Source organism: Marmota flaviventris, unplaced genomic scaffold (assembly GCF_047511675.1).
Source record: "Marmota flaviventris isolate mMarFla1 unplaced genomic scaffold, mMarFla1.hap1 Scaffold_54, whole genome shotgun sequence".
Taxonomy (NCBI): Eukaryota; Metazoa; Chordata; class Mammalia; order Rodentia; family Sciuridae; genus Marmota; species Marmota flaviventris.
This window is the reverse complement of record NW_027288344.1, coordinates 125,136-180,655: the sequence shown is the minus strand read 5'-3', so window position 1 is coordinate 180,655 and position 55,520 is coordinate 125,136. Positions and strand designations below refer to the sequence as shown.

General features: G+C 38.6%; 1 pseudogene; it reads right to left on the bottom strand.

The window, feature by feature from the left end:
* Positions 1-11,867: 11,867 nt before the first annotated feature.
* On the bottom strand, positions 11,868-41,485 carry LOC139704332 (ruvB-like 1; annotated as a pseudogene).
* Between the last annotated feature and the right edge of the window lie 14,035 nt (positions 41,486-55,520).

Here is a 55,520-nt window from a genome sequence, read left to right as displayed (position 1 = left end):
CTTTAGAGGAGAAATGCCTACTCTAACATTAGCCTGCTTTAGCAAATGTTAGTCCTCAAATAACAATATTGTTGAACATTTTTTGTTTTCCCCAGAAGAAGACTGACATCTCCAAGACTCATTTCTTTAAACATGTATGTGAAAATGTGTATGTGTGTGTATGTGTGTGTGTGTGTATCTAATGTTTTGTGATCACTTGGTAAAACTGCATTAAATAACACAACCATCACATCAATTTGGGTACTTTACTCAAGCTTTTTAGCCCACATCTTAAATTTTTGATCCATACAACAGTTTTAGCTATAATTTCTATCAGAGTCTCTTCATCGAAATATGAAATAATGAGATAAAATATTTTAACACTCTAACTCTCCAATATTATAAAATTTATTTCTAATTGAATTTAATGTTATTCATACTTCACATAATTCTCCTGAAATAAATATAAAAACTTCGAAATAAACAAAACACAAGTATATCAGTCAAGGGAAGTGACAAAGACCGCATGAGAGCAGGATGAAGATTATAAAATATTTCTGAATTAAAATCTAAGTTCCATGAAAAGTTGAATCAATATTTTTCATGTTTGTGTATTGAGATAATTACTACACTAAGACATTTAGGTGTTTGTATAGTAGGAGGATATAAGATATTATTGCAGTGTTAAGAAATAGGGAAATAAGAGGAGCTCTATCATGAACATCATGTTGAATTTTGCTGAAAACCCAAATGTGAAGCCTAGAGATGTTTTGTAGAAAGCAACAAAGTTAAGCAAATAGATCATCAGTTTTCTTGTTTCTGAGTACAGACTAGAAGGTAATAGTTTACACACATATTTGTAACAAATTCAATAAAATGCTTCATTTCAAGGGAAACCAATAAACCAGGCTGTGGTTGAAGGAACTATCAAGTTCAACTTGTTCAACTGTCTTTAACACATCTATAACCGAGAAGAAAAAATGACTATTTTCCATGAATAAACTCAGTAATAACAAAAAGTTTTCTCAGATAAATGGCTACACTTTGAATAATGTTGCAATATTCATTAACTCCAGTCCTGCTTACAGAATAGTCTCACAGTTCCTGAAAGACTCATGGGTACAAAGAAATATATACCAAGGGCTTATAGTCTTCTTCAAAAAAAATTTCCTTTTTTTTTCCAAGATTTGGCCATCCTGACATCAATGTGTGGATTCAGATATTTGGGGCAAAGCTGTACTCTGATGATCCGGTTACCTTTTTCTTTTAAAATTACAAAAATTTCTGTAGAAAATGTTTACTTTACCCAAACACCCAAAGTCTGTTGTCATTCTTTGAAAGAATTTAAATTGTCTTTGAAGAGCATTTTTTTTCTTGAAAGTTTTCAATGAACAAAATCATCCTTTGATATTTGGGTGAAAAATCAGTGAAAATTCCTTTGAAAGTTTGAATACTTCTCAGAAAAAGATAAAATACCTTTCTCTAAATTATTATAAACTGCTCTTATTACAGAAAAGTCAGTAACTTAATAGAAAATAATTTGGTATTTATTGATGTTGTCTTTTTTTTTTTGGTTGTTTGTTTTTGGTTGTGTTCCTCGAAAAACAAAGTAAGACCTCTCATTAGACCCCGGACATGTATGGCTTGTTGTATAAGAAAATAAATTAAACAAACAATCAAACAAACAAACAAAAAATAATAATGTTTTATGTGAGTGTGTATACTTTTAAAATATATTTTTCAGGTTTTTCAACTAAAACCAATTCAGAGTAATGACACCTAATATAAATGGATATGCCTCCCATAGAACTTTATTTTCCAAATGACTAGTTTGTGAGAAGTAAATATGAAGAGTGAACTGAGACATCTTAGAAAGAAATCGACGAATGAATGGAGAGTGAGAGATAAGAAGGAAATAACCAATAAAATGAGGAAGGAAGAAAATAGAGAAGAGAGAAAGGAAAAAAGACATTTGACTTTTAATTTTTTTTCATTTGGGAATGAAGACAGGTTAAACAACTTCTTGCTGAGGGAGCCAGTTTTCCTTCCAATTACTCCCTTTCCATTATAGTCCATCTTCTCATTCTCTCGCACTCATCATGTTGAATATATAGCAGATATACATTGTGATTATGAACTAATCTGTGCTTGAAGATAATTTCCTCAGCCACTGTACAGTCCAGCTTAGCCATGGCCAGGTAGTTTAAGAACTGTGAAAAAAAAAAAAGAACTGTGGTTGCCAATCATGCACGATTTTCTTTTTCCCATTCTAGGAACCAAAATGAGAACCTCTTTTCTGTTAACCTTAGCTGAGAATGTAAGCGAAGGTCCTGACTGGCCCTGATTATGTCCAACTCTACTAAATATTGTTGTGAGCGTAATGGAACTTGATCTGGACAGAAATGACTCAAAGTCCCTGTTATCTGTTTGGGGTAGGTTAGTGTTAGTAACTACCAAAGCTCAGAAATGCAACATCTACCTGAAAAGGATTAATTTATTAAAAAATGAAGAAAGAATATGGAGCTCTCAGTATTACCAAATGCCTACTATTTATCAGATCAATTGGACTGTGTTTCTCAGTAATATCACCCACAATTTATCTGGCCTTTAATGTGTATCAGCACACCTCTTTACTTGGACTATCTTTATTTATTTCAACCAGAGATTTGTTGAGTAAGAAAAAGATAGTACTCTCATTTTATAGGTAGCATATTGGAAGTGAGGTAGACTTAAAAAATCTCAGATAATTTTCACATGAATATGAGTGTAGTAAAATAAGTTTAGAACATCTTTTCCTTAGTATTCAAAGAATTACTACCTATGTAGCAGAGTGATAAATAACCATTTTTTATTGATGTAAAAGCATCTTTTGAATGTAAGGTACTAGTTTATTCACTAAGGACTTATGTTCACTGTTCTCTAAAAAGATAATGAAAATTGTAAAAATAGGAAAAAAAGAAAGAAAAATAAGGTTGTTGGAAATTCTTTCTGGCAAATATAAATGATGCCTACATTATTTTTATGTTTGATAGTAAATTTCATTTTTTTTAAGTTTTGAATGACCCTCCAGTGTATGGATGTATCACAGTGTTTACATTAATAACAGGTAAATAGCTACTAAAGTTTCTTAGCTGCTTCCTGTTTTGGGCAATCATGAATGAAGAAGCTGTGAACATTTGTATGTGGGTTTTGTGTGGACTTAGTTTTTAATTCCATTGAAATAACACTGAGAAATACAATTAGTGAACCATATTAAGTGCATATTGTAATTTTAAGAAGCTACCAAACTGTCTTCCACAGTGGCTGTCCAATTTTGTGATCCCAACAGCAGTGTATGAGAGTTCTTCTTGTTCCACATCTTTGCCAGCTCTTGATATTGTGAGGTTTGAAATTTTGTAAATTTTTATAGGTGTGTTTAATTTGTAATTTATTAATGACATATAATATTCAGTAATTTTTTCTATGCTTTCCAAATATATCGTTTGTTTTCTGAGGAATATATTTATTTCTTTCATTCAAATGTAAAACCATTGTATTAGGGTAATACCAAAATACAATAAAATATACATATATAATTCATATTTTGTCATGTTTGGACATACCTATTTACCAATATAACAGTAACCACAATCAAGTTTTTTACATTGAGGGTTTATGCATATGTTTCTTGGTGCCCTGTTGTAATTTCTACCTCTTGTTTTAATTTCTCCTCCTCCTACAGTGGGGGGGCTTGGCAAACCAAACCAAACCAAAACAAAACAAACAAACAAACAACAAAAATAAAACATGGACTTGTATTGTGATACATGATACAGTAAATTGTAAATCACACAAATTAATTGTGAGAGCCTTAGTCTGCATAGATGGTGACCTTGGGACAATCAGTCATCCCTCAAACTTAGTGTACTCATCTGTAAGATTAGAAGTCTTCCAATCAGGACTCAAGATAATGGAAAGATAAGGACAAAGTAAATAATGAATATCTGACACAGAGAAAGCTATTGAATTCTGTTATCCAGTGTTACCATCCAAGCTTTAGTCTGGTGATGCAGAGTACATGTGGGTGACTACAACTCCATAGTTTCTTTCTTTTTATTATATTTTATTTGTTATTTTTAAATATTAATAACGATAGGAAATATTTTGGAATATTATGCATATAGTGAGTATAACTCATTGTAGTCAGAATTCTAATTTTGTGATTCTACATAATACAGTTACTCTGGTCATCTGTTCAAATACAAAGATAAGAAAGTTATGTCCAAATACATAGTTCATTTCTGTAACCTCTGGCTATAATTGTATAGACTTCAGTGTTTTCACAATTTTTTTCTTATTGGTGTTATTGAGGTTTAATTCTCATAAGAGTGCCCATCAAAAAAATTAATTAAGTATTGACATTTACAATTTTGTGGTAAAATTACCACAATTACCTTGTTTTAAACATTTTAATAACTGATTTAATTAATTTAATCTGTTAATCAACCACTTAAATGCCTTCCAAGTCCCTGGCAACAAACTCTCTCCTTCCTAACTCTATGATTTTCTAATTTTGGATATTTAATATAAATGTAATTATCTCTCACCCATACAATCAATAACTGATTCATACATGGATGGATTAAGAAAGAATCTGCTAATGTGCCCCTTTGGATGACATCCTAGGAAGAGACCTTTGTGGTAACCACATGGAGCTATGCACTTGAAGGAACTAACTGTCCATTTTGGGTTCAATGTGCCTTGGTCTCTGGCCAATCTAGATGGACATGTGCTTGGTCAAGTAGCAAATAGGGTGTCATATTGCATAGGTGATAATCTGTTATGTGGACACAGAAATATGGGTATGAATGCTCATTGGAAGTGGAGTCCCAGAGACAGCCCAGCCTCTGGAAGCATAGGCTGTACCTATACCTGCAGGTGAGTACTGTACAGTAAGCTGGCAAGGATGGAGAAAGAAAACCTGTTACCTAGGGGCTTCCATGCCTCCTTATGCTGAAGAGCAAAGTATGAATGGGATTTGGCAGAAAACCCTTATATATATGGTCAATATTATGATGTGCTAAGGTATCACCTAGCATGCATGGGCATGTAAGAACAGAAAAGAATGGAGTCAGAATCCCTACATCAATTCATATACACATACACAAACACACACACACACACACACACACACACACACAAACACACACATACCCTCAAAATATATCACAGAACTCAACGCAAAACTAAAACTACAAACTTTTAGGAAAAAACAGGAATACATCATTTTGGCCTTATATTTAGTAGTGGTTGCTAATATAAGGCACCAGTAAAGCAATAATGGAAGTAATAAGTAAATTGAACTTTACTGAAAATAAAAGCTTCTAAGCATCAAAGAATGCACTAAGAAATTGAATTGACAACTCAGAGAATGGAAGAAAATATTTGTAAGTCATAGATTATAACTCATAAATGACTGTTCCCAAATATAGAAAGAACTGTTACAAATAAACACAAAGAAAATCCAATAAAATGTATCCAAAGACTTGGATGTGCACTTCTCTAAAGATCATTATGTTTGCAAAACAGTAATCATTTTATCATTTATCATTAAGGAATTGCAAATCAAAGTCATAACAAGAGACCACTTTATGGCTAGAAGGCTACAATCAAAGACATGGACAATAGCATATGTTCTCAGGACACACTGTGACCTGGGGGAAAAAATGTAAAGAATGTGCCTACTTTCTAGTACAGTCTGGTAACTCCTTCCATGTTAGTCACAGACTTACTAAATGACCCAGCAATCCTACTCTAAGTGTACACCCAAGAGAAACAAAGGTATATGAGTATTCACAGCAGCGTTATTCAAATAGTCAAAAAGTACAAGTGACTCAGTCAACTAACAATACAGATTAATAAATATGGCATTTCCATCTAATGGAATGTTGTTCTGCAATGGAAAGAAATGGAATACTGATGACATGCTATTATATGAATAAACCTTGAAAATATTAGGCCAACTCAAAGAAGCCAGTCATAAAAAAGACAGGGTCTCACTTAAGGCTCTGATTTTATCCTTGATGAAGGAAGAGCCACTAGGTACTTTGTCCCAAGTGCAGACAGCCACACACCTCTCCAGGCACAGTTAGAGAAAGGTTTACTGAAAAGTTCTAAGGTGAAGCCAGGTTTCTCAGCATGCTTTGCATGGTTCCTCCCCCAAGTTCCCTGATGTCACAATTCCTTTCAACACCTATTCTTCTAGTAGATCCTCCAGACAGAAGGCAGCATCTTCCAGGATATTTCTTGTCATGCCATGTCATTGCCCTGCCCAAATTTCTCCATTCCTGCCTTTCTCTGGACCTCACCAGAGAGCCACTTTCAAGGTTGCTCAGGGCAGAGCTCAATGCTCTAAGGCAGCAGGCCCTACAGCCTCTAGGAGGTGCTCTTCTTAGAGTCATGGGCTAATGGAAGAGAGGGGACTCAGGAAAAAGTGCATCATGTAATTTATATCACAGAATTTTCCTATGGGTACGTAAAGTATATACATATTTTGAATAGAGGTTTACATGTCCCAAATGAAGGTGTCATTTCTTATTTTCAGAAATCTGTCACTTTAAAAAAACTCTAATAGAAGGCCACATTTGTCATATTTATGACTTTCATTCAGTTGTATGTTGAAAACAAAAGTTGTATGTTTTCCTCTGACCCAATATTAATATTGCTAATGGCATAATGACTTATTCAACCAAAATTTCAGGCAAGGATTTATGAACAGCCTGCCATCACCAACCAAACCCTCCCAAATGAATCCTCAAATGAACACCTCACCAGGCTGGATATCCCAGCATGTGGCACCATCTAATATACGTATTGAAGTTGAGTCACCTGCCATCCTCACTGAGAACTCACCTCTCTGTTCTTTTAGACTCACTGCTCCTTCACTGGAACCCCTCAGTTGTTTGTTTTCCATTTTAAACACTGTATTGTGGTTAAAATAGACATGACATAAAATTTTACATGTTAACCATTTTTAAAAAATATTTTTTAGTTGTAGATGCACATAATAACTTTATTTTTCTATATGTAGTGCTGAGGATTGAACCCAGGACCTTGCATGTTCTAGGTGAGTGCTCTATCACTGAGTCACAACCTCAGCCCTCAAATTTTTTTAAACATAATTCTTTTACTCAATATAAATACTCTCAGGTCCATAGCATATTTGAGAAATATTGCTATCCCTGAATATATGAATTTAATTCATTTCAGCAAAATTCTACCATATACATTTCCTCTATTTTAGAAGAGTAGATGGTGGCCAAGTGCTAGGAAATACTTCTTCAGACCTTTTGTAAAACTGCTATAGAATCAAGGAATCCCTGTAATGAATAGAGTATTTGAAAATAATTCAGGCCTAATTGTTATTGGTTATCTATTTTTGGCTTGCATTTATTTTATAATGTAGATATCCTCATTATATTTTTAGATTATTATTAGTGGTTATTAGAACATAATCATGGGCTGGGGTTGTGGCTCAGTGGCAGAGCTCCTGACTTGCATGTGTGAGGCACTGGGTTTGATTCTGTATCCTACATATAAATAAATGAGTAAAGCAAAGGTCAATCAACAACTTTAAAAAGTCATAAATAAAACGCTTAATCATATACCTATTAGTTTCATTCACTTGTACTATATTTATCAACATTAGTCATGTAAAAAAGACTATTTCTTTAATTATGACAGCGTGAATATCAGGAGGAGGATTCCTCTTTAGTTGTGGGAATTTTGATTTTTACAATAACAGCCCAATTATTTAGGTAAAGTACATGTAAACATGTACTGTATATATTATTTTGTTTTTTTTTTTATTTAATACTTCCTTATTTTTCTATAAATTGCCAATTTTAATATTGTTTTATTTTATTTTACTGTCATTTTTAGAGCTGTAAACAATGTTGCAACCTGATTCACTAAATGCTGTCATATTTAAAACTGCCCTTCAGGTTTTTATTCTGAAGCTATAACTTTTTATAGGACTGTATCATGGTATTTAGGCATTTCAGTACTGTTTTCAACCTGAAATTATATTATTTTTGGTTTCTTGATGTAAAACATGAACTATACTAGCAACTATTCTCCTACAGTAGTTAGGGCAGAAGTAGTTCTTGATTAATATCAGTGGGGAATAGTCAGCCCATTTTATAGAAACTTTGGATGTAGACTGCCATCCACTTATTTAGAGCGAGTAATGTTTTATGCTGGAAAGTAAAAATTATTTATAGGATTGATTTAACAACCAATGTTACTTTTGAGAGAAAACAGATTAGATTTATTGAACTTGTAGTTTCTTTTTCAAGGCCCAACTTTTTCCTCATTTAAATTAATTGTGGGCTCAAGTATCATTGAAAGTCTTCACTGGCCATCAATTGTAATAAAGCTACTGTTTATATTTAAGAAGAAAGTTATATTACTGTATTTATTTTAGACTTAAATATATAATCTTCACAAAAAAACTGAAGAACATATTTGTACTTGAAAAAAAAGCTTTAACCACTAATTCTTAATTAGGGTATTTTTAATAAATGTTCTTTCTTGGTCTCTATCAGGGAAGCATTGTTCAAAGTGTCACCTCTGGACTGGTGCATATTTGGAAATTATTACTTATTTGAAATGATATAGAAATTGAACATAAGAACTTCAAACATGTTATAGTAGTTTAGCAGAGTCATTTTATGCTTATTGAATCTAACAATAACAAAATTTTGAGTTATGTCTTTCTTTCTTTATTTCAGTGTCCTAATAATTTATTTGCATTTTACAAAACTCTCCCTGGGAACAAAACAAAGACTAGAACACTCCCCATATCAGCATCATGTGTATGAAATAAAGAAGATGTAAGAAAAAACAGGGACAGAGTGAACTTAAATTATGGTTTTCAACTCCTATAAGTTTTCTGAGAATTGTAATTTTTTTTTCTGTATTCAAAATCTCCTATTTCCATGACATGTTTAATTATGTTTCCTGGCTTACTCTTAATATGCTCTAGTTATAACTTTTTTAATGGCAAAAGTAGCAGATTTTTATTATCATTATCAATGCCAAACAAGACTTTAAATCAATTAAAATCTTTCATTAAGCATAAAATTACTTTCACATTTGCTACAATCACAGTAAATAGATTTCTTTGTATAAAGGGACAGTCTTTGGAATTTAAAATATCCCCAACTGAAAGATTACATATTTAAAACTCTGTCTGTTGCTCATATAATTGTGGATTGCTCAAATTAAATGTTATATTCTCTTAAATAAGATAAAATGGAAATAATTCACTCATAAGATTTATAAACCATCTTTATTTATAAAATACTATCCTAAGAATTATAATCTCATCAAGCTTCAATTGGAGCAAAATTATAATCACTTAAATAAAAGCACTTACGTAAACTAAAAATGAGAACTATATTACTTTTGAAGGCAGATAAAAAATTATTGTCAAGTTTCCTGTTGTACTTCTGAATGTTCAGTAGCAGAATCTTTTGAAGGTGGAATCCACCCTGAAGGGAACTCACTTCTACTTTCAGAATGCAGGGGAGAGAGGAAATCCAGCTCTGGGGGGAGATAATGAAGAAAACATCATGGTCCCATTGAGAATGGAGGGGGTGGTGGCCTTGGTTGGAATATATTCTTGAGATGCTCCATACATGTTTTCTGGAGGAGGTGGAAGGAAAAAAGGTCCTCTTCTCATGAACTTACTCCTTGGATCCATTGGAAACAACGGATGTTTGATATGAGGGAAAGGTAAGAAAGCAAAGCCAGAGTCAGTTGCTTGGTTTTCAGCAGGGAGAGATGAATCAGTTTCATTGGAATCACCAAGATCAACTTGGTATCCTTTCTACTGGCTTTCATTTCTGAAGATGAGGTCCATCCAATTAATCCAAGGGCAGCATATTGGAACTTCTGACTTCTGCTTATCAAGATGGTCTACTACCATAATTAGAATAACATCCATTTGCCTTTGTAGAGGAAGATGTGGCTGGTGGCGGGATCATTATCCTATGGGCTTGTTCCCATGGAGGTGCCAGGGGCCCAGCACCAGAAGGTGCTCTCTGAAGATCACTTCACAAATCACAGCTTGATTCTCTTTTTGAACTGCTGATAAGATGGTCCAGAGGATTCTCTGGGCCCCTTGTCCTCTTTCTCCTCCCAATGGCACCAAAGGTGAGATTATGAGTGGACCCTTCTTTTCCGAATGAGAAGGTCTTATTTCACATGAAGTTTGACTCAATGGTGAGGAACTATTTGGGGAATTCTGTCTGCCAAAGACTGAATTTGAAACATCAAGCACAGAAGGATATTCTACCACAAGTTTAAATTTGAAATCCATTTCAGTTTATTTTTGTCTATTGAGAGCATTTTGTTTCCTTAAATCATTGAGGTATCTTTCAGCATTCTGAGCTGCCAACACATTATCATGTGCTTTTTTTTTCATAATAAATAAAGTGTGCCTGATAAGAACAAATGGTTCTCTCAAATTCTTCAAGATCTTTGGCTTGCTTTCTATAGGTCTGCAGTGGTTTAGTCATATGGCTGATCTTTTCCTCCACTTTGGAATGTTTCTCCTCTTGCTCTACCTGGTAATTTTCTTCTCTTATTAATTTCCTTTGGAGTTTCATTACATTTTCTTGATATAGTTCCATCATGACTTTAAGTTTATGCTAAAGATTCTGATTTTTGACTTTCAAATTCTGTATTTTGTGCTTGCAAACTGTGCTGTATGTATACACATGGATGTATAACCAATGTGATCCTGCAATCTGTACACGTGGAAAAATGACAATTTATACCCTATTTGAATCAAATGTATGATATGTCAAGATCATTGTAATGTCTTGAACAACTAATAAAAAATAAATAAAATTTTTAAAAAAGCGAATATAAAAAAAGATGCTTGTTCTGTCTTAAGATTGTTAATGTTCTATAAGGTCTTCCTTTGTTTTACCTACTTCAGATAATAAAGTAAAAATTTTATTTCTTTCTCTAAGCTTTTAAAAGAGGCCTTTAACTTAGAAACATAAACCAGTTTTTAAAGCTCCTTTTGGCTGATCTTCTAAGTGAGCACCAATCTCTGATTCACTTTCCATTTCCAATTCCAAGTTACCACCATCTGTTAGCACTTCTCCAAGCACAGGAACCCAATCTTTCATCTGCAGCAAGTGTTCATTCAGAGACTTAATGTGATTTTCTTTATTTTTTAAAACTTGTTCTGCATGTACTTTAGAGTGTTCATATGCCGTTTATTAAGGCAATTCAGTTTTTCTTTTCATACTTCAACTTCTTATAAAAGCTATTTTTGGCTTTCCTGAAGTTGGGGATTTTTATTCAAAGAATTTTTTATTGCTACCATAACTCCTTCTTTATTTATTTGACATATTCTCAAGGTTGTTTTGCTTTCAGGTATTTGTGATTTGAGGAATTTTGATTTATCTACTAGAAACTTAATTTTTTATATATCCCACTATCAATTCATCCTGTTGAGAATGTTTAGTTTTCTCTTCTTGTAGCTCTTTTTCTAGAAAGAATATTTCATCCTCAGGTTTAGATACAGATCTATCCAGGTTTTTATATATTGCCACCAAATTTTCTGCTTTTATTGACTCTTTCTCCAAAATGGCATCCTTTAAAGATGACTTTAAGCCATATCCACAATATATAAAGAGCTCTTACAATTCAATAATAAAAGATAACATAATAAAAAAAAAGGCCAAGGATACAAACAGATATTTCTACAAAGATATACAAATAGCCGATAAAACACAAAAAATGCAGTCTCACTGGCTCTTGGCAAATGCAAATCAAGTGAGAGGCCACCACACACCCACCGGGACATCTACGGTGGACAGTAACAGATGTCAAGTGGCATATGGAAAAACCAAGACCCTCAGACATTCCTGGTAGGAGTATGGCAATAAAGCCATCTTACTGGCAGTTCCTTGGAAGGTCAGAGGTACTGTGTGACACAGCAGCTCTACCTCTCCACACAGATCCAAAAGAAAGAAACTGCAGTCCCTACACATCTGCGGCAGCATCACTCCTACAGCCAAACCTCCCAATGGGCTGGGGCTGATGAGTGCACATATCCATGAGCTGGTGAAGGCCCCATGCAGTGGGCGCTCCTCAGCCACGGGGGATTCAAGGGCCTGGAGGACAAGGGTGAATCCTGTCAGTCACACCCCACACAGCCACAGATGGCTAATGGACAGAAAGCAGCCTCCCACTGCCTGAGGTCAGGGTGATGGATGGGACGCAGCAGCAGAGGGGCTGTGGATGGCTGACAGGGATGGGGGTTGCAGTGTTCTAAAACCAACTGTGGTGGCAGCCTTGCGATTTTGTGGACACACTAAGCACTGCTTGAGTTTTCCAGGGTGTAGGAGCTGCATCTCACAGAGGGCTGTTCAAAGCCCCACCTGGGACTAGGCCACAGGCTCCCACTGGGACCAGGCCACACCACTGCCTATGGCCTGGCGCCTATGGCCTGCAGCTGGCCTGGCACGGGAGGCACTGGGCTCCCTCCTTAGCCCCACACAGAAGAAAACGAGGAGGCCAAGGCTGCCATCCAGACTCACCACCTAAGACTTTTAAAAAAGACTGGATGCTGCAGAGGCCCACGCCTGTCATCTCAGCAGCTTGGGAGGCTGAGGCAGGAGGATCATACCTGGAGGCCAGCCTCACCAAAAGAAAGGTGCTAAATAAGCAGCTCAGTGAGTTTCTGTCTCTAAATGCATTGGGTGGGGGTGGGCCTTGAAGCCAGGTGGTGCTGGGGTGGACACTTGCTGGCTCTGGCCTGGGCAAGTCCCTGAGTCAGGACAGCCCCACGGGCTCTCAGCAAGTTAAGACTTCCCACTGCCCCCGAGGTCCCACATGTGAAGCCAGGAGAAAAAGCCCTCAGCCAACACTATACCTTCTTCCCCTGTCCCTCATGAGTTCCAGGGTCAGACATGGGTCTGCGGGACAGGGAGCGGGAAGGTCCCCTTGGGAGCAGCCTGTGGGCAGCAGGTCAGAAGTCGCCAACAGTGTGCTCATGTCCCAGATACTCTTCAGCCCCTGCCCCAACCTCATCTTGCCCAAAGCCCTGGGTCCTGGCCCAGTCCAGCATTGTTCACAGCCCAGCCTGCCTCTGGGCTGCACGCTCCCTGGACACCAGGTCACAGCCCCTGCTCCTGGGCTTGGGGGGCAGGGCCATGTCCCTCAGTGCTACTCAACCATGTCCCCAGGACTAGGCACCAGAGTCCTGTTCTGGAGACCATGGGGCTCCATCCCCACAGGCAGGTTCTTGGGCCAGAGCCACCTTCCCATGGAGCTTTCTCTGGGGCTCAGGGTGGACAGAGCAGCACTCTCTGTAGACACCTGCTGGCCAGGCCAGGGACCCTGGGGGGGGGCTGTGAGCAGGGATCCCCAGCAGGGGGTGCCATGTATCCACGTGGAGCCCTCGGCCAGCCAGGCAGGACCCAGATAGGGGAACCAGTGGGGGGACCCATTGATAGGGACCCAGTGAGGAGATCCAGTATGGGGAACCAGCGAGGGGACTCCTACAGTATCAGGTGGTGGCTGAAGGGCCCCCGGCCCCCAATGCTACTCAGGGTGCCCTGAGCTCCCCCAGCAGCTGGCCAGACTGACACCAGCTGCCCCCAAGCTGCAGGAGGTACTTTTGCCCTGATCTTGTTCAGTCACGTCAGGGGACTTGGGGGGACCACACAATGCTTCCCATGAACCTGGGTCATTTGCTCAGATACCAAGGGCAAGGGAGCACCCAGTGGCAGGGACCCGTGGGTGGCCTGGTGCTGTGGTCCCCTAGCTCCTGAGATGGGGCTTCTCCATTGAGAGCAACTGAATTTCCCACTGTCTGTCACTCAGCAGCCAGTCTGGGCAAATGGGGGGGGGTCACTTCTGGCTCTAGCCATCCTGAAACACTTGGACCACAGGGTTCTTTTCTAATTCCTGCCCCAGCATGCATTCTCGGGGACTCGTCCCCATAGCCCTCGGCTGCTGGAGTGGAAGAGGCCCTCCTGCCACTGGTGCTGAGAAGGCCCAGGCCCAGCTCCTGTTGAACCAGGAAGACAGAAAACCCTGAGGGTGTGACATGCCCAATGCAGCCACTGGGCCTGAGAGAAGGCGGGAGGCCTCCAGCCCAGGGGCCCAGGGAGGAATGTCCCCAAGCTGTGGTGCAGATAGCAGGGCCACTGTGCTAAAGATGTGTCCGAGCCATTCTGCACCAGACCCCCTGTCCCCACAGCTTGGAGCAGCTATACTCAAAGGCAGGCTGAGGCCAGGCAGGGGCCAGAGGCCCCACTGTGTCTTCAGGAATGTCTTCCTGTTCTTACTGGTTTTGTTCCTGGAGAGACCTGCGTTCTCCTCAGTGTTTAGAGCAGCTCAACTCACAGTAGCCAAGCTACAGAACCAGACTAGGTGCCCCTCAGCAGATGGACAGATAAAGAAACTGTGGTCCCTATACACAGTGGAATATTAATCAGCCATAAAGAAGAATGAAATGATGGCATTTGAAGGTCAATGGATGGAGCTGGAGGGGACTGTGCTGCTTTAGTAAGCCAATTCCAAAAACCAAAGGCTGAGTGTCCTCTCTGACATGCAGATGCTGACTCACAATAGGGGAGAAGAGAATAGAATTTCATTGGATGAGACAAAGGGAAGGGAGGGGAGGGACTGGGGGATGCAGGAAAATAAATGGACATCACTTTCCCATGTTCACATAGGAACACAACCAGGGACACCCCACAGCAGGGCCAGTCACAGGAATGAAAATCACACCCCATGTAGGTGACATGGAAGGATGCATGCTGCTGTCATGGGGAGCTAAGAAGAACCAATTCAGAGACAAACCTGTGTTCCCACCTATGCCAAGGATCAAGGTGCAATGTCATTCAGTGTCCTCATTGAAGATGAAATGGGCTCTGCTGGCCTCTGGGAGCCAGTGTGAGGGAACTGACACTCAGGTCACCAGAGCGGCCCCACCTCCTCAGGCCTTTGCTCCCCACAGGAATGTCGAGCCTCAGAGGCCTGTGGAGACCCTGCCCATCAGGGACACGGCAGCTGCGGCCTTCAGTCCCCCTGCTGTCTCCTCCCAGGGGCAACATGCACTCCCTTCTTCCCATCCTGACTTGTGACATCATGGGAGGGGACAGACCCGGGCAGCAGGGACAGCTGGCAGCACCTACCTGATAACACAGTGGCCTCGATTGGAGGCAAAAATCACGATGGGGGCAATGGAAGATTCCAGAGCTCAGTGCAGGGAGGTGAAGCCCTTGATGTCCAGCATGTGCACCTCGTCCACAAACAGCATGCTGGGGACCCTCTCAGCCACGCACTGGTCCATGTACTTGTTCACCACCTTGTTGATCTCACCTTGGACAGGGTCCCAGCCAGTGGGGGAAATGTCACCTGCTCTCTTCTCCACACCTCAATTCAATCAAGACCCAACCCTGCAGCCTGGTTCTCCTACTGGCTCTCTGACCCAAGGCTGGGTACTGGACCCACTCCAGGTTTGGTGTCATCATTTGAAAACAAGAATCATGCCAGGTGTGGTGGCACATGCCTATAACCCCAGCAGCCTGGGAGGTTGAGGCAGGAGGATCACAAACTGGAGGCCAGCCTCAGCAACTTAGTAAGGCCCTGAGCAACTCAGTTGAGACCCTGTCTCTGAATAAAATACAGAATAGGGCTGGGGATGGGACTCAGGGTCAAGAGTCCGTGAGTTGAATCCCTGTACCCTCATCTAAAAAAAGTAAAACAGGCATGATCGCCCCCAAATGCCACAAAACGCCTTTTGTGGAGCTGTGTGGGGAACAATGACTAGGAGCTGCCCCATCAAGCCCTGACCCTGATGCCAAGACACCTCATTTGGGAGCTCCAGGGAGATGTGTTTTCAAATGTGAATTCCCCTCTGCTGCACTCAGTCAAGGAGCTCTTTTGGGGGCCGTGCATGACAATGCTTAGGTTAATGAGCTTTCCATCAAGTGCAGTTAGAATCCTCTCCCCAGGAAACCTGATCAAGGAGGGTCAGAGCAGGCCCAGCCTTGGCCCCAGAAACATCAGCCCTTACAGAACAGCAGGCCCACCTCAGGTCTCAGCCCTCACCTTCCAAACCAGCGCCCCCTGTCATCAGGATGGAGCTGTTCCCAAAGAACCGGGATCTGAGGCCTGTCCTCTCCCAGAGCCATGATGTGGGGCTGTCAAAACCGAGTTCAGTGACAGACCTGCTCTTGGCCACTCATGGAGGAGCTTAGGCTGCTGCAATGCCTCAAGGCAACAGTGAATTCATGTTGAACTTACATTTTCAGGGAGTAAAGTGGTAATGGTCTGGAGAAGGACATAAAATTAGGGAAGAGCCAGGCACGATGGCACATGCCTGTCATCCCAGCAGCCAGAGAGGCTGAGGTAGGAGGATCACAAGTTGGAGGCCAGCCTCAGCAACCTAGCAAGGGCCTAAGCAACTCAGCCAGGCCCTGTCTCTAAATAAAAAAATATAAGTGCTGGGACGGGGCTCAGTGGTCGAGGGCCCCGAGTTCAATCACCTGCATCAATAAATAAATAAATAAATAAGTCCATAAAGGAGCAAGGGAGACCCACTGCCTGGTGTCAAATTCGGCACCTTTCTGGGACCTCAAGAGAAGCAGATGCTGACCTCAGTGGGGCTAGAGCACACTGTGTGGCCATGGCTTCTAAAGGGAGTGAAGACCCAGAGCCACGCAGTGGGAGGCGCTCAGAGCCAGGAGCTTGTCAGAGGAGGGCTTCAACTTGGCTCCAGGCTTTGGCTTTGCCATGTGTCCTACCTGTGATCTCTGTCTTCTTTGGCTTCATCAACTGGCCCATCATGGACAGGACATCTTGTCCCCCTGTACCTGAGAGGACTTTCTAAGGCAGCTACCAAAGCTCATCCTCCTTCCTCCTGTGGGTCCCTGATGTCACTCAACTGGGAGGCCTGAGGTGGACAGGCCCAGCACACTCCCCTAGGAAGGATGAGGGGCTTCTGAACTCAGAGGGATCCCCTTGAGGTTTCCCCTGACCTGCAAGAATCAAGCAGAGTTGTGTGCGGTGGAACGTGTCTTTAAAAATCCTGGCAATTTGGGAGGCTGAGATAGGAGGACCGCAGTTTGGAGGGCAGCCTAAGAAACTTAGTCAGGTCCTGAGCAACTCAGCAAGACTCTGTCTCTAAATAAAATATAAAAAGGGCTGTGGATGGGGCTCCATGTGTAAACACCCCTGGTGTTTAAGCTTCAGTACAAAACAAAACAAAACAAAACAAAAAACCTCCGGCCAAGAAGGAAGAAACTCCAATCTCAAGAGTCTCTGGCCTCTCCTGGGAAAAGCTCCAAGGGACTAAAAGCAAAACCAGATTCCCAGCAGAAAGCCCGTTCCTGGTGGGGAGGAGGAGGCCCCTTCAGGATGAAGAGCAAACCTGACTCTCTGTCCAGCAGGGCCCAGAGCAGCACCAGCTGGGAGCTGGAGGATTTGGAGCTCTTGCTCTGTAGAGGCCAGAGCCTCCATGAGGCTGTATGAAGCCCTGTGAAGGCTCCCACCAGTAAGCCCCAGCCCAGGGTGGAGAGCAGCCCCCAGCAGGCTGGCAGGTGGCCAGGGGCAAACAACGCCCAGAGATCAGCGGTGACAGCATCTGGACATTGGGACAAAGGGGCTGAAGCTCATGTAGTGCTCATTGCTGAGCCTCTCAGAGGGCTTCCAGGAGGACAGTATGGCCCTGACAACTGGTTCCCAGGGCCTTGGGCATGTGCTGGCCCAGCAGAGCCTGTCCCTGGGGCCTGGTGTTGGCCACATCCAGGTCATGCAATATCCCATTCTGGATGACCTCCTTCTTCTTGTGCATGTCGCCCTTGGGCAGGGCATGTCCTCATCGGCCTCCAGGGCGAACTCCGTGGCCTCAGCCTTTGCCAGCAGAGCCATGGGGCACCGGGACCACACAGAGCTCAGTGACAGCAAGGTCTCTGCTGCCCACCGAGGGCCCCCAACGGCAACCTCCGCCTGTGCCCCGCAGCCGGGGGCCCCGCTTTGGCTCCCAGGCCTGCCCGGGCCACACCTGAGACTTTCTGGAAGATTCTCTCCCCTTTCATTTCACTCCTGATAAAGGAGCATCCAGGGACTCACTGGAGCCAGGGTCCCGGGCTTTTCTAGGTGGTGATTTATGGGTGACACGAGGCCTTAGGCTCATCCATGCACCAGGGAGGTGCAGCCACCATGGGACGCAGCAGCAGATAGAGGACGAGCCACCTGGTGCAGTCCCCAGGTTTAGAACTCAGGGAGGGACACCAGGGAGATAAAGGAAAATGGAAGATGCTGCCTGGTGCAGTGGGAAGGGACAAAGGCTGTCTGGTCCCTGTCCCCAACAGGGTTTGCATCTTGCACACTCTGCCTGCTGAAGTCATGAGGAGAGGAAGACAGAGAAAATCCAAGGTGACTTAGGTAAAGGGACAGCTGCTGACCTTCCCCCACCCACCACCAATGAGCAAAGTGACGCCCTAGTTACCCAGTTGTCCCCCTGGCAGACCCTCATGTGTAACACTGTCCCGGGGGAGCATACCTTCACAGCCCCGATGTTGGCCTCCATGTAGATGACGTCATTGGCCTCCACTCACTCCTTCTGCAGACTTTAAAAAATGCTGGAGTTCAGCTAAAACCAAACCAAACCAAACCAGACAAAGGGGGACTCAGACAACCCTGATGCCTGTTCCAGTTCCTCCTGACCCCGAGGGAAGGCACCTTTCCGGAAGAGACCTGAGAGGCCAGGCACAGCAGTGCACACCTGTCATCCCAGGGACTCGGAGGCTGAAGCAGGAGGATCGCCAAGTTGGAGGCCAGCCTCAGCAACTTAGCAATGGGAGACTCTCTCTCAAAACAATACAAATCAAAATAAAAAGGGCAGGCTTCTGGCTCCCTGCTTAAGCACTACGGGTTCAGTTCACAGGACTAAACACGAGAGAGAGAGACAGACAGACACTTGAAGTAGCCAGTGACCCTAGGAGTGGGTGGGTATGAGGGTATGTGGCAGGGCACAAGAGCCTGGACTGGGGGCTTAGCACACCAGGAGGTGAACCTGAGGGTGACCATGTCTGCCTGCAGGGGACAAGAGAAAGTCACCATTACTCTTCCTTTCCTTGCCTTCAGGGGTTGCAAAGTGGAAGGAACATTCTCACAGGGACCCAGGTGCCCTTAGAGGGGATATATGTCCTTGGTCACGCCCCATGGCACCTTCCAGGATCACCACTGCAGCTCCAGTTCTTGGGTTACAGACACCAGAGCTTCCTGCTTAGCCACCTGAGGCTGCATTTGATGTGGCCCATGATCCCGGCTCTCTAGGCCTCGGTATCCTCCTCTATGTGACAGCACCCAGAAGTACCCACAGAGGAGTCCAGCTCAGAAGGGGAAACATAAGTTGGAATCCCCCCCAAACTGTCTGGGTCAGGAGGCTGAGGAAGGAGGATCACCAAGGTGGAGGCCAGTCTAGACCACATAGCTATGCCTGGGGCTGGGGCACAGCTCAGTGGCAGAGTGCTAGTTCACTATGACCAGGGCCCTGGGTATGAGCCCCAGGACAACGAAAAAGCAAATCCTAGCACCCTCTGGCCCCCGGAGCTGTGCACACACATCTCAGGGTGATAGTGCTGGGAGCCTTGCTCTTCCCCAGGGGTGTGTACTGGGCAAGGACAGCAGCCTCTGCAGGACCAGGCTGGCAGACAGGTCCTGAGGCTGAGCTTCCAGAGCAGCTGCTACAGAGGACCACCCTGTGGAAACACACCTGAGCTCTTTCCCAGACAGAGTCCAGAGTCAAAGGGGGGTGCGGGAGACATGACACAGACTAACACCCACTTCAGGCTCCCTTGGAAGAAGGTGGCCCCAAAAAGGCCAATCCAGAAACAAAGTATGTGGTGGCCAAAGGCCAAGGGGAGAGACATCAGGTGGCCATTCATGGGAACAAGGTCCCTTGGAAGGTCATGACAATATTCTAGAATTAAGATGGGGAGTGTAAACAATGCCATGCATCAAAATCCTGTGTGCTACACAAACTTAAAATGGGTGGATCATGTTCACAACTGCACCCCAACAGAGCTGCCAGAAGCTCACCAGGACCTGGCCTCTTTGGCCTTGTTGGGGCACTGTGAGAACAGGAGCAGGATTGGGGAGTCCCTAGGCAAAAAATTCATAAGCCTCCTTCAAACTCAGACACTTCACAACTCCACACAACACACCTGAGGTCCTTCTGTCCCAGTATCTCATCCATTTGGAAAAACTGCTCAGAAGGACATGGGTTTTGGGGGGGCTGGGGGTACCAGGGATTGGGCTCAGGGGCCCTCGACCACCAAGCCCCATCCCCAGCCCTGTTTGGCATTTTATTTAGCGTCAGGGTCTCCCTGAGTTGCTTAGGGCCTCGCTTTGGCTGAGGCTGGCTTTGAACTCGCAATCCTCCTGCCTCAGCCTCCCAAGCTGCTGGGATCAGAGGTGGGTACCACCTTTGTTTTGGAAGACAATTTTCCTCTTCTCTGTTAGGCTTATTTCTTTGAGAAGCTGGTCGAAGCAGAGTGATGGATGGCTCAAATTTTCACTGTGTTCCTGTGTCCTCTCTCCTACAGGGAAGAGGACAATTTTTCTCTTTTCCTCTCATGCACTTTTATACGGTTGATTTTCCAGATGAACTGGCTCAAGGTGTCATTCCTGAGAAGGGGCCACCTTCTCACAACCTCATTAATCCAGGGTGGACAGGATGTGGTGAGAGATTAAAGAGAGAGAGAGAGAGAGAGAGAGAGAGAGAGAGAGAGAGAGAGAGAGAGAGGTTTGCAGAGCCAAGCTCCTGAGATGAAGACCCCATTAGGAAACAGAAAAATAGCCCTTGGGAGAAGTGACATTTTCATGATCTCCATAAAGCAGTGACCGAGAAACCACCTCAGAGAATCAAAGAACCATCAAATTATAAAAGGGGGGAAGATGGAAAGGTTGTATGGTGGATGGAGAGTGGTCTAGAGAAGAGAATCTGAGTCTCAGAGAGCTCACAGGACTCACAGGGGTCACCCAGCACCAGAGGACTCACAGTCACCCTGCCATTCAGCCAGCAATGGACTCAGGATGACTATGGAGCCTCTTTCTGAGCCTGAGACCTTGATCTGGAAAACAGGGGAATGAGATTCATGGCACCTGTGCCCACAGGCACACAGCTGCGAGGAGCCACAGGTAAAATACTTCCCCAAGCCCGCAGCAGGGTACCTGGCTATGTAGCAGAGGACAGGTACAGAGCTAGTGTGAGTCAATCATAACAACAGTGGATGAGTAAAAACATTATGAAAAAGAAAGAAAAAAGAAAACAAAATTATGTCCACTTTGACTTTTGGGGGAGGTGAGGGGGCAGTATTGGGAATTGAACCCAGGGGTGACTTACACCTGAGCCCCATCACCATCCCCATTTTTTATTTTATTTAGAGACAGGCTCTCCCTGAGCTGCTCAGGGCCTTGACTAAGTTGATGAGGCTGGCCTCCACCTTGTGATCCTCCTGCCTCAGCCTCCTGAGGTGATGGGATAACAGGCATGCTCCACTGTGCCTGGCTGGCCAATGTTCATCATGTGGGGGATGAAATGGCAGAAGCAATTTTTGACTTAACCAAAGAACCCCCAGGAGCAATGAGAAAAGAAAGAACAACCTCATGAAGGGACCTATGTCCAAACCCTCTACGAGGTGTCCCTTTATACAACACTGTGTTATCCTGAGTGTCCCATATGGCATCAACAGTGCAGAGACCAAGGAAAGAGGGACCCAGAGGTCACACCACATGCCCGGTGCCACAGTGCTGAGGACAGGGCTCAGGACGGACTCCCCTTGAGCTGAATGGTGCCCTTGGCTGTATTGAGCCCTATGATCACGTGACTGGTGGTCTTGCCATAGCTGCCCATGGGGTTCTCGGTCTCACATGGCGCCAGCTCGGTCACCTCCCCCTCGTAGACCTCCTTGGCCTCCTTTATCCACAGCCCTGGGAGGGATGGCCGATGGGGACATGGTGAGAAGCAGGACCATCCTTCTCTTCACATCCATCCCCTCCCCACCAACAACCTTCTTACCTCAACCTGCCACAGCACAAGAACTGACAAGTCACCTTACAGTACAACACGGAGCCACCATCATGGGTGGAGAGCAACACTACAGGGAGCGGTGGCCCACACCTGTCATCCCAGCTCGGGAGGCTGAGGCAGGAGGACGGCGAGCTGGAGGCCAGCCTTAGCAAACCAGTGAGTCCCTGATCAACTCAGTGAGACACTGCCTCCAAATAAATTCAAAACAGGGCTGGGAGGTGGCTCTGTGGTTAGGTTTCCCGGGTTCAATCCCTGGTTCCCCTCCTCAAAAAAAAAAAAAAAAGATAAGGGTCACTGCTGTCCTGACAAATAGGGAGGCCACAGAGGACTTCTGCTGGCAGGTGGCCATCAGGCTCTCTGTGAGCTGATATAGAAATGTATCAAAGGCAGAGACACATGGCCACAGGATCAGACACTCAGGCCATTTCCCGCTGTTCAAGGGAGGGGGGAGGCATTATCTTATCAAGCCATCCCTTGCCTTCTCTTCTCCAGAAACCCAACCAGGACAAGGACACTCAACACTGGAAGCTAAGGGCCAGCTCTCCTCTGCCTGGGATCCACCTGAGAGCCTATAAATGGGCCTTTTGGAAAACACCCAAAAAAGAAGCCACATTCTGTGTTTGATGAACCAAATTCCCAGCTGCTGAACCCCAAGACAAACTTCCCAAACAAAGCCCAGAGCAGCTGTGCACACTTCGAGTCCCAGCAGCTCTGGAGGCTGAGGCTGGAGGATCATGGGTTAGAGGCCTGCCTCCACAACACTGAGGCCCTGAGCAACTCAGGGAGACTCTGTCTCTAAATAAAATGCAAAATAGGGCTGGGGACAGGGCTCAGGGGTCGAGGGCCCCTGGGTTCAATCCCTGGTACAAAAAAAAAAAAAAAAAGAAATTTCCCAGACAACATGAAGGTGTCAGAAAACTCTGTCAAGCTTGGAAAATTCTGGGCTTTTAAACCTACTTTAATTTTTTTTTCTTAATAGAACCTTTTCTATTCTACAAAGAGGAAATTCCTCCAAATGGAATGCCTGCCCATACTCACTGTCAGGGGACAGTGACATGAAATTCCTCCAGGAGGGGAAGAAAGGCATTCCCATCTCTCAGCCACTCATATTTGTCTAGAATTTTTTTGATGGTGACAAGTAGACAGGGGAAGGCCCAGTGGACCATGGACTCAGCTGGTGGCCAGGAGAGGGGCTGCAGGCACTGTCTCTGGCCACAACAGCACAAAGGACATGGGTTTCATCTGCTGGCTCAGGTTTTATGTCCCTGACAGGGACCTTTATGATGCCAAGGGAGAGGCACAGATGGGGACAGATGACCCTCTCTCCCTCCCTCTGCAGCTTCACAGGAATTCAAAGGTGCAGGGACAGAAGGCTCCTGTCTGAGGGGAGGCCACGGCTTGCCCTTTCATTCTGTAGCAGGATCTAGAAATTTATCCTCACCTGCTGCCATCAAAAGCCCCTACTGTGACCCTCCCCCCAGGAGAAACTCCTATCAAATGTGCTTGGTGACCTCTACTTTTTCAAATTTTAAAGCATTTCAGTTCCTGCTGAGCCACTGAAACACAAGCAACTGTGTGAAGGCAAGTTTTATCAGGTTTTTGTCTCACAAAAATGGGGGTTTTAAAATTTTTAAGTTGTAGATGGATACAATTCCTTTATTTATTTATTTTTTTTATTTTTATGTGGTGCTTAGGATTGAACCCTGGGCCCCACACATGCTAGGTGGGTGCTCTGCTACTGAGCCCCCTGCACCAGCCCAGAAAAACGTTTTGATTTTTAAATTTAAGTTGTTAAAAATATTAATATTCAGGTATTTGAAAGGTTGTGATATCCTACTGGTCACATTTTGGGGGGGTTCTTTTTGGTACCAGGAATGGAATTCAAGGGCCCTCAACCCCTGAGCCCCAGCCCCAGCACCTTTTATATTTTATTTAGAGACAAGGTCTCACTGAGTTGCTCAGGGTCTGGCTAAGTTACTGAGGCTGGCCTCAAACTTGCTATCCTCCTTCCTCAGACTCCTGAGCTATTGGAATATGGTTCATATGTTTAATTAATGAGTTAAATAAAATCACTGGCACATGTTTAAATAAGGAAAAGTAAGCCAGGCACTGTAGCACACATCTGTAGCCATAGTTACTCAGCATACTGAGGCAAGAGGATGGTTTGAACCCAGGAGTTCCAGGACTGCCTGGGAAACATAGTGAGACCCTGAAAAATAGGAAATGAAAAGGGAAAAGAGAAGGAGAAATGAAGAAAAAACAATAGGGTGAAAAATTTAAACGTAAAACCCAGGTGTGGTTGTACACACATATAATCCCAGCAGCTCAGGAGGCTGAGGCAGGAGGATAGAGAGTTGGAGGCCAGCCTTGGCAACTCAGCAAGACTCTGTCTCTAAATAAAATATAAAAATGGTTGGGGATGGGGCTCAGGGATAAAGTGCCCCTAGGATAAATACCTGGTAGCAAAAAATAAAAATAAAAAGCCTAAGTTTAATGTGACACATAGCTTAGTTTCTGGACACAAGTTCAGAATTAGAACTCTTCAGCTCAGCATTAGTGTCACACAGGGTCTGGGGATGGCTCAGTCATCATGGTCCCAAAAGAGAGAGAGACAGAGACAGAGACAGAGAATGACTGGTAGAGAGAGAAAGCAGACAATTGAGACGAGATCCCTGCTGATGTTGGCCCTGATCACCTGGCTGAGGTGTCTGTCACACATCTCCACTGAAAGTGACTCTTTTATTCTTCCATTGAGCACTGGTATGTCAGGCAGGACGATTGAGGGCAAAGCATTCTTGTGAGAATTCTTTGGCATGGGAATTGGGGCTTTTTCCCACATTTGCCTATTCATTCAGTCATTTGTTTACACCAAAATGGACTTAAGACTGTTTATTTAGACTCTTGGCTACAATCCACCATAACTTCATTTGTTATTCAATTGCCCAATTGTTCCAGCTTTGGCCAATAGGAGCATGTCCAGGTGCCTCCTGTATTCCAGGGAGCAAGATTCCTTACTGTGTGCTTTTCTCTTTAAGCTCTGCCATACACTGGGGAACACTGACATACTCCAAGACCACTAGTGTATCTCCTGCTGCAGTCCTTTATCTAAGAAGCCCCATTCCTTTGATGTGAGGAAGCCGGTAGGAACCAATAGCGGGCTCTGGGATCCTCATGCTCCTTTCTGTGCAGTATCACTTCTAGACCTATCACACTCTAACCCCAAGAGCACACTCATTCACCACATTTTCCAAATGTACCCCATCTGGTGAGAATAAGGGAGATCTGGCATTCATGCTGTCCTCTCCTTCAGTCCTACCACTGGGTTCTTCTAGACTTGGCTTACCTATTAGCACAGTAAGGAAGCTTGCTCAATATCCACTTTCTATTGTCCATATCCAGTGTGCAGAGCCACAGGGCCAGGATGGCACATAGCCACCACAGGAGCAACCAGGGAGCAGTTGGATGTGGACTCCTTTGGTGCTGCCACCTTTGCTAAGGTCCAGTGACATTGTGGTCAATGCCTTTATCTTCTGGTCCTAGATGTTAGGCAGCCCTGTGGTTTAGGGAAAACCTACATAAAATAAACCCATTTAACTTTGATAGACTTCAGTATTTCTTAAATTTTGCAAACACAATCTTGGTTTTATTCATCTAGTATCAGTGAATATCACATGAACTACAGAGTATAATTTATTTAGCTATTTGATTTTATACACCCCTTCCAATTAAGATTGAACCCATTTCCAACTAGTACCAAAACCATAAAATATTCAGAAGCATGAAAACATGTTTTGTAATTGTGCAAGCTTTTTCACATATTAAACTCAGAACTTCAATTTGTCCTTGAACATGCTGGACTGCTACAATTTGAAGGTTATGTCACCTTAAAATTCACTTGTATGGACAAGACTTTATTATATCCACTCTCTTTAAGCTAAGAAGGTTAAAGAAGTAGATTTTGAATGAGTCAAGACACAAAGAATTGGGCTTCACTGTACCCTGTACTCAAAGCAAGACAATGAGGAATGTGAAGATTGAAGCTCAAGGGTAAGGCAAGCCATGGGACAAATCAAGAAAGTCATCAAGGACAAGAGGAGCTAATCACTAGAAAGCAAGTAAATGCAATAGATCAAATTCCAGAATCCTGGAAAACTATGAACCTAAAATATTAAGCAAGTTGATGGAGAAAGGCAGACATACAAAAGCACCAATACCGGAAAATTGGATTGTAGTACAAATATGAGCCCTAGTAAAAAAGCACTTGCCACAAATGTCTGTTATGATAAATACCTTTACAAATAAAAATCTTTCTACTGGAACAGGTGATAATTACAGGCAAGGCTATTCCAAAGTCTAAAAGCTTTACCCAGTAAATGGTTCATCTGAATAACAAGCTAAATAAAACTGTAACAGTGAATCCAATCTCATATATAATATTAATACACCAATAAAAATCTGAATACATTAAGAAAATCACAAAGGGATGAAGGAAGTGAAGAAGAAAGAATGTATTTTAGACAAATTCAATAATCATCTCAAAAGGCAGGAACCTTCCAAAAGCTCTCTGGAATTTGGGAAAAGAAGGATTCGATTGTTTTGTATTGTGGAATCACCATTACCTTTCAGTATGCTCATTTAAAAAAATAATTTTATTTTCTATTTAGTGTTTCTAAATCAGTATTTTTTTGTGATTATTTTTCTATTCATTATATGTATCTAAAATATATACAGCAGAAACACTATGCTTTACACAAAATACATCATGCATTTGTTATTAATTTAATTAATAAAAATATTTTAAAAATTATTAGTTGTTGATGGATTTTATTTTATTCATTTGTATGCAATGTTGAGAATTGAACCCAGTGCCTCACACATGCTAGGCAAGTGCTCTATCACTGAGCCACAACCCTAGACCCTGTAAAAATAACTTTAATGGTTAAAAACATGCATCAACTTTCAATGTTGACCTTGAAAGTGAAATATATTTTCTTAGTAATATAGAGCTTATTTGGTCAATTTTTGTTTTATGTTATGTAGTTTTTTAAACTATAATTTTCACTTCCAATATGATAATGAAATCATTGGTTAAATATTGTGTTATGGCTTCTTTTTCTGTTATACTAGAAGATTGATTTTAGAAAATAGGATTCAAATTAAATAATACACATTAATCACAAATTCATAGGATCAAAATTATGGCAACTCTATCAGGATTACCAGCTGCTTTTAAAAAGCCAAACACAATTGGAATAGAAGTTTACCTAACACTTAACTGTAATTCTTGTGAGTGTCTTGGTAAAAGAAAGAAACTCATTTATTACTGAAGTGAAGCAGGACTTAGAAGTTGGAGTGTTTGTCCTCACTGGTGACAAGGCAGCTTTGCACTCTCCTGTCATTCATGGTAAGCCATAAGGTTTCCTTGGAGATTCAGTCAGGGTTACACTGCTCTGTGTGCTGTCACCATCTGAGTTCACTTTGAAATGAAGAAACACAGAAGCAACCGCCATATAGGGTGGAGCCTCTTGAGTTCTTGATAGTTTTCTCTGTTACATACTAATGCATTTATTATGAGTAATTTGAAGTTTTTGAGAAACCATAATAGAAAATGTATTGACTATTGTTCCAGAGCTGTAATAGTGTTTGAAAGCTACCCACCACTTTGAATTCCCTTACTGAATGACCAAAGTTTTTTTTTTTTCAAAAAATTACAAATTAATCCTTGATTCGCCTTTCCTTTAACCCAATCTCTATAATTATGACATTCTTTATTATTAATAAAGAATTAAATTGGGCTGGGGTTGTGGCTCAGAGGTAAAGTGCTCGTCTAGCATGCGTGAGGCATTGGGTTCAATCCTCAACACCACATAAAGTAAAATAAAGACATTTTGACCACCTGTAACTAAAAAATGAAAAGTTTTAAAAGAATTAAATCTAATTAATTACAGTTAAATCTAAATCTATTTATTTAAACATATTACATAAAAGTTTTTTTTAAAAAAATCATTTTGTATTATATAACAAGAGATGGGAAAAAGGTATAGTATGGTTACAGCCAATTTGTTATCCAGCAAAGACAAGTTTCCTCTTCATTCATATTTCTGCTCAAATTCCTTTAAAAGAAAGTAATCTTCAATACCTAATTTCTGGATGTGATCCAAACTCATGAATACTTGTGAAAGACTGAAATATTTGTAAATGCATAAAATAACTATTCAGAGATACAACCTCTATTCAGTGTATTTCAAATAATTTTAAAAATATCTAGTCACATTTTTAAGCCTCATCTTTTACTAAGTACTATCTTCACCAAGAGGGCATAGCATTATGCTATCTAAAATTGAAGAGGAAGAGGAGGGGGAGGAGAGGCAGGAGTGTGGACTTCAAAAATTTTGGAACTAGATAGAAAGAGAAAATTGAAAAAAGAGAAGAAATTATTGTTGAAATTTTGGATACCAATATAAATAGAGTTTGCTAATAGGGACTATATGAATATAATTTTTAAGTGAAAATGTAAAGAGGAACAGAAAGACATGCAAATAATGAAAATCAGTTAGGGAGTTCACCAAATTACAGATACAAATAGTTTTATGATACATTTTTCAATTAAACTTTTGCTTTGTCTTTTCATGACCTCTGTTAATATTTGAGAATCATGATTGAAAATGCCAGCTTTTAGCTTAAGCATCCTAAATAAATAAATGATGTACAGTTTTATTTATTCTGTTATCAATTAAAGAAAACAATGGTCTTCCTTATGGAAAAACAGCCACCGTTCCTTGTGTTTTAGTGCACAATTGTCCCTTTGTATTCATGGAAGGGTGGCTCCAAGCCCATCTCCCACCCATATATAGAAAAATCTGCTGAATTTCAAGTTCCTTATGTGCAATAGTGTTATATATTTATATGACTTACTGCAAATCCTCCTGTATACTTTCAGTCATTTTTACATTAATCATAACATCCCAATACATTTTATTAGGATGTTATATTTTATTGGGATGTTCACTATTGTTTAGGAACTAGTGTCTAGAATAAAGGTATGTACTTGTATAGTAATAATTGCATTTATTTCCAGATATCTTCAAACTCATCATGGACTGAATCTACTCATATATAACCTGAAGGTATTCAGGACTGACTGTACTTCAAATGACATATAGGATTATAATTATAATATTAAATGTTATAACTTTCTCCATAAATACAGTATTTTAAGTTACTATATCACAATTTATTATCCTAAATCATACAATATTTTATTTATCTGATCAGATTACTATGGAGAATGTTATTAGTACATGGCCAACACTGCTAGATGCTTTGGATATGATGCCACATATTAAAGTTGATGCTAACATCTAACACCCACAGTTAAAGACTAAACAGTCTCTTAGTAAAATTTTATTAATTGTTAATGATACAAATGTACAAAAAACTGTCAAGTTATACTTTTAATAAGAATCTTAATGAAGAATGCTCAGTGTTAGTTATAGCATAGAATAAATGAAATCAGAAAGATAAAAAAAACTTACTAGAAAAAATGCAAAGAAATTAAGACTTCATAGATGAGGAAGAACTTTTGGAAAAGAGGGGCAGGAAATAACATTCTATTTAGAGAGAAAGGAACCTTAAAGGCCTTGGGAGAAGATGAATAAGGATAGATTTCAGGGATTGAAGTCAGGATACCTGCAATCAAGAGCTAGAGAAAATGTGTGGAGTTGAGGAGGCTGGAGAATACAGTAGGCAGGAGCCCAGTGATTACACCACGCTAGTGTCCTCGAAGCAGGGTGATTATAGGATGAGACTGAGATGAGGAAAAATAGAATCACATGAATATTTCCACTTAAACAGATATAACAAACCAGAGAGAAGGAAAGTTCCCCAACTCAGCAGCAGGAAGCTGTTGCAAAGCTGAGAGAGAGGTGCTGATGGTTCTGAAAGAGATAAAGAAAATACTGGCCTCTGAGGTGATTCAGGAAGTGAAAGTTTTTTTTTTTTTTTTTTTTTTTTAACGTGTCATTATTTGGATATAGTATGTGAGATGGAAAGTAAAGTAAAAGCTAACCCTTTAGCTTTCAATTGATTGTTTGGATTGTGGAATATAATATTCAGTGACACAGGGATTTGGGAATAATCATAATAATTTGGGGAAATAGAAATAATCCTCCAAATGTCTCTCTCTCTCTCTCTCTCTCTCTCTCTCTCTCTCTCTCTCTCTCTCTGTCCCACACCTTTCTCTCTCATTTGTAATCGAGAATTAAATCTACAATGATGCCACAGACACTATGGAAATTCACACTAACCCTACATAAATTAAAAAAAATATATATTATGTTTACTATACATGTCCAATTCTTTTTTTGTTGTTGTTTTTCACCTTAACACTTTTGAAATTGGGACATGTCTAACATCAGATAATCAATATTATTATCCTAATATTTTTTTTTCTATTGTATTCATTGTTTTCTTTTTTCCCCTGCTTTTTTCCTGAAAAACTGGCATGAAAGGATAAAATATCTTAAAAAATGAGTCAATTGTGAACCAAAAAATATGTTATTTATTAAATCATTCAAATAAAACTGATGACAATAGAAATTTCCAACTATATTTTTAGATGCAATTTTGAAAAATAAATTTAAAATTAACATCTATAGTATTACAAAATACATGTTATTTTAAGCTATGGTAATATTTAGAAAATTTAGAAAACTACACATATGTTCATTACTGTACACTGTGTTTAGGAATATGTTTTAAAATATTTTAATCTCAAGAAAGTGGTTCTACATTTTTTCTACTATTTGGGTAATGTCCAACTTCTTTAAATTTTTCTGATAAGTAATATTTCCCCAGAGGATACACCCAATGCTTCTCTACTAACATACTTTTAATGCAGACGTGTTCCTGTAGCCAGACTGTTTTGTTTTGACTTGCTTTTATTTCTATGCTCAGAATGCCTTTGGTATTGTAGAGTTAATTTCTTTGATATTATATATTGACTAATGATTATATAGAAGTTTTATGTGTCAGGCATCAACCTAAGTGTTTTCTATTAATTAGGTCATTTAATATATAGCATCCCTATTTTTCTTACTCCTGCCTTATAGAACCAAGGCAGAGGGAGGTAAAGGAATAATTTCATTTTTGTGTAGATAATAATACCAGAGCCAAGTAAGAGAAAAGAAAAAAATCTCCTGTAGAGGTAGCTTATTTATTGACATATGCAGGAATTCTGATATTCACTGATGTTTTCTCTAAATTTAATAATTTGTGCAATATTCTTGAGCAGATTTTTGTCCAAAACAATCATGTCCCATTAACCTGCATCTTATCTTTCCAACTTTCTATCAGTATCAGTAGTCAGCCCATTAAACAATGCTTCCTCTGCATTCTCCACAATATAGCTCTTCCAAAGTGAATTCAAACTTATTCAATGAAATCTCATCCTCACCCATTTTAAAACAGAGGAGTAAGTAAAAGTAAATGAAACAATGTTTTAGATTTACAACTGCTCTCTGTTATCCATCCAGTTTTGTCCCATGGCTTCAGTTAATATTTTTTGTATTTGCATTCTTAAATTTCCAATGTTTCATTAGCTTTGGAAATTGTTTAAATCTGCTTTCTTTCTTCTGTATTTAATATTTATGCTAGAATTGCTTCCAATTTTTATGAACATGTTGTATTCTATTTTTCTTTGCCTGTCTCTAACATTTACATTTGCAGGTCACTTTTTCTTTCTAAGACATGAATTATCCTCTGACCTTTGTTCCCATAATGTTCACTGCTGTAATCCAAAGTGTCATCACTCCTTTCTGCAATGGTTTTGTAACTGGTCTCCTTTCCATTACACAAGATCACTGATTTATAATTTTTTTTCCTAAAATTGCTGGATAAAGTTCTTTATACCCAAAATCTCAGAATGCCTCCTATCCCTACAAAAGCCACTTGGATACATGTACCATTCTTAGTTTAAAACTAAGCAAGTGTTCTGAGTTCCCCTGCCTCTGGAAGGTGATTATGTCAATAAATCCTTTTCTAAAAGGTCTTCTAGCACCTGCTGTTGTCATTTGTACACTGAGAGAGAGAATTTCTAACTTTTCTCTCAAGAATGCATAGTAGATTTAGTGATTCACTTCTAAAGAACAGTAAGTAGTGAAAGAAGAGTTGATGGTTTATAAGACTGGGTTATAAAAGGCAAAACATGCCAATAGTCTACTTCTGAGTGCCATCTTCCCACATCCCCAATTTGCACTAGAATTCCATTCTTTTAAGTTAACATCAAATATAACTCATGCTGTATTAATATGAAACTAAATTAATGGTCTGTAAGTATAATTTGTGCAATTAGCACATACAATCTACTAAAATATGATCACCATAATAATGTATTTGTTACATTTCTAAGAAAAGTCAGCCTCGAAAACTTAATTTAAAGTTAAATTTAAAACCTAAAGTCAAATTTAATTCTTTCATTTCTCTATCTTTCTGTGTGTGTGTGTGTGTGTATGTGTGTGTGTGTGTGTATTCTCAATTTCAAATGGCTGAGAATTAAACCCAAGTCTCACACATGCTGGACAGGCATTCTACCAATGAGGTAAATATCCAGCCCTTTTAAAATCTTGAGACAGGGTCTGAGCTTGAACTTGAACTTGAAACCCACCTTCCTCAGCCTCCTGATAACTGGGATTATAGGAATGTGCCCCCATATACTGATTATGTCTTAGTTTTAAAAATTTGTTTTAATTAGTTAATGTGTCTAATTATTAACTATTTTTTTTACTTTTAATAATTAATGTGTGAAATTATATATAAAAATAACCTCATTAATATTGATTTATATGAACAAGCACACTAAAAAGTCCCTGTAAGTGAAAGTTGAATTTTCTGCTTCTCTTGGCAAGTGGGTTCCTAGTAAGTGGCAGGCCTCAGCAGCCAAGATGCTCTTGATAGGAGACTCTACTCACTGGCATTTCAACAGACCACAAAAGCTCACCACCAACTTTTTCCCCAGGATTCCCAGCTTCTGAACTTACAAGATGCAAACTACCTCCAAGCATTTCACAACAATTCTCCTGTTGAGTGTGCTCAGCTAGTGGTATATATACCTCTTGGTTCAATGCTATTGGTTCATGTTTATGCTTATAAGGGTTTGGAAAAAGTACCCACCCTATTGGTCAAAACTTAAGAATTGCTCATGACCCCAGGCCCCCTGAGGGAAAAGCAGAAGCTAGGGCAGAGCACTTGTGCTTATCCGACAGTGAGTCCTCCAGTCCACACTGCAGTTAGAGCCGGGGTGGGGGGGGGGGGGGGGGGGGGGGGGAGCCAGGGGAGGAGCCTGGGGAGGAGCCGCTGCTGCCTCCCAGAAGGAGCAGCCATAATGGAGCCAGAGGAGCCAGAGAAGCTGGAGGAGCTAGAGGAGTCAGAGGAGCTGCCGCTGCACTCCAGAAGGAGTGGCCATAGCGTATAAAACAAAGCTGCAGCTGGAGCACGGGAGCCACTGGAGTGCAGGTACCACTGTGGTGCAGGAGCTAATGCTGACACCGCATCCAGGAAATGGGAGCCACCAGAGCACGAAAGCATTGGAGTGCGGGAGACCCACCCTGCTGACACCGCTGCTGGAGCATTGAATTCGCTAGAGTGCAGGAGGCAACTTTCCTTCTAGAGTGTAGGAGCCAATGACGCTGCCACCAGAGCGCAGGACCCAATACCAACTTGTTGGTGGTGTCCAAAATTCAGGATTCCACAATGCCATCAACAGAGTACTGAAGATGCTGGAGTGCAGGAGCCAATGCTGTTGCAGCTGGAATGCAGGAGCTGCTGCCACCAGAGCTCAGAGCCACCCGCTATGGAACCCAAGCCAAAGGATCCAAGCTGGGAGCCCCTCTGGAATGGTGCAGGCACCTTGGGTTGGAGGACTGCAGCTTCTGGAGAGGTACTCTTTGGCGAAGGGAGTCGCCACATTAGAGGAGGACTCACCCAGGGTGGGTGGGCATCTTTCTCTGCAGCGCTGGAAGTGTGACCTGTGAGTTTCGGGGTTGTGGGGCTGGTGAACCTATTGTGTTTTAAGGAGTGTGTAGGGGTAGATGCAGCATGAGGATCCCTCAGGTGGGGGCATGCCTTGTGGTGTCTGTATGGGATCCCATTTTGTGGAGGTACAGGTATGTGAGTCTCAGTGAAGAGATCTTAAAGGAGAGTCAAGCTCCTGGGGACAGGAAGGCCTGTTGTGGGGGGTGATGTGGAAAGGGGATGCCAAAGGGAGCCCAGCCTTCAGCAAAAAGAGAGGCTCAATTTGGGGCCATATAGACTTTCTCCCACATCCCAACATTCTCATTCCTGGGAGACAACTCTAGGAGTCAAAAGGCACCTTCACTTAGCATTCCACGTCAGAGTGTATGGACTGCTCCTTTGGTATATGGGTCTCCTCACCCCTTGCTTTCTATGACAGGAAGATGGCAGGTTTTTGCTTCCCCTCTACCTTTTCACTCTCCCTTGGGCCAACCTCGAGCTTATTCAGGCCTCTGGATTCATAGCTTAGTCCAGGTCCCTGTAGAGGTTGGGGATGTTTACAGTTGTGGAGACTAAGGATAGCATTTCCATGTCTGGACTGTGAATGTGTGGGTCCATGAATATGGCTGTATGTGCATGAGAATATGTGACTGGAGTATGTGTATATGAAAGTGTGCACCTGTCTGGAGATGTCCAAGTGTATATCTAGGTATTGTGTGTATGTGTATCTGTCTGTGTGCATGAACAGTTTTTGTGAGTCTGTACTTATATGATATGTGAGTTCATGGGAGTGAATAAGGCTATGACTTGTGTGGTCAGTGTGTATTACCCTTCCCTTGTTAGTGCCACCATCACTCAGCCTGGTGCCACATTGCAGCTATGTTTGCATTTTGCAAGTTGTCAGCCCAAGATAAAGGGACTACAAAATAAAGGACACAGAATAGAGAAGTAGAAAAAAAGGCAGAGGGCAGAGTGTGGGGTAAAAGTGTGAACAGAAAGGGCCAGAGTATGCAGGGGGAAATCAAGGGTATAAGATGTGGCTCTTCCCAGCCCTGAGTGTTTGCATTTGGGAAGGTGCTGCAGCCACTGCCCAGAGGCAGCATATGACATGAGGTCACACCTGCCTACTGTCAGAGCACTCTTGGTGCTGGGAGTGTGTACATAGGGGCAAGTTGGTGCCATCTTGGATCCTGAGATCTTCTTTGGTTTGCAAAGGTGGTAGCAGCACCTATGTAAAGACAGGTGATGCACAGAGATGCGGCTTCCAGCAGGAAGGACAGTGGCTACCTGAATATGACCAAGAGATGGTGAAGCACATGACTTCAGCATTTTTGACAAGGCACAGAGTACCTGTGTGAAGGCCACCTGGAGCTCACCTGCCAGGTAAAGACTGCACTAACTACCTGATGCTCAGTCAAGTGAGTGGCAGTAGTGGATGACCTGGTACTAAAGCTCCTTGCTAAAGAAGGAAAATATTTTAAGTGCTATAGGAAATATTTTTGCTAGAGGAATTGAAAGAAGGAAATTTGGAGGGAACAAATGAGGTTGTTCTGTCAATTTGGGGCTGGGGTCGGGTTGAACATGAGAAGGCAATCTGCTGCCTACAAGATTAGAAAATCCTCATTCTTGCTAACATGGAAAGAGATTGGCATGGCCACATTTTACCATTGTTTTCCTTTTCTATAGTTTATGTTCACTTAAAGTGCTTAATTCTAATCTAATTAATAATGTAAAAAAGCACAAGGTACAGCTAAGACATTGCATTAGGAAACTTTAATATTTAACATGGGATTTTTAAAAAATTCTATTTATCCAAAACATGATTTATTTTGTGTAATGGCTTAAAGTCTGATGATTGATGTTGGTAGTGTGTTATACATGAATTGTTTTCTATAGTATTTTTGATAATTTTGAAACATTCAGAGTTAACATATTGGTCAGAAAATGAGTCTTTCAATCAAGACTTTTATATTGTAGTTGTATGTCAATATTAATAAGTTTGATATTGCATCTTTTAACCAAGTTCAAATTCCTGCAGATCATACTTTGAGCACTTATTTATCTGCAGCAGATGGAAAAAATATTCTATATGTTACTATTATAGAAATGTATGTTAAGTAAAAATATATTGTAATGCATTGAGAAGTCTATCCAAGATTTTTTAGAATTTTACAAAATCTTGTCAAATTCATAAAGTGTAGCTTTAAAAACAATTTTTATGAGATATAACAAAACATTCTTTTAAAGTAGCAGTCACAATCCATTTATTTTGGTGGAGGAAAGAGTGAAGGAAAGCTGGCATTTTTAAAAAAAATTGGTGCAAGAAAATCTTTTGAGTAAATATATATATATATAATATATATATTATATATATATATATATATTATATATATATATATATATATATATATATATATATATATATATATATATATATATCATATATATATAGTAAGTGTTCACTTTAAAATATTTTCCAGATGGAAAAGATGCAAGAATTTTTCCTGCTTTATGTAAATTTTTAGTCTGGTGAGTTGCCAATTTTAACTTGTTTGTTTTATGTAAGATTCAGATTCTTAGTGATACCTATCTGGTTTTTCAAAGGCTTTCAGCTGCTGTGGAACTGTATTTATGCTTTCAGTTCAAAAGAACTTATTCCCTGGAAAGCACTGAAAAAAATGAGGACATTTCAGAATTATTTTCAGATTATTTTTCATATTCCTTTTTGATACTATAGGTTATTTTATCTGTTATAGGTGTTAAGTAATTTTTTATAAAGTAAAAAATTTAGACTATATTTGGAAAAAATTCCTAGCTATATCTGATATTTAAAAGATGTTTTGTCAAAAGCATAAATTAACAAAGATGACAAGTTAATGGAGGTGGACAAGTTAATTGAGCTCTTTCACATTATTTGAGAAAATGGCGTATACTTGCTGACTTTAGGAATCATGGCTGGTGAGAAATCACCAAAGATTTACCAGAGGCAACTTTATCATAAACAAAATCTACTAAAATCTGCAGCTTCCAATTCATAATCGTTAGAAATGTCTCTAGTATTCATACTGTCCAAAAGTTTCAAATCACATCTCCAATTGCAGCTGATTTGTTAGTTTTTAGGGATGGTTAAATATATGCCCATATTTTATTAATTCATTCTATCCACAAGTCCAGATACAATGTAATAAAACATTTTCAATGAATCACTTTCTTCCTTTTAAGTATTTACCTCTTTGACCTGGTCAAATTAGTGAACTGATTTAGAATATAAAATCTAGAAAATACCACCGGTCTTACAATGTCAAATATTGATCATTGGTGGTACACATAGGTAGCTTTTTTTATGGAAAAATATGTTAGAAGTGTGGAAGGGAAGCTAAACTATTTTGATTCAAATCAACCTATATATTTTTAAGTTCTACATATTTTCAATTTCTTTACAAGTATTTTAATACTTATTTTTAAGTACATATACACCAAGAGAAAATATTAAATATAGGGAAACAATTGCTTGGGAAGTTTAAATTATATATATATATATATATATATATATATATATATATATATATATATATATATATATATATATATATAGTGTAGTATTTGACTATTTTAGATTATAGTTCATTGCCTCACTTGGCACAAAATGAAAACATCATATTTAACATGTTCCTATCAGTATTTCTTTATGTTTTATAAACATCCTACATGCAAAATTGGTATTAAGTTTAACATAAAATTTCACTCAAAAATTATGAAGACTAAGTTAGTTTACCAACTCAAGTAGTGTATTTGCTCTCACAACTGTTTGGCTGCCAAACATAGGTTAAATAAATTTCTTTTCCTAAAATCTCTGCATTGTAATGAAATTAATTCTGACTGCTTGAAAAGTCATAATCTACTAGAAATTTGCCTGTACAAAAATTTGTAAACATTAAATATTTTGAATATAGGATTCTTCACAATTGATATAAATAATTTTGTATGTACATTGTATAACATCAGTGTTGATTTTTAATGTTTATCATTATTTTCTGTGATTTATCTAATACATATTTGGTGATTTTCATTAAAGTATTGGGTACTTTCTCCAAGACTGAAATATCAATATAAAGTGTACTTGATTGTATTAAAAATGTGTTGCAGGAATTGAGCAAGCAAAGAAAAATATAAAGGCTTTTTATGGTCTTTTTCTAAACTTAGTGTAGGTTCTGCTTATCTGTAGCTCTTTATTGATGCTATAGATAAGATGGTGCTGCTATGTTAGTGAAAGATAAAATACAAAACATTTCACTTACTTCAAAACTTGAACAGAAAGGCTATTTTATTTTTTTTTACTTATGCATTTAAAGTCCAAGTTTGTTTTCTCTTTTTTGAAATCCCTGAGTGACACTTGAAATGTCTCAACAATTTTCAGCCTTCTTGATGATGGAATATTTGTGGGAATTTTAAGGAAAATTTATTTTATAGGTAGCATAAAACACTGAAGATTGTGTCTCTAGCACAATTTGTGATACAGGAGAAGTAGAGTATCTTAAAGACAAAAGACTTAGAATAATACAGACCTTACTGTGTAGATATAATCTTTTTTCAACTTCAGACTTGAACACTTTCAGTGTGATATATCATAAATGTGAGTTTCTTAAGAGATTTTCTTACTAGAAAGCAAATCCTTGGTGACACACATTTGTGTTAGTCTTTTCAACAGTGGGTTGAAGTTCAGCCATAGCCTGAGAGAGAATCTCTGGATCATTGTAAACTGCAATAGTAAAGATTCTGTTCTTGACAGGTGCAAACCATAAAAATTATCCTGCCATTTTTCCTAAATTAATAAAGCTTAAAGACCAATCATATCTAAGTTGTTTTCTGGTGTTTTAATATTTACCATTTTAAAACAGAAAATGGTTCCTTTGGGCCAATTTTATGGGGTTAATGCATTGTCAGATTCTAAGAACTCACTTAAATAAACAAGATTAGCACTAGCAATCTTTTTTTTTTCACAAGCAGTAATTCTGACAATAATAGTATGTTTGTCAGTTAGGTAAGAACTAGCCAGTGCATTACCACTGTGAATTCTAGCAAGAAAGATAATGTGAGATGTTTTGGTTTTATGTTTCCCAAGCTAAAAACAAAGGAGTGTTAGTGAACTAGACTTGAACTCTTTTAGCCCCGGCACTTGTATTCAGTGAGTTCCTAGTATACAATTATTTGGTTTAATATCTATGCTATATTTTCATATAAGTGCCAGTAGCACAGTATTTTATAGTAATTGCTTTCAATTATTTCATCAATAAAACTAAGTCCCTAGATATCCTGGGAACAAATTGTGCATACTTTATAAATTCTTGTTTGTGGGTGATTCAAAAGATAGACATTATAAAAATGTGTTTTCTAATTTTTACATTTTATTCTCATAAGATTGTCTTTTTTATAATTTATTGAATATATCAAGATTTGTTTACAAAAACTTATCTAGTAAAATAATTTTTTAAAATTAATAATTTCAGATTAGAAAGAATGTTTAGTTTCTCTCACAGTCACCACAAACGTTTACTTCTGAGTCTGCTTAATCTGTTTTTACTACATATGCACACTCTAATAAAATCGTGTCAAGAAATAACATAGCTAACACCTATGAACAATTTTTTGGCAGTCTGTAACTTTTGTAGCATGTTCTTTGGGAATGTACCTTGTCTGCACTTCCACAAAGGCTAATTTGTCATTCATTAATGGAAAAAAATCATAGAGATACAAGTGATCTTTGAAATCATTTGGAGAATTTACACACCCTTGAATTAATAAAGGAGTTGCTTTGTGATAACTCTCAAAGATAGCAATACATGTCCTGCTTGAACATGGATAGTGACAAAGAGTACACTCCCTCACCAAGATAGCAACTTTCATTCATGAACATCTCTTCTTTTGTTGAGCAAAATTAATTCTTCCTATTTTTTTAAATCTCCTGATACCAATGTGGCTATATAGAATTTTTTCTCTATTACATTTGAGCTTGAAAATCTCATGTGCCTTGGTTTCCAAACCCTGTACTCTCCCAGTTACCCTCACCTAAAGATTTTTTCCATATTAATCATTGTGTGTGATTTGCATCTGAATGTGATCCACTTTATGGTCCTACTATGAAAAGACATCTCTGTCTTTTAAACAGATGTTCTGGTTGTCTAAAAGATTTCAGGATTATGCTATTTGTTAATATGGAATTTACACTTGTCTTTTATGAATTTAGATTTTGCACACTTCTCTTTTTGAGGTTTATGATTGGTTAACTTGCTCCTTGTTTTCCGTGTTTATTCTTTCAGCTGCTTAAGATTTTCTAATCTAAGGAATCCTGGCATGTGCAAGTACAAGATAAAACTTTTGTCTTCAGCCCTATTGCATATACATTTTTAACATTTATTTATTTATTATTATTTATTTATCTATCTATCTATCTATTTATTTATTTATATGTGGTACTGTGAATTGAACCCAGTGCCTCACACATGAGTGCTGAGTGCACTACCACTGATCTACAACCCTAGCCCACATATATTTTAAAGAACTCTTGACACCATTTAATGTAATTGAAAAACACTATCAAACAACAAAACACTATTAAACAAATATTAAAGATAGCTAGTGTTCTTGTTGCTTTTAGATATATTGAACAATATTCACAGGATTCATATGCAATGTTTAGTGTCAGCAAAGCAAGGGACAACATGGGTTTTATGCTTTCTCCATTAGACTGGAGTTTACAAGGGAAGGGGCCACTTCTTATCTAGTGTGAGCAGCCTGGTGAATACACAGATTTGACTATTAATATACACTGAAGAATTCTTTGAAAGTTTAATGCCAAGAACACAGAGAGGACTTGACAGTTACTTTCAGGTCCAGGTTTCAGAAGCTTGGCTAAACACACTTGGGGAAAAATGACCAGTTCTAGACCCTGTGTGAGTATGTATTTTAATGTTGTGGTAGTTTATCATGAGCCTAGGCAGACAAAAGTGGGGTCCTGCAGGTTATTAAATCATGGAATAGGATTATTGTCATCTATTAAAAGAAAGCCACAAAGAAACTTCTCAATTTATCCTGTGAGGACAGAGATGGGGTACTTCCTTACTCTTATCAAGCTGCTGTAATAATCTATGGTAAACTGGGTGGTTTATAACCACAGCCACTCCAGTGTGTAAGATCAAGGCACAAGGCAATTCAATGTTTGGAAAGGACATTTCTAATGGATAGAAGCTTCTGGCTGTGTCATCATGTGGTGGAAGAAGCCAGCTAGCCTGTAGCACTGTTCATTAGAGCATTAATTCCACAGATGAAGTCTTCAGCCTCAGGACCTCAACACCTCCCCAAAGACTCACCTTCTAATACCATCACCTTAATGGAGATGAGTTCAACCAAGGTACCCAAGGGGACACAAACCTTCAAATTAGAGCTGTCTATGAAAAAGCAGGTTCTCAATAGTCAATAAACCTGTTGGAAACTTGATCTTGGACATCTGAGCTTTCAGAAGTCCACAGATTATTATTATTTTTTCTTGTAAGGTATATGTTTCTAGTACTCCCTTAGAGCAGTCCAAACTGACTATAATATATTTAAAGTGATAATTCTGTCTTTTCAATTGTTCCTTCAATATGAACTCTTCCCTGAATTTTACACAGGTTATCAACTCTCTGGGCATCCCTCCATGTATGTGCCTATGTACATGCACATACAATAGCAAGGAGCTTGGGAATTTCCACCAAGCCCAATCCTCATATTCTGCATTTCTTCATGTCAAATTTGGGAACCACCCACTTAGCCCCATCCCTGCAAGGCTGGTGCAGGCCTCTGTGGTGTTACTCTCTGAGCTCCCTCTTTAAGATAGGAGTAAAGCCTCCTTCTACCCTGCACTCTGGACTCTGCTCTCACCTCCTCAAGGGCCCTGCCTTTATCCTGGTTAGAGCCAGGCCTTCCATTGCACCTGTACCTCATTTTCATGCTCTATGACCTGATCATTATGTGCCAACACTTTACCATGCTCATCTGTGCATTTTTATCCTCTGTTCCCACAGCAACAATGAAGCTGCCATTTGCTAGCTGTGTGACCTCAAGCAAGTTAACTCGACACAGCTGAGCATTCCTGTCCTGCAACATGGGTGTAAACATGGCTTCAACTCATGGAGTTCTTATTGCCAGTGAAGAGGTCAGGGATAAAATTCTCAAAAAACAATAGTCCAATACATGGTCATCAATGGTTCCTGATGTCACTAAGTGTCACCATTACTAGCTGTCCATCCCACTTCACAACATGGGAAACATGAATCCTTGAAAAGTAAAATAAATAAATAAACAAAATAATTAAGTTCATGTGGCCAGTGGGCCCACGTCTGCTCTGACTCTAGATTCCCTACCCATCACCAGAGCTCAGGGCCAGGATAAATACAAAGGTGCCACATGAGGAGGGGACTAATGTAAAGTGGATAAAGGCAGTTTCATGAATGGACAAAAGGGAAAGATTTGAGGGAAGTAGCCAAATCCTACATCTGACACTTGGAGAATCAGGAAATTTTACCTTCACATTGACTCCCTCCTCTTGAGAAAAAAAAAAAAAACTGTACTGAAAACAGACCACTGAGACAGGTTAGTCATCAATGCAGACAATAAAGAACACTCTGGAAGTTACCAGGCTGGTTGGTGCATGTACAAGTAGTCATAGCCACAGATTGGAAGACCTCAAATATTTCACACGAGACCTTTTGCTTCCTGCATCTTCATTCCATGGCTCACATAATGGCAGGCTGAGCTTGGACACTGAAGGTCCTGTGTGCTGGCAGGTGACATCCCCAGAAAATAGCATCTACACATATTTTTACAAGTTTACTCATTCTACTCAGCCATAAACAAGAATGGAATTATATCATTTGTGGGGAATGAATGAATCTGGAGAACATCAAATTAAATGAAATAAATCAGATGCAGAAAGTCAAGTCTTTTCTCTCATATGTGAAAGATAAAAGAAAAATGGAGTTTAAAAAAGAAGTGGATCTCAAAAAATTGGAGGAAGAATAGTTGGGTTTAGACTGATGGAAGAGAGGATAACAGAGATGATTCAGGCACTGAGCAATGAGACTGTTCAATGATGTTATGCCCATATATGTATAGGTCACAAATGAACATACTAATAAAATAATTACAATGTCCTAAATTAAATGACATTTTTGGTACCAGTGACTGAAATTCAGCATGCTTCAACATTGAGCAACATCCCCATCACCAGTCCTAGTTTTGTATTTTTCTTGAAACAGGATTTTGCTAAGTTGTACAAGCCTTTGCCAGAAGAGCTAAAGCTGGGTGCCCACAAAGCAAAAATACAAAGGCCTGTCATGCCCCTAGCTTATGGAGCACTCACTAGGCACTAAGTGCTAACTATCTATGACTTCATTTAATTCTCACTATATTCTTGGGAAGCAAGTGGCATTAGCCCCATCATAAAGATAAATAAATAGAAGGGAAATTAAAGATCTATTCAAGGTGAGTGAGGTGGCACATGTCTGCCATCCCAGTAGATTGGGAGCCTAAGGCAGAAGGATTTTGAGTTCAAAGCCAACCTCAGCAAAATTGAGGTGCTAAGCAACTCAGTGAGACACTGTCTATAAATAAATATACAAAATAGGACTGGGGATATGACTAAGTGGTTATGTGCCCCTGAGTTCAATCCCAAGTACCAAAGAAAAAAGAAAGTATTCAAGCCTCTAAAAATATATAAAAGCCAGAATACAAATGTATGATATGTACTCAAGACCTTGGTCCATTAACATTTATTTTATACTAGTCATAACATCTAAGAATCTCCCTGCAAGCTTCATAAATTTAATGCTTGAGAGTACTCCCCAGAGATTTTTGTTTCACTGACTGAAGCTAAAGTTCAGGTATCAAGGTAATTGACTCTAATGCTCACAATTAGGGATGCAATCACTTTTCTATTAAAAATCAGGAAAGATTAGACAAAGAGATTGGATTCATCTGCTAAATGTTGTGCGTCAAGTCCACAGGAAAACCAGGTGTGTGTCTGTACTTCTGTAGTTCTCCAAAGAGCTCTCTGTGGCTCCAAACAAAAGAAGACTCCACAAAGCTGGGGGGACACAAGCCAACCCCTCAGCCACAACTCACCCCACAATACTCCCAGGGAATAAGTGTACATAGAGGAGAAAATTTCAGGTGGTACCTTGGTGATCAATGGACAATATCATGAAAGGAAATAGGGCACAACCCACTTCAGCAAAGGCAGAGGAGTGGCTGGGCCAGGATGGGGGCTGGCCTAGAGGATAAACTTTTCCAAGGCACATGAAGCCCGGGGCTTCCTCCTCCACAAATGAGCCTTGCCTTATCACACATAGGCTTGTTCAACTATTTATGCCTTTCTCCTATTTTATATTTCTCTTGCACATGGTTTTGGAGGTCTCATGCTTAGGCATTTCTTACAATTTTTTTTCTGCAGCTTTCAAACTATTCCAAATTCAACCATGTGGAAAATTACCTGTAGATTTTACAGTTTTTATTTTATTTTATTACCATTTAATTCAAGTTTCCAAATCTCTCTCAAAATACCTTTTTTTTCATTTTTATGATACTTTTATTAACTCTTCTCATATTAACAATGGTTGTGATAAAGCAGTATCTTCTGATTCCAACACTGGAATTTCAGTGACCTGCTTGAAATGATTGCACTTTCTTTTGATTCTACATCTCAAGTCTCCATTTTATTTTTTATGCTTTATATAACTTTATATATGGTACAGACAAGACTAAGCTAATATTACATGGTTTGTCTCAGAGAAAGGGCAGGCCTCCCCTCTAGCTCCATTAGTGAATATGAGGGCTCATCACAGGTTCCTTAGGGTGGCCTTTCAGCATGGGCTCTGACTCAGCTCCATGTTCAATCTTCCTGTGATCTCTTCAGCCTGTGACCTTCAGTAGTTCTTCTTCTTCTTCTTCTTCTTCTTCTTCTTCTTCTTCTTCTTCTTCTTCTTCTTCTTCTTCTTCTTTTGAAATTTCAGATTAATTTTAATATTTTACACAGAGCCTGAATCACAAAAAGCCAGTTTAGAAATGGTGGCATGCAGAAACAACACTACCCAGAAACCAGGTGCTTCATGTGAGAAAAAGCTAGGGAAGAGGAGCCTATCACACATGATAGAGAGAGGACCCTCAGAGCCATGGTGTAACCATGGGAGGTGCCAGAAATCCCTCACCCCAAAGTTGAGGCATTGTAAATTGTTTAATTGGACTGGACTAATTTGATATTATGACAGAGTAATAGCAATTTTGTTTGGACATGATTACAACTGAGATACCTTTCCAAATATGTCCAGAAAAAATTTGGAGACCAGCTCTCCCAGAATTGCTGTTATCCACCAAAGAAGAAACAAAATTAAGAGACAGCTTATGTGTTACACTGGGAAAGCCACAGTTCTGTGTTTTCCTGGGAGATTTTTGTCATATTTCTCTAGACAATAATATTATAGGCCTGCACAGACAGGTGTCTTTCCTTAAAACGTGCAACTCTTTAGGCTATTACCTGCACCACATCATCCTTTGCCTCATCCATCTGGATAAGTGCCTCTGAATTCTTAGATTCAGAAGTAGTGTGCAGTTGGGTCATGGAAAGGCTGTGGAAGGAGAAAATTTTAGCATACTAGTGAGGTTTCTTATAGATGCAGAAGAGAGACTTCAGCTCCAACAATTTTACTCAATCCAGAGGACTGTGTTCTGTATGATACTTTGAGGATATTTTATTCTAACAATGTTTGCTTTTTAAATTTATATCCTCCTAAAATGAGTCATTTTTTAATAGGGAATAATGATTAATTTTAGTTTTCCATTTGTTCTAAGTTTAATGAGTTCTAGTGATACAACTTACATATGGAATGTCATCTAGAGATTTTTAAAATTACTTATTTGTATACATATTATAGAAGAAGACATGAGTTTTAACTTGATATTTTATAAACTTTTATTCTATTTAATTTTCATGTGGTGCAGAGGATCAAACCCAGGACCTCACACATGCTAGGCAAGTGCTCCACCACCGAGCCATATCTCCATCTGTAATTTAGCATTTTTATTTATAAACTTGTTCCTGTAATATTAAAAAATAAAATAGAACTACTATTGATGTGAATTCTATAATTTGAGTAATTATAAGTTTTAAAATTTTTAGAAGGAAATGATATTCTATGTTCAAAACTTCATTTCATAGAGGGCAATATCACAATGACATAAACTACTTATATTTCTCATAAAGTCTTTGGATCCAATTTAACCCAAAGATTAAAAATTTCCTGATCCTGTACTTTTTCAGTTAGGAAGTGACAAAGGAGAGGATCATGATAAAAGGGTTTGGAACAACACTGAATATTTTTGAAAATCAAATGAACGTACTAGCAATTTCCCATTCCTGGATTAAAAATACACAGGAATATAATTTCCAAGTTTAAAGGAGGAATATTTTTGTTCATTCGTTCTTTATGTATTAGTTTCATGTGGGTATATATATATGTGACTATATACATACATGTATGCCCTTTCACATTTCTGTCACAATGGAAATGTCTGAATCTAATTTTTCTTAAATTAACATTTAGGTCAGTGGAATCTCATCCTATCCTGATCACTGTACTTAAATTTCTGATGTTTTCACAAACACAGTTGTTTTTTAGCTCTTTTTTGCTTGTTTGTTTGTTTGTTTTTGTCTTTAGCATGAACAAATAATTGTGAACCTATCTCATTCTCTGGTCACTGAAACACAAAGAACATGATGACACAGAAAAGCCAAAGTTGTGGGGAAGAAAAGCAGGACTTGAATTTTACATAACTACATCAATCAGAGGGACAGACTGCACTCTAGGATTCCTTGGGTTTCCCAGTAATGACAGCTTGACATCTGTGAAGAAGCACCTCTCTGGCTTCCTATGTCTTTACTTTAAGATTAAACATCTTAACTTTATTAACCATATAAATTTATTGATCATCAACTATGCGAAAACTCTAAGGCTAGACTCTGGGATGAGGAATTCTTTAAGCCACTGTGCATTTTCTAACTTGCATGGTAATTGCTCTCTAATGTAGAAACTGTATGATTACCAAGAATTTCTAAAAAAATATTCTATAATTAGAAAGAGGCATATAACTCATATAAGCATATATTACATTAATGCATTTGAATAAATGAAGCACGTGAGATCACAAAACAAAAACATAGACCTAAAACTCCTCACACAGCTATAAAAAGTGCTGCAATTACAAAGCAAAATAACTGTCATTTAGGTCCAAAGCATGTGTTTTCAAAGTCCTGTAGCTAATAAATGTCTATACCTTCTTTATTCCAAATTTATTGCTGTGCATGCATTATCATAATTTGTTTGAGGGATCATGTGTTGATATAGTGTTTCATTTCAAAAAACTCTCTTAAAAGAACTAAGAATTTTTCTTGTAACATCCATCACTAATTGTAATAGTACCATAGTTATATGGTGAATTTTGAGCCTATAGGAGAAGTTTACTTAAAATTTAAAAATTCTGTGTCACTGAAAATGTAGGAGATATATTATATTAAAGCTGACCTTATTGTCTAGGAAATAGAAATCTGTCAAAGGAAATATATCCAGGTATTTGGTCATTTTTGAGGCATTGATCTGTGTATAATAAGTAAAATTTAATTGTATTTGCAGATTTATGGAACTGTGGTTCAAAATAAATGTTCCTTGAGAAATAATATTAGTGTATTTAACCTCTATATCTGTCTAGAAAATTTACATAATATCACACAAATTATATGATTTGTGTAGAAGTGCTATTCACTGTATAGTATTTTGAGGAGATTCATGGATTTGGTATTTTTGCTTCAAATATCTTTTGTCAAAAATAAGCTGAACTTGGTTATAAAGCTTTTTGTTTTATATTATATCATCAATTTATGGTGACATTATTATTGTCTTTCAAGCACAACTACATACACAAAATAGTGATTCTTTTTCTTGGTGTCATGTTATCTTCCAAAATTCTTATCCTTTGTGAAAAAAGAAGATAATTTTGTAGTGCAGAATTACATCCTAATAAAGCCTAATTTATTTCCTCCAATTTTAATCATGCATCTAAATTCATATTAAAATGTATTGAACATTTTTGATTGTGTATTATAAGCCCATAAACTATTTTACTTAGAGATCTGGATCTTCAAATATACAAGTCTATTTTACCGACAATGAATTAAAGTAACAGTAAAAGAGAAGCATAAAATGAGATAAACATCCACAATGAAAAGAGGAGGTAATCTCCAGTGACAAAAAGACTTCAAAGAACTTCTGGAAAAAAGAAAGTCTGGAAGTAGATGAAGGATGCATTTGAGTTCTAATTAGGGATTCGCAGGAGGTGGATTAAGACCATGACCAAGTATCTTGAAAGTCCATAAGTTAGTGTGCTTCAGATCAGCACAATTGAAATAAAGGGAAGGAAGCACATTTGGGCACACAGAATCTGGGGGTGCAGTCTAATCTCAAAGGAGGCTTCTGCTTACTCAAAGTGAAATTATGGATCTGTCTTGCACTCTCATATTTTTCCTACTTGAGACATGGAGTGTGATTTACATGAGTCTCAAACAGTCTTGAGTTTAGGAAGCCTTAAATGGTAATAGCCAGAAAAACGATCCTCTACTAATGAAAATACTTTGAAAAGACCACTTTCAGAAATTGTCTGGGAAATGAATCCTTCATTCCTAATGGTGCCATTAAGCATATTTCCTTTTAGTGACACCACAAAAACTCACTTTTCAGTCTAAGTTCTGTACTTAGTTTATGGTACTGGTGAGACTCTATTCCTGAAGAAAACTTATAAGAAGGGAAAACAGTGCAATTAATTACAGTTTTGACAGCTGTGTAGACTGAATGTCAAATTAATAGTCATCTTGTGTCTCTTCTGCTGGTCATTTTAGATCCACTAAACATACTTCTTTTGGTCTCTATACTCATCCCCAAATCATTTGAGGCTCCTCACTATAATTTTATCAAGACACAACTACTGCACTGATCCTTTTACAATTCCTATATGGAAAGTGAATACTAAAAAGTAGAGAATCTGATCATTTGTTTTCAAATTGAATCATCTGATTTTTATCTTCAAATATACAAGTCTACTGTATATTTGGATACAGTGGATACCATAGTCATAGACCAATAGTAATATTTTTATTTTTGTTAAGTGTGGTCTGATTCAATTATAGGCATGATGTATTGGCACTTTATTAGTGGTGCTTGCTTAGCATTGCAACATGAAATCAATGTCCTTCTGGTGAGGAGAGTGAATTGACCTAGCTAGGATTGTAATTTCTCCACTTGCTTTCTGTTTTCTTAGTACATAGAATTTAGAGTCCTCAGGTGCAGTTTAAATTTTAGTTGGAATTTTGTTAGACATCCTGTTGGAAAAGTGTCCTCTTAAATAATTAGGATTTCTAAAATGGAGGATGCAGAGTCATGGCGGAAAAAATATAATTGCCAAGTGCATTAATAGGAGTGATGGTGAGTTAAGACTCTTAAACTTTGACACTCTTTTTCCTGGATCTATATAGTGTGTCTCTTGGTAGCACAACCTGATATAATGATGTGAAATCTAAGAAGTAGTATCAAAACCATCACCTGTTCCAGAATTCTAACAGGCCAGCAGCTTTTTGTTTATTTTTTAGATAATACAGTGGATACCATGGTCATAGAAAAATAGTAACATCTTTATTTTTGTTAAGTGTGGTCTGGTTCAATTTTAGGCATGATGTATTGACACTTTATTAGTGGTTCTTGCTTAGCATTTATTATATGTAAAAGCAAAATTTTTAAAAAAATGTTTGGGTTTTTCTGGTTAAAATTATTTCTGGGTTAAAAGAGGTCCACTTGGTAATTAATTATTAGAAAATGATGAAAAGAATGATGCTGTAACAAGAACCTAGAGATAGACCTCTCCCCCTAGCTGACTAGATATTTGGAAGAAGCATTTAATAGATAAAATACGGTGACTGGAAACGACTATGGTACTCAGTCCTCATTCATCCTGTGCAGCATCAGAGGCTGGATAAAAACAACTAGCCAAGTCCAGTTGTCAACTTGATTGTCTTGTACAATGTCCATGATGAATGTGCGGTGGTATGTGATAGCATGAAATCCCATGGTATTTACGCTTCATTGTCTCTCTCAGAGATCCATCCTTATTACTGTACCCCCAAAATTTTATAGTCTTCAAAATTTCCTTTTAAACCCTTGACCAAGTCTTGATTTCTTCCTATTATTTTACGTACCTTCTTACCTGAGGTAACTTCTTTTTCCACGTGAAATTAAGGATGAAGTGTGCTGCCAAGTATTCTGCTCTTTAGAAAGAGCTTTTTCAGGGCTGGGATTGTGGCTCAGTGTTAGAGCACTCGCCTAGAATTCCTGAGGCACTGGGTTCGATCCTCAGCACCACATAAAAATAAAATAAAGGTATTGTGTCCACTTACAACTAAAACAATTTAAAAAAAAGAGTTTTTTCATTTTTTTTATTTTTCAAGGATAATCCTGAAAGATAATGTACAATGGTGTTATTTTATTTCACTTTACTTCTAAATGAAGATAACTCATATTTATTTCTAGTAATATTTTGATAGAGGTTAGCCAATTTTCTTTTCTATGTTATTTGCAAAAGGGACCTTTTCCCAAAGAAGGAAATGAATAGGTGTTGTATCACACCTTTGCTCTGAAATTGATTGGGGTTTTCTGAGAAAGAGTGTAACTTCAGTGACTATCTTCTTGGTTAGTTATTTGCTTAGTTATTGGTCACACTCTACAAGTGTGACTTCAGGTGAAATGCCAAGGAAGATAGAGAGTAAAATAAGTAGAAGTTATCAATTGATTATATTTTTGTAACTGAAGTAAGGTTTGTGAAGTACTATATGACTTGCATATCTCTTTGCCTTCCATTTAAAATCAAAATATAAAATTCATCTTTATTTTTTATGTATCACCAATAAGCTTCTAAAAATAAAATTTACACCGTATTATTTTTCTGATCTGTGTTCATGATTTCTCTATTTTCTTGATTATATGAATTTTTATAACTGATACTAACTTGATAATCTGTGTCGTTTTTTGATTTACAAACACTTATTGATTTTTGTCTCTTTTTAGTTATAATTGGCCTCCAATGACTAAGGGAAGTCTGCTCCTTAGTCAGACTTCTGGTCTGCTCCTCCCAGCCCTGCTTCAGCCTCTCAGCCTCCCAGACCCTCATGCAGTTGTTTATAAATTCTTCCAGAAGCTGTTTTACTGTCTACCTTTCAGGACTAAAAATAAAAATTAAAACTTAAAACGAGATACTTTAATGCTGGGGATATGGCTCAATAGTAGCATGCTTGCCTAGCATGTGTGAAGCACTGGGTTCAACTCTCAGCACCATTTAAAAATTAAAAAAAAATAAAGATATTGTGTCCACCTAAAACTAAAAATGATTTTTTTTTAAATGAAATGTAGAGGGAGAAAGTATCAACATTATTTTTTTTTTTTGGTAATTAGGCTTTTTAAATTTTTTTTTAACATTTGTCTGTTTTTAATGTGGGTCACCCACTAACACTTCATCAAAATAACAGTTTCTTTGCTGAGTTCAGGTGGCCAAGGAATAGCCACACCCTTGGAACAAAACAAAACACACACACACACACACACACACACACACAAAATAAATAAATAAATAAATAAATAAATAAATAAAACAGAATTATCTTTAACCTACCTTTTTTTTATGATGTCTCAGATCCCCTTAACTTTGCACATAAGATTCTTTGTTCAGTTGAATAGTAACTGTTTTTTGTAGTTGGAAAGAGTGTGACTATTGAACTTTAAACCTTTTATTCTGGGCATCTTGGTGGTTTCTGGTGAGGTTAAGTGGGTGAGAGGGTGAAGGGAAAGTGGGGAATTCTTTCCTATAATAACATGAAGTTTCCCCCACAGTCTGCTCTCAGGTGCCAGACCTCAAGTATTTCTTACAGTGGTATACTTTGATTATTTTCACTTCCCCTTTACCCATAAGTTTTAACAGCATTTTATCAAAATGCACTTACTAAGAACCATTTTTTTAAATATAGTTATATTTCGCCTAACCAGTCTGCACTTATTGCTTATGGTTTCACTCATCTGCTATGCCTATTTTTGGTGTCTGAGAAACAGATATATTATTTTCCATATTTTATCCATTTTCCTACATGTATATACTGAAAAGAACATTAGGTCTGGTAATATTCAATTTTGATTGAATGCTATAATCAAGAAAATAAAATTTAAATATGCTAAATATATCTCCAGATTTTCTCAGTAGCTATGCTTAAAACAAAGAAAATATCCTAAAATGAAAAACCATGGTCAGCTTCAAGAAAGCAAGAAAAAAAACCAAGTATTTATCCTTAATGATGGATTATAGATGATAAATTCAGAATAACCTCAAGATTTAAAGGAAAATAGTATTCAACCTAGTATTCTAAAATGAAGCAGATTGTCCATCAATGATAAATAAAAATAGATTTTCATAAATAATAAAAATCTAAAAGTCTATTTTCCATGCCTCATTTCAAAGATATTTACTCAATATAGAAGAAAAATTTTTAAAAAAAAGGGAGCAGAGTTTGTGGACAGAAACAGTGGCTCTAACCTCAGAGCTCAAGGAAGTTATGCTGATTCTGCAATAGAACTTGAAAATAGTTTTGTTAGCACACTTCAGTCCTACTTTTAAAATGATGATTTAATAGAAATATTAGCTAGTGAGTAGTCAAGTGATTGAATGTAGCAAAAGTTAGAAGATTCTAGTGATCTATTTTTCTCACCACAAAAAAAATGAATATTAGAATATACAGGAAAAACAAAGTGATGAAAAAAGAAAGTAAAAATGCACTAAACACAAATAATGGAAAGCCAAGTTCTGTATGTGAAATACAGTAAAATGTGCAATTTTGTAAAATTTAATGGGATAGAAGAAAGTAGTATTGATTGTTCTTGATGGTAAGAACATCCCTCCATGAGCAGCATTCATGTCCTGATATTGGATGTCAGAAAGGCTAATAAATTAGAGAAAGAAATCATTCTTATTTCTGGTGTGTGTTTGTGATGAAAAGTATCTTAAAGTCAAATTTGCGATAATGCTTATGGGTTTTTAACCTTCATAAATTTTCTGTAGACAAAGAATACAATGCATAATTATTTTTAAAAGAGAATAACTAACTGAGGAAGCATGAACACAGGGACTTGTAACTATTAAAAAATAGAGTGGGGTGTGGTGGCCTATACAGATGCTGATACTCAGAAATAATAAAGTGCCCAATGTAGATTAAGCAAGAAATCACAGGACACATATCATAAATGATAATCAATTAAACGCTAAATTCTTTTAATATTTGATTCATTAGGCCTGAAGAAAAAGAAGTGGCCCCATAAGTTAAATTGGTTTTCCTCCCTCTCTCATTGCAATTAGAGAAAATAATGGGAACACCTAAAACATTGTGAAGGGTCTTCTATGTATATATTTCAAGATTATGATCAATATAATCAGATAACTGGTAGTAGGTATTGCTAAATTTAGTTTCCTTTTAAAACTTTACATAGTTGCAGATAGAGTGTAGGCTGCTGATTTGGATGTAAATTTTGGAAACTACTGTTTTATATGGCACTGAGGATTGAACTTGGGGTGCTTTATCACTCACATATATACAAAATTCTTTGATATTTTATTTTGAGACCCGGTCTCAAAATAAAATATCCTTCTGCCTCAGCCTCTATGATATTTGGGATTACAGGTATGTACCACCACATCAGGCCTGGACACTACCTTTTTTTTTTTACATGCATCTAATAATAAAAATTATTTTAAATATTTCTGCCTTTTCTTTGATATAAAATATTCAATACTATCTTACCAAACTGGATTTCACCCTAATATTCTTTTCTTGAAAAGGGCAATATTCATGTTGAGTAGTTATACTTTTTTTTCTTACCATAACAAGATTTACTCATTAGATTCTATCCTGAGTTAGCAAGTCAATTTTATCCATGTTTTAGAAAAATATATTGCTATAAATTATTCTGGTCATGGTTTTAATAGAAGTACCTTCCTCTTAGTCATAATAAAAAAAAAGATAAAAGAAAATTTAGTAAAGTCAAAAGCTAAGATCCAACAGTTTGCCAGTTCTTGTTTCTACCAGATGTTTATGATTTGATTGTTTCTCTTTTAAATTTCTTTTTCTGATTAATCTCATGGCCTTTTCTATGATATTTAATACTCAGCCTCATTTAAAAGCACTAGTTTATGTGAAAAGTGGATACTAAGGGAAATAAATATCTGGAACAAATTCATAGTACTCAATATGTTTCTCATGATTATATACAGTTTCCTCCCACCATTCTGGGATTGCAATTCATAGAGCTTTAAATGACTTAGATTCCTCACTGTATTTCAGTATCAGCACATGCAGAAATAATTTCTCAACAAATTTATATTAAATAAGTAGCAATTTAGAGAAAACCAGATATAATTTACACCTGTGAAATTAAAACGATATATGTGGAAGTTTGCCAAAGAATACTTGGCATATTCAAAGAATAAAATGAAGAAGTTTACCAGAATTGTTGCTTTCCTTTATGTGATAGGGTACAGTTTATTGTCATGTTGTTTCAAAAAGACATTTTACTTATGAAAAAAATAGTTTTTATTCTTTAATATAAATTTTACTTGATTGTTTTTATTTTTACCCATATATCTTGCGCACTGAGAAGGTATTGGCTGGGGTCAAACACAGTGTGATACTGATCAATCAATTGTATTTTCAACTAATGTTGTAAAATGCATCTCTGACACATTTGCTTGTTTTCATTTTATATAATAGTATCATGCACAATCAGCATGAGAAGAGTTTGCTCATTAATTTTAGTATCAATATTGGTTTACATACATTGAGAAGATGTTGAGAAAATTACATCTCTAATGGTGGAATCTCCCAATTCTTTGTTTTCATCTTTCCTGTGGTGTTTCTGCTCTTGATATTAGTTTGCTAACTTTAATTTGCATTGTCCATACAGTTTCTTACAACATAAGGCACTTAGAATTGAGGAAATCACATGCAGTAAGTTTATTTCATAAACTAATATAAGACTCAATGAATTACCAGCATTATTAATGTACATTTTATCAAAATTCCATTATATCACAATGGTACATACAGTATTAAAATTTTATATAGCTAAAGGTTTTTTAACAAAGAATGATAGTCACCCTAAGCAAGTATGTAGTTTCAATTATTCATTTACTGAGATTCATTCATTCATAAAATAATGGTTGACAAAAACCACACATCAGAGTGTCTGTTTTTGAA